General features: G+C 41.2%; 2 protein-coding genes across 3 annotated transcripts; one reads left to right on the top strand and one right to left on the bottom strand.

Moving 5' to 3' along the window:
* Positions 1-18,498: 18,498 nt before the first annotated feature.
* Positions 18,499-31,606, top strand: CLDN10 (claudin 10). Its single transcript, XM_053970742.1, has 5 exons — positions 18,499-18,742; positions 25,569-25,730; positions 25,895-25,976; positions 30,426-30,533; positions 31,237-31,606. The coding sequence occupies exons 1-5, from the start codon at positions 18,523-18,525 to the stop codon at positions 31,349-31,351; spliced, it is 687 nt and encodes a 228-aa protein (XP_053826717.1). The 5' UTR covers positions 18,499-18,522; the 3' UTR covers positions 31,352-31,606.
* On the bottom strand, positions 30,391-71,256 carry DZIP1 (DAZ interacting zinc finger protein 1). Of its 2 annotated transcripts, XR_008435778.1 has the most exons (21): positions 71,146-71,256; positions 69,217-69,288; positions 67,803-67,872; positions 67,232-67,726; positions 62,676-62,760; positions 61,023-61,147; positions 59,516-59,677; positions 58,001-58,138; positions 56,949-57,011; positions 55,587-55,727; positions 53,280-53,328; positions 51,908-51,967; positions 42,474-42,619; positions 41,991-42,186; positions 39,494-39,623; positions 39,266-39,316; positions 38,279-38,481; positions 37,794-37,924; positions 34,171-34,342; positions 33,296-33,436; positions 30,391-30,526 (listed from the first exon to the last, which is right to left on the bottom strand). XR_008435778.1 is itself a non-coding variant. In XM_053970741.1 (20 exons), the coding sequence occupies exons 3-20, from the start codon at positions 67,803-67,805 to the stop codon at positions 33,354-33,356; spliced, it is 2,433 nt and encodes an 810-aa protein (XP_053826716.1). In that variant the 5' UTR covers positions 67,806-67,872; positions 69,217-69,288; positions 71,146-71,256; the 3' UTR covers positions 33,176-33,353. The 2 variants fall into 2 exon arrangements, 1 of the variants encoding a protein (XP_053826716.1); XM_053970741.1 differs by lacking the exon at positions 30,391-30,526 and having other exon boundaries at positions 33,176-33,436.
* Between the last annotated feature and the right edge of the window lie 833 nt (positions 71,257-72,089).

Raw genomic sequence — 72,089 nt, 5'->3', positions numbered from 1 at the left:
TCAATTTTTTACTGCAGCCTGTGAAAGTGAAAAAAAAAATATAATGCAAGAAAACAAAAGCAATGGCAGAAGATTAAAATGTGGCAAACTATTTCATGTAGGAAGTTAAGCAGGTGAAAATCCTCTCCCTCCATGGCCACAGAGATGCCATGAAGTACAAAGGAATACATGTAAAAGCCCATCAGATAACTCAGCTGAGGAGCATCATCATTGTTTGACCAACATATGCTGAGGTCTACTCACATGACAAATTTGCAGTAGACCTTGCCTGGGAAAAGCATTATTTTTAGGACAAAACCGTTCACACTGGAACTTCCCTAGTACCCCTGCAAATGCCAAAGAACAGAACAGAAAAGACATTTCCATACAGATCACTTTAGACAGAATACATTTGCCTCAAAAATTTCCCACCAACTCCTCCCATTCCACACTCTAAAATGCTGCAGTATTGTAATAAGAACAGATCCAGAGCTACTCCCAGTGGGCACCTTAGAAGGACATGTTAATTAGCTGCCAATTCTGCAAGTGCGGAGCAGTAAAATTCTCACTCACACACCTCCCCCACCACCTGCCGAGTATCAGAACAGCCCAGTACCACAGACCAGAGCAGCAGCATCCCAACAGCTCTCCCTCCCAGGGGTAGTAAATGATTCAGTGAACAAGATCTGCCTGAATAGATACCTGAAGAGATGCCTGTAATTCAGTTGAGGGCAGTAAGAGGGCATGCTACGGCAAACACATTCCAGGTGACTTGCAACACCGTGTGAAATTTCACCCTATCATAAATAACACAGTAAATGTGAATGTTGCATTTCCCAAGGTACTGGTAAGACACAACCTTTTCCCCAAAGAGCAGACACGGAGGAAACATATCACTGCTGCTCCTTAGCCCTGAAAGGCAGATCAGATGGATTCCTGCAGCAAGGATAACAACGTTATCCACTCACCCCACCTGCTGCCTCTGGGGTAAAGAAGGATGCTTCAAAGGCCTTGCACTCTGGCTGTCAGGGTACATATAGTACATAAACACCTGGGAAGACAATGAACAAAGTCGTATGCCTTTCTCTTTCCTGATGTGACCTTTTCACTGTGTTCTAGCTGTCCACAGTACAATAACTTGATTTCACCACAATTTGAGGCCATATCCTACCACAGGCATGAAAGCCAACCCACTCAGTATGATGAAAGCAGATTTTTTTTTTGTGTGTCTATACCTTATTTGTCAACAATCAGGTTAAACCATCCGTGGACAAAACAGGCTTTATCTAATAAGAGAGAAATCCTTCCCAAGTGTGACCACTGTGGCTGTTTCCAGACAGGAGATGACTCAGACAGTTGCCAAATTGTGGGTGCTATGTGCAGTTCATCACTGGTCTAGAAAGTTGCTTTTCCAGGCGTGCACAGCCAGTCACTCATTTCAACGGCACTACCTCTTGCGTTGCGCAACATTTAGAGGGTGGGGCTCACACCACTAATTTTAGCAGTCTAAAAAGGATGTCTAAGGTATAATCATCTCAAAGCTCTTCTGCAATAAGTGAAAAAGAGATTCCCAGAGAATTCCCAGAGAAACATATATGATGTCAATGAACTGGATCAGCCACTGGAAGCATCCATCTGCCAGACATGGAGTTTAGAGTCAGTGGCTTAGGGCTTAGATTAAATCCTAAATTTGAGACAACTATGTTAAAACAGACAGATTCCATTCAAAATTAATAAATGGCTCAGGCTTGTGGTTCAAAGGTGAGACCCATGTTTGTAACAGAAATTACTTATGGATTCCTCCCTATCCATATACATGTTATTGAAGAGTAAGTCTTTCTTATAAAATGACCATATTTCTTATTTTGCTGTGCCTTCCTACCTTCATGCCAGAACACTCTTAAGAGCTGAGAGGCTCTTCCTCAGGGCTTGCTACTATTTCTCATGCCTGTTTTCCCCACCCACAGGCAGCATATTCTGAAGTGCCAGACATTTCCATGTCTCCTGGGTCCACAGGAGACAGATTTGTTCCCACCAGGTTTGTTTGAGACAGGTTTGTTTCTCTCTTGTCCTTTCTCACTTTTTTCACAGTCCATTCCTGCTGCAGCCTGTACATCCTCATGCTTTCATGTTGCTTCCACGGCCAGATCTGCAAGATCTCCATTTCAGGGGAACAAATTATACTTCTGGGGATAGTGGAGGCTACTGGAGCTCTGTACTGGACTCAGTCTATCACACATGGAATGCTGGTGGTTGCTGTGCTACCCAGTACTGAGCAGGAGCTGCACATAGAACCCCAGATTTTTACTGATGCAAAAACTTTGTGCATATCTATAGTCATTTTTGTGTAGTTGTGGGCAAGAGCAGCTGAGACCCTGCCTACTCTTTGTGGAATGGCAAAAGGGTTGGATGCTAAATGTTTATATATGTTCCAGTGTTAGTCCTTTTCCCCAGGAGAAGTGGGTCTACATCTTTTCATATCTATGTGCTGCCCCATTGCTCCTCCCTTTTCAAGGACAGTTAGCAAAGGTAATACCTGACAGCTGAGCAAAGCAAGGCTAGCTGTCAGTACCATGTCTGACTTGATCCTGTCTTATCCAAGCTGGGGAGAAGAACTGACCTGAAGAACAGTTCATTTCACAGAACAGATCTCATTTCTTATTCCTGGCAAAGCGCCTTTTCTTTCTCAGAATGCCTGGAGGGAACTGATTATTTTGCCGATCCTTTTCACACCCTTGGCTAAGACTGCCAAAGATGTTATGACCAGGGTCTGTCAGCAGTGCAAAGAGTAGTTTGTGATCTTTGCAAATTTAACACAATAAATCCATCTGATTATGTGTTTTATTTGCTATTCACTTACTGATACCCAGCCAGGATCCAGTGAGATTCTGAGTGATCACACACCTCCAGCATGTGACCATGTCGTATCAGTGGAAAGCAGATTCCCTGCAAACACTTCTGCTGAAAGTGTACAGACTCATTATATCAGACTCTGGTAATTACCTGCTCCATTTTACTGTATCCTGCTTAAATCAGAAGATTGGAAGAAGTGTCATTCAGCTGAATTGGACGAGACAACTCAGAGACAGGAATGTCCACATCCCACCTGGAAAGCTGTCCACACTCCTTTCATGGCCCTTTTCACATATGTCAAGTTTCAGACAATGAACCTCTCCTTTAGAGGGTAAACTATCAGCTCTCTCTTTTTTGATAGCTGAAATGACTATTCTTCCAAGGTCAGACTCTATAGGCCCAACCATTTCTTTCATTTGCATTATCCACCTGCCACATTTGCTTGTTCAGGGAGACAAGGCGTGTGATGTAACCCTGAAAAGAGCTTTTTCTTCTCACAAGTGAAATAATAATTGCTGTTTGCTTTCCTGTGACTGTGTAGAAGATCTGATTGTGAACTCAGAGCTACATAGATCTTAACACTAATCAAGCTATGTCACTACAAAACTGCCATAGTTGAGCTTATATTCAGGCTTTCCACGTTGTTTTGTGCTCTGGATTTTCCAGGTGAATACATAGCAATTGAAATTTTAAAAATAATAAAAATCTTTATTTTCTTTGAGCTTCAGTGTATTCACTTGGAAATCACATTTCACAAGAGGCTACAGTCTGATTATTAACTTTGGCAGCAGGTAAATTCACAAATCAAGAGTCATGTGTGCCAGTACTCATAAGTGATGAGAAATTAAGGATTAGTCAGCATATAACAACTTTGCTCTAGGACAATGAGGAGAGGACTTCACTGCATCTATGTCCCTTTTCCATGTTTTATATGCACCAAACATATTTTCCAGTAGAGGGTGCAAAATTCATCCATCTCCAGCAATACAAAAGCACTACATTCCTGCCAGCCTGTATTTGTGAATGACAAAACCTTTTCAGGTTGTAAATATCTCAGTTTGTAAATATGGGATTTGACATTAAAATATTTTACAATAAAAATCTCATCCCATGACATTTGTAATATACATGACTCCATAAGAATCTGCCCATTTTGCTTCCTTTTACAGTCAATAAAATGAATTAGGCACTCAGGGACACAGTTCTCCCATTTCACCCTATATTTATCAGCTGGGTAGCTCTGCAGATTCCTTTGTCTATGGTGCATGGAGCTCTGATGACTGGCCCAGATGTGGACATCTGTGCTTTGGCCATCCAAGCTAAACAGAATCCCACCTCTTTCATTTGCCAGGAAATGCTCTACAGTGGCAGCGTGGAGCAGGGTTACCTATAATGTGCTTATTGCCAAACACCACTTGTCATATTGCATCATATTCACTTCAAATGTAAATGAACTTGTGGGAAGCTCTGATTACTTTGTTTGTGGGGCTACCATCAGTGTTGCAATACAGAGCAGAATGAAGGCTCATTTGCAGAGAGATTGAAATAGTCTTGGCTGGCAAGGGAAGGGAGAGGAAGAGAGGTGTCACTGTGGTTAGACCACATTGTTAACGATGGCAGCTGTCACACAGATCGATAACTCTCTTTATTCAAGTGTCATCAATCCCTGTTACCATTTCACATGGCCTTAGTCAGTGATCTTTAAACTTCACAGACCAGTGGATCCTGAGGAAGAGTTTGAAAGCTTGAAGTAAATCCTTCATGCTAAGCTTTCCTCAACTGTTCACATGAAAATGAACAAGCATGGATCATTATTTAAAATAATGACTCATTTCAAAGATACAAATGCTATGGAGATTGTATCACCTCCACTGGATATGATACAATCTTCAAACACAGTTCTGTAATTTATGCACTCACAGGGAGTTTCTTTCAGCTCAAAGACATAACCCTGCCCCTTAAGCATATATGAAACAGTCATCACACAAAAACTCTTCAGTTGAGGTGTCTCTGCATGCTCAGGTGCAAAGCCAGTGTCACATTTCTAGCCATATTTCAGCCAAATGGTGAGGTTACACAGTGTGCCCTCTCTGGTCTCAGCATACAAAGGTGGGCAAAATTTTGCATTTCTCTGGAGTCTCTGGTCTGAAAATTGCTTCCCAGGCACAAAGGCATCTCAGCCTCATCCTTGCTCCCAGCAGGCAGGGATAGCTAATATGGTAGCATTATCTTAATTTAAGAAGCAACAAGAGCCTAAAAAAAAATACATGAGCATACTAATACATAAGGCAAGGTCAACCCTTACTGTCACCATTCAGAGATCCTTTCTGACACGGGCATCAGGAAGTGGTTTAGGAGCTGGAGAAACAGTCTTCACAGCTGCTTCATGCCTTCAATAAAATACTCCAGTATTAAGAAAATAAATCCTTCACTGACTTACCTCTTCTGGTGTTGATCTTTCACTGCTTCCATATTACTTATTATTATTATTATTATTATTATTATTATTTAATTTTTAAAAAGCCACCAGGATGAGCTCATAATCATAGAATCATAGAATCACAGACTATTCTGAGTTGGAAGGGACCCATCAATATCATCAAGTCCAACTCCTGGCCCTGCACAGCACCATCCCCAATAAGCACACCATGTGCCTGAGAGCAAACACTTCTTGAACTCTATCAGGCTGGTGCTGAGCCCACTTCCCTGGGGAGCCTGTTCCAGTGCTCAACCACCCTCTGGGTGAAGAACATTTCCTGATATCCAACCTAAACCTCCCCTGACTCTGCTTCATGCCATTCCCTTGGGTCCTGTCTTTGGTCATGAGAAAGAAGAGATCTGAATCTTCTTTCTGATCAGATCAGGGTACCTGCCCCTCCACTTTCACCTGTGAAGAAAGTACTACTAGCAGTTAGTTTTTTATGTGAACCATTTAGGGAGCTGGTCATAAGCAGGCATAATTTAAATAAGACTGCAAGTCTCTGGATGCACAGTGTAGAAGTAATTGTGTGAACCAGTGCCTGGCTGTTCTGAAGGGAGACCCAAGTCAGAACAGGATTAGAGCTCATTGACATCACCTGGCAATTTCATCCTATTAATAGAAAATCTAGCAAGCTCTACTGATGAGTACAAATTACCCCAAAATTAATTGCATGAGAGGGTGATTATACAGGGCCACTACCATAACTTCGGGTATTCCCAAGCTTGCAAATATTTTGGGACAATAGAGCCAAGTCACTGAACGTGATGGAACACTAAAGTGAAAAGTATTGTGTTGCAACAGTACAGAGTATGTCCACAGAAATGCTAAACAGTATGCTCAGTGCTCATCTGAGGATCAGGAATGGCTTAAGATGGCTTATCTCACCAGGCTGACTGCTGCTAGACAAGAAAAAAAGTGAAATCAGCATCAGATGCTAGAAGCCATCAAGGAAAAAACCTCAGAAACACCTCTCAGTTCAATACTACTGCAGCCCTATTGAAAACAAATGGACATGACTCAAGTACTTTACTTCCCTATCGCAAAAAAGCTCAGCTGTTGCACAAACAAACCAACACAAAATGTCATACTTTTTGTAAACTGATGTTTGAGTGGAGCTGAAGAACGATAGTGACCTGAGATTCACAGCCAGCTCATTTGGGGACTCTTCTGTCATGGATTACACACTAAAGCAAATTCTAAACCCAGACAGTGTATAAGGGAAAAAAGGGATGAAAAAGCAAAATCCTAATGAAATTACTGTTGTGGTGGGCATTTTTAGGCTTGAAAAGCAAAGCTACAAAGGAATTACAAAGGAAGTACCTCTCTGTTTGTAAGTAAATCTAGATAATTCCTGAAAAGGCTAATGAACAGCTGTAATTATTACATGCCTATCCCATTTCTAATAATGAATTATCCTAGGAATATATGGGTAGTGTGCAGTAGTATGCAAGAATATCGATTGCAGAAGACATTCTGTGGATAGAGGCCTTGTCGCAGATACCATTTGTAGTGTCCTATGATAGATTTCTGCAAGGAAAGGGAAAAGAACATTTTCATCTGCTATGGGAAGGGATAGTATGTGTGCTGGGTTGTTTCAGTCTTCTCTACTTATCCTAAACCATTATTCCTCTCTTGCTATTTTATGAATTGGTTTCATCCGTTTGTAATGGTAATGCTTACTTATGGAGATGTGTATGTGATTAACATCATTAAGAAAACATGAAACTGTGGTTGTGGGGTTGTTGCCAAACAAGTTTTCTCCAATATCTAGGAAATAATAGTTTCCATAAGAGCCTGATCTCTTTTGCAACATAGTATAAGGCAGGGATATATAAAATTATTTGTATCACATGCTTTCAATATAAATTAATAAATATGTATATTAATGTTCTTGTTTGCTGTGTTCTAACACGTGAGAGATTGTCTTTGTGAAAGATCAGTGGTTGGTGTTTCAAGCTGCTTGAAAACCAGCAGAGAAAATTCTGCTCTCAGGGATGTGCATCCTAGACTAATGGCTTTATTTTATTTACTTGTGCATATTAATATATTCAATGATGCCTATGCCACATAAAGGACTTGCTATAATTTCTTGGCATGATGAGTTTGTGGCATAAACCATTCCCCTAAGCACAAGTGACAAACTTTGATGTACTCAAGGGAAGGCTTCTTTCGCTGAGTTCGAAGTTCAGAAGTTCAAAGGCACTTCTGATTAGAAATTAACCACAACACTTTACAAATGAGAAGGGAACGACCTATTCCATGCCTGAAGAACTTGGCAGGGGCCATTCCCACAAGCCAACAGACCACCAGCATGCCGAGAAATGCCTCAGAAGAGAGGTTGAGTTCAGGGGCAGCACAAACAGGAGAGTGACCTCTTACAGTCCTGCCTTGGAAAACAGAGCTCCTTGACTTCTCCAAGCCTTGTTTGGAGAGCAAGCCTGCAATACAAGCTGTTGCATGCCTTATTTACAGTGCTCTGCATCGCTCCAACCATATGGTAGATATTGATCTGAATATCCAGAAGGATGCCTACCCTTGGGACATCATACCAGTCCCAGGGAGTTCAAGCAAATCTAACCTTCCTGTCTTTTCTTGTGTGGCATGGAAACCCCTAAGCTGACAGACAGAGGCAGCAGGTTAATCACTGAAATGCATCTGGGCAAGGAGCCTGTCAGCTGACAGGCATGCATCCAAGGATGGCTCTGCTCCCTGCCAAAAGCCAAGAAACACATTGGTGCTTGTGAGGTTCTTGGGGCAACTGGGCAGCTTCTGCTTGCACAAGACACTCACTGTGGGAGCCACTGCTGAAGATGTGAGAGGGGCACAGGGATGAGGGTTTCAAACCCAAGATGCCCACCTGCTGAGCCACTCATGCTGTGATTCACTGGGATGAGAACAGGCAGCCAATGTGTACAAGTTAGGTGGAAGGCCTTGGAGAACCCAGGACAATATTGGGCTGCTGGAGTGGGTGAGCAGAGGCTGCACAGTCAGCTCTCCAGGCATGAGATTTGCTGGAAAAACACAAGAATTAACTTCTGTTGAACACAGGGGAGGATTGCACTTTCCCTTTGCTTTAACTGTGGTTTTTCATTTCTGTGCTTTAAACTCAGTCCTAAAAACCCATCATGTCTTCCATTTCTCTGGTCACCCTGTACAGAGCTGGGGAGTGACCCGTGCCTGAGGCTGGCAACCTGCAGCCATCATTCCCACTAAAGTGGTGGATTAACATAGAGGGAGCCTGCAGGCAGGAGAGAGGCACTTGTGCTTTTGGTCATGCTTAAGCCATCCTCAGCCTGCAGAAATGTGCAGCACTGGAGCTTGTGCTGCCAGAGTTGGAGAACAGTTGTGGCAGAGGTGGATAAAACCTCCTGCAAAGAATAGGCAGGCAAAGGGCTTGCAGCAACCTCCAGGGCATACACCTGCTGAACGAGGATCCCAGCCTGAGCTTAGATCCTGGTTGGGATGGGAGGAAAATTGAGACTTGTTCAGGCATGTGATCCCAAAATCAATATTTTCACAGCTCAGGGCATGTGACGTGTCACTGGAAGGTGCCTGGTGAGGACAATGGCTGGCACAGAACTGCAGCTCCACACGGCTCCAGTCACTGACCAGCTTGCACACAGGCATCTATGAGCTGGTGCCTACAGCCCACGGCTCTAGATTTCCTTTACAAGCAGGAAAATCCTTCCCATAAAACTGCACACTTTCCAGAGATGTCCTGTATTTAATGGGACTGGAGGGGATGGGGTGGGATTTCTGGCTGGCAATAGAAGTTCATGCATTTTTATGTTTGCATTTCATACTAAAGCACAGAACTTCACACTAACAGAATATTCAGCGATTGCACAAACACTTCCTCTAGCTAAATTTTAATGTTTGTGTCCAGATCTCTAATGGATGCAGCAAGCCTGTAGCTTTTGCATGCCATATCCTAACTCTCTCTCTTACAAAATCAGGTTTTTCTTGTATGCATTTAGAAAAGTTAACAGTTCCCAGAATACCACATGAACAAAATGCTCTAGGCCATCTTTCCAAATAAATCCTTAATCCTCAGACAGCACTGAAAGTAATTTTTGTCAATAGTGCACCATCCAGTAGAAAAACAAAGAGCAGTCATTAAAGAAAACCAAACACACTAGTGTCGCCAGTCTCAATGTTTGGCATCCGCTGGCGTTTTTATTTTGCTGGCATTTGTCAAGCAATTTACAATCAAAATCCACTGTTTTGTGACCCGGAGACTTCCGAAACATGAATTTGCTGTTGAAAGATTTTCTGACTCCTGTCCACATAAAATAACTAAAACAAACACTGGAAAAGAAAAGGAAACTGAACTTTCCCAGAGCTAGCACCAAGTAAAGAGATTTCTGCATCATCCCATTGTTTCCCACTATACAACTTTTTTGAAAATAAAAAGTGCAGTTCAATATTTTAATCCATATAATACCACCAAAATCAGAAACTTGCTCAGTTTCCCACCTTACAAACTGCAACTTAAGTCAAAACTGTTTAAGAATTTCTCCTTTTCTAAAAGACAAAATGCATTTCTGGTATGAAAAAAGACAGTTTACATAGTTTTAATAATGAATTTTCAAAAGTGATTCTGCCCTTCTTCACCCGGCTTGCAGCTAAAGTGAATCAAAAAGCTGCAATGAGCACATAAATGAGCCACTGAAATAAACAATCAGCACATAAATGAGCCACTGAAATAAACAATCAGCTGAGAAAAGACATTTGAACAAAGAGGAAAACAAAGAGGAAAACACAAGAAAACCCCACAGTGCATACCTGGATCTCTATTATCAGTGGAAAAGGCTTTATTTCTTTGCAAGGGCAATGGCAAGGTAGAACTACTGCAATGGAATGGAAGAAAAATGCTTTCCGTATGGGACCATGAAAGCATTAACATAACAGGCAAAGCACATTATGTCCTGCCCTTGGCAAATGTCTTGCTGGCTACTCTGGACTGTGACCCAGCAAAAATAAGCAGTCCAAATTAATTTTCTCCCAGGTAATATACTGCTTCATTTACTACATGTAGTAGTGGACTGTTTCCTCAAGTGTCAGCATGGAGGCTGGCAGAACATTGCACTGAAAAAATAGAAAAAACATGGTGCTGCACACAGATTGCACACAAAAATGAGCTGAAGTGTTGTTTGGTACACTAAAAAACTTCGAAGTTCATTTGATCCAGTAATTTTTGAGTAGGCAGTGCTCTCAGTAGATGGGAAGACAAGGGGAACTTGATCATGTGCCCCAGTACAAACACACTGACATTGACACCTATGTTTTAAGATGTTTTTTTTTCTCCTCATATCTCATTACTGCCACTTTTATTTGTGATTTCTTAAGCTCAGAAAATTTAAATTGAATTTTAAATCTGTCCTCTTCATCCAAGAGCCTCTACACCTGGAGGCAACCCCTCCCTTTCACTGGAGGGTTTTACCCACTTCTCTTTCAAATACACACATCACGTCAGAAACCAAATCAAACCAGAAGGATCAAAAGGAGCAGTATTGATGATAGATCAAATGCACACTAACCACAACCGGTTTATTGATTTTTGAATCTCTCGCATATTATTTCCTTATTCCCTTTGTTTCTGAATTGCTTGAGCATGTTGATCTAAGACAGCTTTTAACTCCGTTTTGTCACCGTGACCTTTTTTGATCCCAGTCCGTTTGCTCTAAAATTAATTACACTGCAGAAGCTGCTTTGCTCCAGGTTGTGGTTTTCAGGTTCTCGGTTAAATTACATCTTTCTATGCCACCAGCTGGGATAACTGATGCTTGACAAACAGTGGGGCCAGGGACAGCAAACCATGACACCCTCTTCATGGCACAACCATTCCCTGAGTAAATAAGGAGCCCCTGTGGGAACTAGGGAGATGAACCAGAGGAAGGCATGTGGAAGAGCTTCCTTGCAGAGAGAAATGCTGGTGGGAAGGTATAAGGCAGAAACTCGCCCTCACCTGTCTCCCCTTCAAATTGGAAACTGGGACAAATGCATGGTGAGGGCCAGGCTACACCTAAGCAGGGCTAGGTAAAGAGCACGGTGTAAATGATCACCCCACTCATGCTCTGCTACAGCTTATTTCTGCCTCCTCCAGGGCCCTTGCCAGTCACCTCATATGTCCCCAGCCACTCTCTCCAGTTGCTGCCACCACCTATTAGCTGAAGCACACACTGAACATCTTTGCTCCTGCATCCACCCAGGAAATGAGTCCCTCTTTTCCATGAGCTTGTCTCTTCTTCTCATCCCTGCTCTGCTGTCTCAGGAAGGGTATTACACTGGCAGAGCTAAAGGTCTCTGTGTCACATGCCCTCTTGGGGTTTTCTTTAGCATGTCCAGAGGCATCCTACAAAATAAATTAAAAAAAGAGAATGACCATGGAAAAATTTCCCTATGTGTAAACAGCTGAAAAAGTAGTTAAATGCACTGCTGTTATGAACTGAAATACACCTATCTGTGAAAAGATTTCAGCTTGTGTGCTAAATAACAGGGTATCAGGGACCACATAGAATCATGTTCTGGGCATAACATATAATCTGTGATCATTAGTGCACCTGGGTGCCACTTAGAGCGATAATAAGCCAAATGCAGCCCAGTGCTCCTCCATCTGCTCCAGCGAGGTAACAAAATCACAGGGTAATAAAGTCAGGTTAGGAGGGACCTCCAGGGGTCATCTAGTCCAAAACACATCTAATCAGATGGGCTTGTTCAGGGCCATGACCGGTTAAGTCTTGAGCACCTCCAAGGAGGGAGATGCGCCCCTGGGCAGCGCACTCTCAGTGCTTGACCATCCTCCTGGTAAACAATTTATTCCTAATACCTAAAGGGAATTTCCTGCCTTCCAACTCATGCCCCTTGTCCTGTTGCTGTGCTCCCTGCAGAGGGTCAGCTCCTGCTTCTATGTGTCCTCTGGCTGGGAGCTATTCTGGTGCCTATAAAAAATGACAGATGCCCAGATCTACCAGGTGCTCAGGAAACAGCAGAAGCCAGCTGTGGCACACGAGGGCAGAGGACATGCTTGGTGGGAAAGTGTTTCCACAGCAGGGACACCAATATCCAAACACTGTCCTGCTGCTCAGACACTGGTCAGGATTCAACTTCTTTGTCTTTATGGCTCACTGGCAAGGATCGCTTCTGAACCCCAACTGCTCTGGGAAATCATTTGCCTCTCATTTGCCAAGTCAGTTAAATAGTTTTAAATTCCTTTACTTACAATATTCTTTTATTTTTAAAACTTTCTAAAATGTTGCAAAATTCTAAATTGCATTACATAGGGCCGCATGTTCTTGAAATCTATCCGGAGGTTTCCTCTCTTTCCACAGCAACCTGCCTGTGCTTAGCAAAACTTAATTTGATGTGGCGGCCACTTCTGACAGACAAGAGCTGCACCTGTGCTGCTGGCCAGGAGGAATGCACCTCCAGGAAAGTAGGAGATGCACTTCTTCACATTTCCTGCTGAGTTTGTTAAACAGGTTATATCTATTTTTAAAAGATTGTATTACAAACTTTCAGGGAACAACACAGGCTTTTCTCAACAAAATTAAGGCAAGCTAAAAAAAAAAAAAAAACCAAAAGAAAGAAACAAAGCATTAATCACAGTGTCAAGAAACAAAGTCAGTAATGTCCGAATGCACTGAACAGAGAGAGGGAGAGGGGAAAGTTTATGGCTTGCGGAATGCAATTTTTCACTCCTTTAAAATGCTCTGGATTGTCAGTTCCTATTAATTTTTTACTTTTTGTTATGTAATATATGAACTGCATAGCTAAAAATCATTCTTATCCTGGCAGTTTACAAAAGACATGCAGTAATTTAATTTAATTCCTTTTTCCACCACTTAAGAAAAACAACGATAGAACCCCCAGCAAGGTCCGGTGATTATTAACTGATGTTCCAAATCTGATGGATTTTTTTTTTAGGTGAGACAGAAACATTCCTTTGTTTGCTCTCTTTTGAGGAAGAGGATCTGGTTGCTCATTTTTTAGGTGGCACTTTGTTCTGCACAATGCAGAGCAACGTGCAAGCTCCTCACCGTTGTGTTAATCCCCTCTAACGTACATGCCAGTTTGGGGTGCCCTCCCCAGATCTAGCACTGCCAACAGACCCAGGTGATGACATTCTCATAAGCCTGTCTATGTTCCCTATGTCTGCCTTACTTTTTCAATATTCAGACTCTCAGGAAAACCCTAGCAAACAAGGAAGCTGTCCTTCAGCTGAAGAAAAATGAAGTCGGGACTTTTTCCTTTTGCACAAGTGCTCTAGGCACCCTGGAAATCATAACATGGCAAAGCCAGGAAAGAGTCTCAAGTTGCCCAATCTATGCATGGTAAAATTACAAGAAAAATTACTCCAGGACAAAGGCATGACGACCCTAGCCTGCTTATCCTGGCTGCAGAACAAATGTTGTTGTCATCCAGTGTTTAACTTATGAGGCAATAATGATTACTTGTAATTTTGAGCCTGCAAGAGCTAAAATAATATAATGTATTTCAGACTTGAGAGCAAAACCATCTCTGAAGGGTTCTTCTTTACATGGCAATATAATAAAAGTTTGTACATTATAAAAATTCAACTATTTATTAATATTCCAGCCTGATTTGTAAAATGTATGTAGTTCAAAAACCTCAGTAGCCCTGGGTTGGTCTCTGCTGACTGGAAGCTAGCCAGTGTTATTCCAATCTACAAGAAGGATGTGAGGGAAGGCCCAGGGAACTACAGACCTGTTAGTCTAACTTCAGTTCCTGGAAAAGTTGCAGAGAAGATCACACTGGGTACTGTCAAAAGGCATTTAAAGAACAATGCAATGCCCAGGCACAGTCAACATGGGTTCACAAAGGGAAAATCCTGTTTAACTAATTTCATATCCTTCTATTATAAGGTCACCCACCTGGTGGATGAAGGGAAGGTGGGGGATGGAGTTTTTTTGGATTTAAGTCAGGGATTTCATACTGTCCCTTACAGCATCCTTCCGCACAAGTTGTCCAGCTGTGGGATGAATGGATTTATGGTGTGCTGGCTGAAGGACAAAGTCCAAAGGGTTGTAGTGGGGCTACATCTGGATGTCAATGTTCACCAGTGGTGTTCCTCACACCTCATTCCTGGGGGCCAGATCTGTTCAATATCAGCAATCTGGATGCAGGATTTGAACACACCATTAGCTGACGACACCAACCCAGGAGGTGCTGTTGACACTCTTGGGGGACAAAAGGTTTTGCACTGCCCAATTGCAGCACTGGGCAATGATTATTGGGATGAAATTTAACGAGTCCATATGCTGGATTCTGTATCTAGAACAGAGTAAAGCCAGGCACGAGTAAAAATTGGCAGAACAGAGGCTTGATAGCAGCCGTGAAGAAAGGGATCTGGGGGTGCTGGTCAGCAGCAGCATCAGTGTGAGTCAGCCAAGTGTCCTGGCAGCCAGGAGGGCAAATCCCTTCCTGGGGTGCATAAAACAGAGCATCACCAGCCTGTCAGGAGAGGGGATTACCCCTTTCTTTTTAACACGGCTGTGGCCTCACCCAGAGTGCTGTGTGCAGTGCTAGGTCCACAATTTAAGATGGATGTTGAGGTTTTTGAATGCATTGATAGGAGGGCAACAGCTGGGCTGAGAAGGCTGAAAATGGTGTCCTGTGAGGAGTGCCTGAGTGCTCTGGGCTTGTCTCATTTGGAGAAAAGGAGGCTGAGGGGTGATCTCATTGCTCTTTGCAGCTTCCTGAGGAGGGGAAGTTGATCTCTTCTCTCTGGAATCCAGCAATGTGATGCGTGGGAATGGTTCAAAGCTCTGCCAGGACATTAGGAAAAGCATTTCTTTACTGAGAGCATGGTCAAACCCTGGAAGAGGCTTCTTAGAGAGGTGGTTGATGCCCCAAACCCATCAGTGTTTAAGAGGTATTTGTACACACCTTTAGTAACACGCTTTAACTTCGGGTCAGTTCTGAAGTATCAGGCAGCTGGACTAGATGATCAACACAGGTCCCTTCCAAATGAAATAGCCTATTCTAAACACATACTAATATTTCTCTCCTAAGTGCCACTTTTATGCCCAGGAGTCAATAAAACTTGCCACAAAAAATGAACCAAAAGGGCTGTTTTTTTCAAAAAAGACACGAGCACCTTTCTTAAGTCCAAGGGAATAAACCCAGTCCCCAGTCCAAGGGAATAAAACCCATACTCAGTCAAATGACCCAGCACAAAACTGTGCTATTATATTGACATGATCTACTGATGAACAGAAGAAAAAGGAAATCAGTCCCACAGCGACCTGAGGAACTTTCAAAAAATTCCCAAGTCATAACTTGTCTGGAAGTACAGGAACAAAAAAAAAAACCCAAAAAATCAATTAAAAAAAAAAAAAAAAAAAAAAAAAAAAAAACCAAAGGACAAGACTTTTGCTCTACTACATAAACTATAAATAGCTAAGAAAGCCAAATAAGCAAATCCAGTGCCAGAGCTATGGTAGCAGGAAGACAGAGGTTGAAGAGAGATATAGAAATGTCTTCATATAGATGTTGAAGTTCCTACTATATCAACAGGGAGAAAAGAGGCCACAGTATCCTGGAAAACTGGAAGATGCATAAGTTAAGCTCACGGTAAAGGGACTTGCAGTTGCACAAGAGAAAGAAGCTGAAAAAAATATACAGGGGAGAAACAGCCTCCCAGATGAATGTTTACCAATCCCTGCAGATTCCAGTCAGCATGAAGAAAATGTCATGGGGGAAGAGTATCCTCTTGCAACTTGCCTTACTCTTCAGCCTGGCGCGAACACTCAGCTGTACACTATGCCATTTTGTGTTTACATCACCAAAGTTGAGATCAGAAGTGCAACATCTTACTCTGATTTTAGATGACAAAAATGATAACAACTGGATTAGTAACACAAAACATTCTCAGAAGCAACAGTATCAGGAGATGAAAGGAGGAGCCTTTCCCTGAAGCCAAAGCAAGTCTGGTTCTCATGTACACTCAGGCCACTTTACAACATTCTGGATAAAACCAGGCTTACAAGGGAACATACATATAAGTTAGCCCTGCTTGAAAGGTCCTTATGGGCAGGCAGAGAGTGGGATTGAGGTTGAAATAATTTAATTTGTCCTAAGCCACCTCCATGGGCTCACCCTGACATCCCTGGCAGCAGACAGGTGGCCCACAGAAAGACGTGGATCCACACTGTACATGGCATCTGTTGAAAGCAGCATGGTCTGGGACAGAACAGATGGTTGTTGGACATCACAGCCAGAGGCCACAGCAGCTTCAGCAGGACTGCCCACCCTCAGCAGGGTCACTCACCAGCCTGCCACTTCTGCTGGCCCTCTGGAGAGCAGTCCCTATGCTCTTCAGGAAGACCCTCTTCCTCTCCTTCCCAGACTCAGGGGCTCAGACTCAGGCCTAGAGATGTCCTGGCTGCGTTCCTGTCCTTCAACACTCACTCTAGCCTTCTGGTTATTGCATGACAGTGCACCAAAAAGTTCTGATGGGCCCTGGCCAAGATTTGCCCAAATGCTACTCCCTGGATTCACCAAGCAAAGCAGTGTTATCAACAAAACAATAGGTCCCATGTCAAGAAACACAATGACTCAATTTTGGACTCAAGTCTCCTACCTCAGACTTGATTAGATCCTAGTTGATAGCTTGGATTGATCTACTCTACCACTACCAACATAATTCCAGTCTGTAAGGTCTCAAAGCACTATGATGGGGGAAATATTGAAAAAAATCTTTCTTTCCTTTTTCCCTTCTGCTGCCATGCCCTATGATAACTAGATCATAGTATCATGGAGATGGGACTTGGATCTATAGTCATCCCAGTGTTCCAAAGTGAGCTCTGGCTACAGCCTGACACCACACAGGAGGCTGGCTCACCTTCTTCATGACCCTATTTCTTTTCCCTCCTGAGGAGAGAGGAAGGCATCTTGGCACAGAGGTTGAATGGAGCTGTAGCATGCCCCATGCCCAATGCTGCTGTGCAAACAAACCTCCTGCCTGCTTTTCCTTCTCCCTCTTCCCTGTCAATGCTGCTTTGCATCACCTGAAAGTCGGAGGGTACCAGGGAGGCAGAGAGAAGGCAGAGAGCCACTGCATCAAGAAATGCATCTGTGGACCCCCTTTTATCCTGCAGGAGCATTAACAGATCAACAAACACCCTGTTCCCACTGAGCTCTGACACACATCCAAAGGTACACCCACCTCTGAGGTTTTTCTCCTTTTTCTTTTCCTTTTTTTTTTTTAAATATATGTCTGTAAGGTGATTACATCCGGGTTTGTGTCCACACGGCAAAACCAAAGAGCATTCAACAGAAGAATAATGATGCAAATATGGCTTCTTATCCTCCAGTAATTGCCCATCTGGCAAAAAGGTTTAGAAAATGTAACAATAGTTTTGACATAAATAGGAGGAAAGTAAAGACCGGCAGTGTACTTTCCACATCAATGGCAAATATACTACTGATGTGGAAAGTAAACAGCTTCAAACGAGGAGAAATCACTGTGGATAACTCTCCACCTGTGAGCTGCAGGCTTGAATGCCACTGCATGAAAAGTGAGGTAGAAAATCCCAAGTTCATCCCTCACATTGCAAAAACAGGTATCAAATGCTGTATCACCTGTGGCTGGATAATATCAGAGGCCAGCTGAAATTCAGAGGATTAAAAAACCCTGTTATGCGTTTCAAAAGCTTATGGCCCTGTAGGAATATGGAGCACTCACGGTCGGCACACCTGTATTCTATAATTATTGCTCAAAGCCACCTTCCTGGCAAGGCTGTTTGTGGGGAGGATGGCACAGGGTCATTCGGAAAGAGACGCAAACCTGCAGCTGGGAAGGAGACGCTAAGGACGCACCCATCCCTCTGATGCCATCCCCTCCCGACCCCTGCACCTGCGGAGGAAGGAGACTCTAACCCCAAATTACAGGTCGCCGCTGTTTGCTTTCAGGTCTGGTTCATTTCGCCACCCCGGGGTGCACCCCGCCGGGCGGTGCTGAGGTCCGTTCTGGGGACGCCGGGGCGATGCCGGGGCCGGGCGGGGCGGGGCCGGTCCCGGGGCGATGCCGAGAGCTGCCGGTGCTGATTGGGCTGCGCGGCCGCGGTCGCCGCCCCCGCCCAGCCGCGCTCGTCCGCTCCGCCCGCTGCCGCCGGGATCCACCGCCCCGGGCTCCGCCGGGATCCGCCGCGGCTCCGCGCCGCCCGCCGCCTGCTGCCGGGCCCATGGCGAGCACGTCGGCGGAGATCATCGCGTTCCTGCTGACCATCTCGGGATGGGTGCTGGTCTCCTCCACGCTGCCCACCGACTACTGGAAGGTGTCCACCATCGATGGCACGGTCATCACCACCGCCACCTTTTGGGCCAACCTCTGGAAGACCTGCGTGACCGACTCCACCGGCGTCTCCAACTGCAAGGACTTCCCATCCATGCTGGCGCTGGACGGTCAGGCTCCCGCTGACCCCCACCCCGACACCTCCCCGGTGTCCCCTGTGCCGCTCTGCGGGAGCTCCCGGGGCCGCTCCCGGGCCGGGCTCGGCGGGGCGGGAGGGCAGCGGGGGGTCGGGGTGCGCCGAGCGGGGCCGGGGGGCGGCGGGGACCCGGTTGAAAGCAGCTCCCCGCGGCCTCATGGGCAGGTGCCCCCGTGTCCCCAGGCAGGTGGCAGCGTGCTGCTTGTGCATACCTGTGGAAGTGAGTTTTTTTCCTCCAAAAACCCACTAGTTGAGGTTATATTTGGTGCCTAAGTGTCCGGTTTGGGCTCTCGTGCTGTCACTACCTGTCTTTTTTTCCCCATCAGAAGAGCGTATGTGTGGATTTGACACAAGAAGAATGCAGGCAAAATTTTCTTGCCGATTTAGTTTCTGACTGTCGTGACATTCCTCTTTTTTATGGTTTTGCCAGCCATGCAACGGTCGGTGGAGAAGAACAAGCTTTGGCGTAGTTTTGTTTTAATTAATGTTCCTTTGCTGGTTTTGCTAAGTGGTTATTAACTCAGATGTAATTGCTTCATTGATAAATGACAGTGTGAAAGCTCGGGGCAGTCAGGGATGCAAAGGTATGCAGAAGGGATGCATAGCTTTGCTCAGCTTTAGGGCAATGTTATTTTGAAGCAAAGCTAAGAGTTTTGCTATAGGGCTTGAAACCAAAGGTTGAGTTGGTGCTGCGTTTCTTCCCTCATTAAGGAGAAACATTTTTGCCCTTTAAGGAAGCTGTACAGGGAAACTGGTTCACTGCAGGAAATCTTTACAACTAAACTTTTAGTTGATAAATCCACACCGATCGTGGCTGGTAGAAACAGGAGAAGTGTGTATGACATCGGTTTATAGCTTCAGAAGTGGCTGTAAAGAAAGGGAGGAAAGGCTTCTAAAATTATGGCAGCTTTTCTAAGTTTTATAGTTATAAATGAATGCAATATGCAGTGTTCCAGTGGCTTTGATACTCACAAAAGATCATGCCTACTGCTCACAGTCTGGCAAGATATTCCCTTTGCACTGGAGTCTGAGAAGATATTTTGGTGTAAAAGCTCTGTTTAAGAGGAAAGGAAGGTCTGTTAATCTAATCACTAACAGAGATTAATACTAATTGTAACAGGGATTAATATGAACATGATGTTAATATCAATATCGGAAAACTTTTAACCTCTGTATGTAGAAAGGGCTGAAAGAGGTCAAGATACCAAAATGAGGCAACACAGGCAACCCTTAAGCACCACTACTACAGGATGCTTCCCTCTGGGGGAGAAGTGCTGTTCCCAGACTTTGTTTTGACCCAGCCCTGTGGTGGCAGAGGAATTTGCCAGTTCCTCCAAAGGGATAGGAGAGCTGGCTGGCCTCCATTGACATCAGTCACTCTGTGGCCAAGTGTAGCAGCTGAGAATGTAGTTTCCAGGACTGGGCAAGGAGCAGGGGTCTCTGTGCAGGCAGGCATGGAGTGATCGTTGGAGCGAAACCTTTTGGATCCCTTGAATCTATTGTTTAGCTGTTCTTTTAGGTCTGGGTGAATCTGATTTTAAAGTAAGAAAAGCATAGTTACAATGTATGAAGAATTGGGAGCATTTAAATCTTCAAAAAGAAGACAACACTTGACAGCAAGATCCTTTCCCTTCTTCCACCCAAATGCTTGTGCATTGAAACCTTGTGTGTTGGGTAGCATGTTCCATTTGGCCAAAGAATGAGTTTCCGAGGTGCCTTGTGCACAGTGAAAGAGCCATCAGCTCATTTCAGACAGCAGTGGATCTGAAATGCATGTCTGGAAGAGCCCTCTCCCAACCCTTCTGGCCAGGTTGTTTATCAGTAGTAGAATGTTCTTGGCTTCAGTGCTTCTCAACAGCATCTTTAAATGCTGTGGGGACAGATTGTGGTACCCAGGCACAACATGAATGAAAGGCAGGCTGGAGGGGGAGTGATGTACCCCCGCCCCCCTCCCCCAGCACAGACCAGGCAAGCTGGGTGGGGTCAGAGGGGCAGCCACTGCAGTCAGAGGTGCTTTCAGTACATTGCCTAGCTCAACTCCTTTCCTTGTGGTTACAGGCTCTGCAGGGAACCTGCCAGCAGCTGACTGTGGGTGTGTGTGTCCCCTCTTCACCCTAACCACCACAGGAAGCCCTGGGGGGGAGTGCAGGGCTGTGGTGTGTCAGTCGTGGCTTAAAGAATTTTTGTCTCAACAAGTAGACAAGTCTGCCTCAGCCCTTGTCTAGCCTCTTCCTTCCCTCCTCTTCCTCTTTGCCCAGACTTACATGTCTAAGGTGGATCCCATTCCCTGTGACTGGGAATGTGGGAACTTCCTGACTCCATCCTCAGGTAGGGGGAGTCAGAAGACGCAAACAGGGCAGATCTGGTTTCTGTTCTCAGGGAAGTGTTTGTGAGCTGAAACAATAAAGATAAATGATACAATAAAGATACATGTAGTGACAATATGCTGCTCTCCTCAAAATTCCTAAAAAAATTCCTAAAAAATTTTCTGTGCTAGGGAAATGTGGCTTGCCTCTACTCCTTCATCACACAGATGGAGCAGATTTGCCTCTCAGAGCAGTTCCTCTTCTACAGAATTTTTTTTTTTATTGGTCAAATTGGAAACCTCTAAGTAAGCTGGACTTCTTACCTGCTCAGAGACCACTCAGGTCTTCCAAGGGGTCAGAGGCAAAATGAGGGGGAAAGAAATTGGTGTGACCATGCTTTGAGGAACCTGGTCTATGTGAGGTGTCCCTGCCCATGGCAGGAGCTGGGAACCAGATGACCTCTGAGATCCCTCCCTACCCAAACCTCCATGACTCTATGATTCTACTGTAGTTGCTGGAATTTTTCTGTGGAATGCAGGAGAAGTCCTTCCTTCTTCAGAAGCAGTGTCATAGTTCAGATCAGGGGTGCTCAGGAGATGGTTCCTCTTTACCCTTGTTTTGGTTTCTGTCATGGAGTGGGCTTGGACTGTCCTCCCCAGCTTGCTGTGGGATGGCACAGCAGCCCATCATGGCTTTAAGGCCATCACTCCACATGAATGGCTTCCAGAGAAAATTGCTTGTGGTCCCCTTCCACCTTTATGCATTCCTATAGAAGAAACCAATTTGACTAGCCCTCATTAAGTGCTGAGCCCCACATTCTTTATGCAAGCAAAAATGCTCTTCCTGTCTGTGGGGCTTAAAGTCATTTCAGGTTTACTTTTTGTGCCACTGGTCATAGGTGGAAATTTACTGATGAAACCACCTCCCCAAAAGAGGACGTATCAGTTTCCATGTTTCCTACAGTGGATCTGATGACCTTTTGCAAGAACAGAGCTGAACAAAAATTCAATTATGAGCTAAAAGAGGGTATTAGAGCTTAGAAAGACATACAAAAGCAATGGGTGTGTACTTTTGGAAGGAATCTGTGCTGTATCTGTAAGGCAACCTCTTACACTTCACGTGATGTAGACTGCAAAATGCCACCAGAGGTATTTATTGTGAAAGTGGCAGTCCCCAGAACTTTGCATATATATTTTTTTTCCATAGTGTCATATGATATGAGTACATGAATACCTTCTAAGTCTTTGTAAGCATGAGGCAAATGTGAGAGCAGTGAGGCAAGAAAGATGAAACTTTAACAAGATTAATTTCAATGCAAGACAAAACACATTTGTTTGAAACAAAAAAAAAAAAACAAAAAACCAAAAAACAAACAAACAAACAAAAAAAAAACCAAAAAAACCAACTCACCTTGAAATAGGTTTCTCTTGGAATGCTGCTAAACATGACTTTATGAGCAGTGCATGTTTTTCTGCTTGTCTGCTTAAAACACATGGCTTTTTGCTGCTTGGGAGCTTCATTTGGCTGGTTGGTATGTACATGACAAGTTTCCTGCAGGAGCTGGTGCAAATACAGACCATAAACATTTGGAAAAGGACAGGTTTTAGTCTTGAGTGGAGGACTAGGAAAAAATAGACAGCTCCCTTTTCCACTCCTCTTCATTATCATAGAATCACAGAATGTTTTGGGTTAGAAGGGACATTAAAGACCATCTAGTTCCAACCTGCCTACCATAGGTAGGGACACCTCCTACTAGTAAAGGTTTCTCAAAGCTGCATCCAAACTTCAGCACTTCCAGGGAGGGGGCATCCATTCTCTGGGTAACTTGTTCCAGTGTCTCACCACCCTCACAGTAAAGAATTTCTTCCTAATATCTAATATCTTCCTAATATCTAACCTAAATCTGCCCTTTTTCAGTTTAAAGGCATTTTCCCTTGTCCTGTCATTACACACTCTTGTAAAAAGTCCTTCTCCAGCTTTCCTGTAGGCCCACTTTAGGTTCTGGAAGGTTGCTGTAAGGTCTGCCCAGATCCTTTTCTTCTTCAAGCTGAACAAGCCCTATAAGTCTGGTGCCCAATATAATCTTGTTTTCTTGAAAGCAAAAAAGAGGTTTAGTTCCTCTTACAGCCAAATCTTATACAGAGTTTGAATCCAGGATATAAGCAATAAGAGGTTTGATTTGGTGAAAAGGTTGATTTCAACCTTTCATGCTTCCTAATACTCCAGTCAGCCTAGTGGGATTACTAGAGCCTTCTGCTTTTCCATAGTACTGGTGTAAATTGTGATTTTTTTTTCCTATATTTTGTTTTAAAAATGTGTGCCAGTTGGCTGATTGCTCTGGTGAACTGAAATAAGCCCTACTATAGCTGGCCTGCCCACTTCAGTGAATTATTTAGCAAGAAAGGTTATTCATTCAGCAGAATTGAGCAGTCCTCCAGTTCATGCTGTTTATAATTGAAAATGATTTCTGAGTGAGTGAGTTAATTATTTCTTGCTGTCTCGCTACCCTCTACCTATTTTAAAACTGTGTATTGACCTTCAGCAAAAACTGAATTTCAGCCCTGTGGTTACTAGCAAATGTTGGATATCTTAGTTGGGGTGAATATTTACTGGTTTTCCTAGGAGGTTCAGACATAAATAAAAGTTTAGAGGACCTCCGGGTAAACATGTTCATGGTTCAGCACTTTAATGTGTCAATTAGCTAACTAACACTGTCAATAAATTGGACCTGTCAAAAATAATAGCTTCCTTTCCAGTCTTCATCTTGTGCTTTACCTGTCTGCTACAAGAAATACATTACACACCACTTAAAGCAGCATAAGGCAAGTTTTCCATGCCTATAGCAAAAATTAACAAAGCAAGGCTGCTGTCTTCAAACCTGAGTCTTGCACAAATCACACTCTATCTTGCATTCCAACATGTGAGCTGTGTGACAGTCACACTTATGTCATTGATTGTGTCTTTCTTGAGCAGGTGGGCTACAGAAGCCTGTTGCAAATGACAGAAGTCTGTCTGTGTGCCAGCAGTGGTAGATAAATGCTAGTAGGTTGTGTTCACAGATGGGCAGCACAGCTCCCAGGTTCAGCAGGCCTGCTAAAATGGGGTGTTATGTGCTACACGTTGCTTTGTTGCTCAAAGCTGTGAGTCAGTGGGGGATTTAAAATATTGTTCAAGCACAGGCCGGTCATCCTAGAGCTGATATACCTTCAGCAGTGGCTAAAGGAGGTGGCAGTAAAGATAGCAGAAAGTGGCCAAGTGTGTGTGGTAGCCATGTACATCTCAAAGTCCTGCCAGCCAGACACAGACTTCTCCATCAGAAACACATCCAGTCTCTTTCTGAGTCTCAGTAAAGCCTTAGTGTCCATACATCCTGTAGAAAGGAATTCCACAGCTTCATTTTACAAACAAGCACACCTTTTGTTTTGAATCTGCTGCCTTCTGTTTTCATCAGATGTCCTCTAGTTCCTGCTTTAATATATTATTTTCTTACATATTAAAACTTTCATGCAGGGTTTGGTGGGTTTTTTTTGTTTATTTATTATTACATAAAATTTGGTGTAATAGGCAATGACAATGTGGTTTAGCTCTCAACATTTCCACCCACTGGAGATCAAAGCAAAAAGAATGAATGCCCTAATAGTGGGAGTTCATTTTCATTTTAAATGAGATGTAACAACAGGTTATGAAGAAAAACATCTTGTGATGGTTATTCAGCTGTGTAAGATTGCAGCGTTCCACCCCGTAAGCAGCGATATGAGATTATCACAGTCTTTCAATTACAAGATATTCTCAGAAGGGAGAAGAGGCCAAGCAGCCCATTGTCCTGTTGAAGGGTCCTGCCCTGGGAGGTCCCTCTGGGAGCAGTCTCGGGCAGCACAGCCAAATTGCTTGTGGCTGAAGCCAGCTGCAAGCTGTTTGTCCAGGTTTAAATATGGCAGCAATTTGCTTTATCCCAAAGGACTACTGCTGTCCATGGAGCTGAGTACATGGCTGACTTCTTGCAGAATGAGGACCTTCTGGGCAGATCCAAATCAAATCAGTGGTATATCCAGGCTGGCCCAGGAAGATCCAGGTCCCCAGCCAGGGTCACTGCTGCCAGCCTCACTGCCAGCCATATTGCACCTGCGACACACACGCCCAGCTGGACTGATGTAAGACTTGCTTTGAGTGCACAGGGTGGCTCTGCAACTTGTGACCTGATCAGACCACTTGGAGTTGCTCTTCTATTCCTCATGGGTATAACCTCTTGCAGATGCTATACCCAGTGCTATGGGATAATGTTTTGGAGCCCTGAGTGCCATAGTATGATTCTTATGAACTGGGCACAGGTGATGATGCCCTGTGAACACACTCAGTGGTAAAGTGATACTGTTCCAGCCAAAGTCCAATTCCATTTGTAATAGTGAGTGTCTGATGCTGCACAGAGGGAGGGAAACTACAGCAAAACTTGTCATGGTCCCGGTTCTCATATTAAGCTTGCTCTTTCTCTCACAGGTTACATCCAAGCTTGCAGAGGATTGATGATCTCCGCTGTCTGCCTGGGCTTCTTTGGTGCCGTTTTTGGACTGGTTGGAATGAAATGTACAAAAGTTGGAGGCTCTGATCAGACTAAAGCAAAAATAGCTTGCTTAGCTGGACTGATTTTCATACTCTCTGGTAAATATACTTTATTTCTATCAGTTTGCATATATGAAGTCATACCAGAGCCGCTTCTTTTCCACAGAAACCCATGCACAAACCTCCATGGCTTCGTTGACTTCAGGGTCAGGCCCAAAGCTGTGCTGCCAGCTCCACTGAATGGTTTGTCTTATGCTTTTCAGGGTTGTGCTCTATGACTAGTTGTTCCCTGTATGCAAACAGGATTACGTCTGAATTCTTTGACCCTTCTTTTGTTGCACAAAAGTAAGTACTTTCCTATAACCATAAATCTTTCGAACAAGTAGACCTTAGGTTTCCTACTGCACACCAGAGCCTGTTTAGACAGACAGCAGCTGCTTCTCTCCTTGTGCAGAGGAGGAGAGTGGGCTGCAGTTTTACTTAACCACAATTTCTAACTGGAGCAACCAGGTGCTGAAATTCAATGAACAAACACTTTGCTGCACAGTGATGGCTCTGCAATCCATGTGATCAGCTCTACTGTGGGCTGGCAGGGCAGCTGGGCTTAACTGGGAATGGAACCTGCCTGGATGCCAGAGGTGCAGCAAAAGGATTGCACAAGACGCAGGGGCTCATTAGGTGCATCATTCGATAGGGAAGGGAGAAAAGTATTTCCTTGAGCCTTTGATAGCAGATGGCTTCAATAAAAGTGTTGAGCACTGAGCAATCTTGATTCCTCTTGAGGAGAACCCAGGTGACTGAAATTTGGATCATAAACCTTATCAAAACCCACAATCTTTTAAGCACTGACATAAATACTTTGCCTATACCTGTAATTAAATTTAAGAGAGTGAGTATTTATAGAATTTTGGGATCCACACCAGAGATAATGAGCATACCTGAAGACTCCCTTGAAAGCTGTGCAAATTCTCAGGACCTGCAAAAGCAGCAATCCACAAAGCAACGCTTGGATTTTGGGTTGACGTTCTTAACTACCAAGTCTGAAAATGTTGGCTGTATATTACAGCATCATAGACTTTCCTGTTTTGCCTTCATACATGATGTAAACTCTTTTTTAAAGGCAAGGATTTTAAAGTTTTCTTGGCAGTGATTCCAGAATCACTGGAATGCCAAACATTGGGTGTACACTTCCCTGAGACCCAAGTAAGGGATCAGTAAGGAACCCTGAGCCTTTATGTTTCACTTTGACAGAAAGAAAATAGTCTGAATAAATAGCACTAAAGGGATCTACATTTGCAGTAGGGTTGACACTGCTTTTCCTATCTTGAAACAGTATTAGTTTTCTCCATACAGTCTTGTATTAGTTTTCTCCATAATTCCCCTCTAGTTTCTGCTTATTTGATGTAGTGAAAACAGGCTCGAAAGGCCACCAAAAGAAAGAAGGATGTGAGGTTCTTTGAAGAAAATGGAGCCTGGATATATAGACAGAAGTTAATTATTCATCAGGCTTACTGTTCTTAGTGAAAAATACCATGATTGCTGCCAGAAGTCCTTTTCCTACACTCTGTTCTTACCCTTGTCTGCTGTGAAAGAGCAGGCAGACCTCATGGTGGAATTTTACTGTGAAGGAATGAGAAATCCAGTTTAAATATTGAAATAACAGTAGTAAAACATCCTCTCCAGAAATTACCTTTTTTTGTGGACAACCAGCATAGCTCAGCTGTGGGCAGACATAATCATGATTGCAAAGATAAAGGCAGAGGGGAAATCCTGACATTTTAATTTGAGTTGTGCACAATGCACGTAGCTCATGCAGTGACCTTGCATCAGACTGAGTTAATGGTGGCATTCAGCTCCTTCCTCTCTCAACTGATGTAAAATTTCCATTTTGTTGCCATCTCTGAACCCTTACTTGTTATGCATTGCTGGCACATTTAATATGTTTGCTGGTATATTGTGGAAATTTGGAATTGTCTCTTCACTGAGAGAGGGTTTCAGCCTTTTTCCTTTTACTGCACATTTCTCTCCTGAAGTTATTCTGGCAGTGTCAAAGACAGGCTTGAGATGCTGCCAGTGGGAAACAAATGATACAAAATGTTCAGCACCTTGTGTCAGCCATAAGGATTTCCCTCCAGCCTTCTTTACTATTTTTAATTTAAATTATCTGACTAACTTCCCATATAGGCATTGATATGCCATTGAAAATCTTGAGCTTTCCTCTTAAGTACCAGTATAAATCAGAAAGGTTGTTTTATCTGTTCGAAGATGTGGAAGAAAGACCTATCAGGACAGCTCTGCAAGTCATTAACCTGGTGGTGTGGCAGTCCCCTGAGAAGGGCCATACAAGCAATCTGTTTAATCATGGTATAGTAACAAATATTGCTTCACAAGGTCAAACAATCCCAGCTACAAAGGCCAAACCCCATGTCTTCTGTCCCAGCTAGTAGGTAACACTCAGGTACCCCTTTTCTACCCAATTCTATCAAATATAGTCATGATTTCTTTCTGTACAGTTGAAGAGTTTCAGGAAGAGAAGATAGCGCTTGGTCTCCTTAAATCCCTCAGCCTCTGGTCAACAGTTTTGTGTTGTTAGATAAAAATATGGAAACTTGTGTTTCCCACTTTCTAGGCAAATGGTCTTGACAAATAAGTTGTTACTGCAACAGCCATCCTGGATCTTGGTCCAGCTCTGTTCTCCAGCAGTGTGGTGATCTGCATCTACTTCTGTGGGGAGCCTAAGGTGTGCTCTGGCAGTCCTGTAGGGATGGAGGGATCCCTGTGAGGGGGATTACCTCACATCTGAGCAAGTCTCTCTGATCTGCTTTTATAGGTCAATGAAAGAAGTGCCTTGAAAAGTGCACTTTGTGTTTATTTCTTGCATGTTGAATATAATGGGATCTTAGGTGATGAGCTCTGATGTAGATTCAGAGAACCCCCTGTCCTTGGAGAGACACAAATCTCCTTGAGTCATGTGAAAACCGTAGCAAGGTGGTTGGAAATGTGAGCATAAGTAGAATTAAAATTTTGCAGGTTTGGCAGATTTTGAAGTGAAACTGGACTGGGTGGAGAGTTTCCCGGGGTAGAAGGAGCTATGGTTCCCAGCAGTTTAAGTTGGGGGTTGGGTCCATAAACTCCATGCTGGTGCTGAAGAAGTGTTCTGAGGCAGAGTCAGTTTATTTCAACTTGAGCTTGGTGTCTCCAGAGAGGGAGCCTGAACAAAGAAATCCCTGGGTCTTTATCCCCTCACAGTCTGTGCACCTGATCCTCATGTGCTCTTCATGGATCTTGCATGTGCCTCTTGGTCCAGTGATGATTTATGGTCTGAGGTCTTCTAACACCTCACTGGATTCTTTTTGAGTGTTTCTGCAGTGCCATTTTGTAAAGATACAATTTTTTCAGAAGAGGTGACAGGTATTTTCAGTTAGATATTTTGGTAATGTGAGACTAGGGCCTGTGCACACGGAAATGTTCAGAACTAGCTGAGAAGTGCAACTACAGTGTTGCAGTTGCACAGGCAGGCTGTCAAGCAGGGGGTTTTATTTGGCTGCCTCACCACAGTTTACAACAAATCAATATAGTAGCATCTGCTTGAACAGCACAGACTCCTGGTTGACAATTGTGGCTGGATGGGGGACAGGGGCCTGTGTTTCTGTGCAGTATCCCAGAAGTCTGGAGAAGATAAAGGTCTCCTTAAGGGGAAACTGCAGCAGAGAGAGAGCAAGAGATATATACAAGTGTTTTCCAAAGGTGAGAATAGAAGACCCTGGAGACTGTTGGGCTGCAGGCTAATGCAGGTCATCCTTAAAGTGCTTTAAGAGTGGTACTCAGACAGAGAGGTGGGGAATGGAGCAGACAAGGAGCATCCATGGTTTGCTGCTTGTCTTGAAGAATCAGCACTGAGAGGAAAGAAAAGAATCTCTTCCCTATGCCCTTCTTTCCCTTCATTTACTTCTGTTGATTTAGAAACATGGATTTAGTGGGATAATGCTGCTAAAGCACCACTGTCTCCTCTCAGAGACAAATGGAGCAGTTCCTGGCAGCAAACAGTTTGTGACTGGCCAAGGCAGTAGAGGGGACCATTGCTGGTGACTGGGAGCTCTGCCCATGGAGGTGCTGGGGAGCAGTTTCTTCCAGATAGAATCCAGCCACAGGGACTAGAGAAGGAGAAAGATGCTGGAACATGCACCTGTGTGTGCAAATGGTTATACCAGACACACCTGTGTATGTATATGCATACATTGCATATGTATACATTGCATGCATATTATGCATATGTACAAACCCTTATGTTTTAAGCAGGCTGGTGTGTGGAAGATGAGAAATGGAGTCAGACAGATTCTGAGAGCTAGAGGGGAAACTTAAGGAGGGTTGTAGGCAGAATTTGTAGTCTCTGGCCCAGGAAAAGCCCCAGTCCAGTTTGGTTTGGGAGCCAACAGGAACAAAACTGAATGGAGGAGTTGGTGCTGTAAACAGGTCATAGAATGACATAACCCCACAGTGAAGCTATACAGGAGGAGATGCACAAAGGCCAGGCCTTCCCCTAACCCCTAACCCTGGCTGAGCAGGGAGAGAAGCATTGCCCAAGTGTACTGCAGGGACAGAGTTTGCTTCCTGAGTGAGAGGGAAATAATGAAAAGAATGGGGTGAATGGCAGAACTGCTGATTTTGTGGTAAATAATTTATGTGTCAATGGAAAGTTATTAAAGAAAAATAAAATATTTAGTTATTTTATTCTGGAAATAACCCTGTTAAATCCATGCTCTTTTGTTAAATACATTTATTAACTTCTTGTAGGTATGAATTAGGAGCAGCTTTGTTCATTGGATGGGCTGGAGCTTCACTCTGCATAATTGGTGGCATTATATTCTGCTTCTCAATAGCTGAAAACAGTAATTCTGCAAGGTAAAACACAAGTTGTACTTACTGAAAGAAATCAATACCTCTGCATTTTTACCTGTTATATGTATTAATTTGATTACTGTTCCAAAACACTTTGTAATGAGATTCTGAAAAAGATTGTGTGGATAAAAGAAAGGAAGGGTATGTAAGGATAACGCTCTGTCCACCATTAATGTAATTAAGAAAAGCTGTTGGCTCAGAACAAATACTTATGATATATATATTTCATAAATTTACTACAGCTGCAAAACAGTGCATTCAATGATGTAGGAAAAGTGGTCAGGTGGCTTTACAGGCATGAATAGACAAGTTTCTTTGATCTCAAATCATCAGATCAAAAGTGAGTGGTGGTGGCAGTGGGACCTCCAGCAGCTGAAGAGGGGTGATAACAAAGAACAGCTGTAGAGAGTAACTGTTCATCTAGGATCTGCCACAATTTAAATTATTTCATGATTAGGCCCTAATTTACTTAGCTGTGAACGAGAGATATACATTACAGGAAAGTGTAAAGACAGATGCAAAGAGATAGCTGGAGTGGCCACATTTAACTAGAATGGGACCACACAGAGTAGGAACGTGCCACCTCTCCTGAAATTTGTAGGTACATTCCCATACATTTCTTCTAGTTTTATTACTAGAATGCCTGGATGCAGAGATGGCACCAGTCTGTGGGACGAGCTGTAAATGGTTGTTTTTTTCTCTTCAGGAGGGGGTATGCCTATAATGGAGCCACATCTGTGATGTCTTCTCGTACAAAGGTCCACAACAGCGTCCCTGACAAAACCCCACCCAAGCACTTTGACAAGAACGCTTATGTTTAGTTGCACTGTTGGAAGACTCAAAGTGTTTTTAAACGTGATTTTGTACGTTTCATTCAGAGTGATTCCCCCCACCCCAAGCCCAATGTACTTACCACTAAGACAATGACTTTTAAAAATATTAACTTGCAGCTTTTTACATATTGATGTAAATTTTATTATATATTTTAAGATTGATGTTGGTATTGTAAAGTTTATACCTGGAAATCATGAGCTGATGTTGCATTCTTGAAAAGAAATAAACAAGGTATTTACTAATTCAGTTTGTCATGTCAGCTGCTTATGGGAATGGTATCACACACATTGTATTGGCATAATGCAGTTCAAAAATTCAGCTAGTGTTTTTTCTTTGTCTGTCCATGGAAATGTGATGACTTTTGAGGGAGTATGTGTACAAGTCACTAAATGAGAACAGAGATTACAAATAACCACAAAATGCTTCCTAGACTGAGTCCCTAAAATCAGACACAAACTCAGTTTTGTTGTGAAGTTTGACCTGATGGACCTGTGGAGTTTCAATAAAAGTTGGTTATTTTGGGACAACAGTATAAATATAAAAAACCGAACAGTCCTATTTAATAATGGCACAGTATAAAAAAAGTTTTGTATCTGATATTATCTAAATTACATTAGAATTACAAAGTCAAGGTTCTTTTTGTTTTATGTTATTTCTGTACTTCATTTAAGTAGAAACACTACTTTGTTTTTTAAAGAAGGCAGCCAATACGGACAAAGCAGAAATGTCAAGTACTTGTGCAATGCCAGGTTAGTGCTTTCCTTACTGTGGCTTGACATTGTAATTTTCTTCCAGTTGTTGTCCTTTTATGCTAACAAAGACTCAACTCCAATACAAAAAAACCCACAACAAACCAACTTCCCCATATAGGAGGCATTTAATGATGATTAGCTTTAGAGCTGAGGCTTTTTTTCTTTTCATTTGGTGTTTATTGTAAACCACGGTAGAAACGTAATAGTTTAATACATGGACATATTTTCTTTAAAATGTTGACAATTTTATATAAAGTTCATGATAAAATATAAAAAATATGCATTAAAGATTGTATAAAGTAATACTCTGCAGTATATTCTGTTCACTGGTTAACAGGCTTTCTTGCAAGCCCAGTTTCAATCTTTAATGTAAACATAAGAAGCTAAATCTTCACCTCAGAGAAATGAAAGAGACTTTCACCACTGAACTCATGAGTGTGCTGGTTTTGGCTGGGATAAAGGTAATTTTCTTCACCGTGGCTGGTATGAGGCTGTGTCTTGGATTTGTGCTGGACACAGAGTTGATAATAGAGATGTTTTTGGTATTGCTGAGTAGGGCTTGCACAGAGCCTTTTCTGTTTTTCATACCACCACATCGGCGAGGATTGGGGGTGCACGGGAGGTTTGGAGGGGACACAGGTGGGACAGGTGACTCAAACTGACCAAAGGGATATTCCAGATCATGTGACATCATGCACAGTATATACAGTGGGCGAAGAAGGAGGAACAGGAAGATATTTGGGGTGATGGCATTTGTCTTCCCAAGCCACCATTACACATGATGGGGCCCTGCTCCCCTGGGACGGCTGAACATATGCCTGCCTATGGGGAGCAGTGAATTAATTCCTTGTTTTGCTTTGCTTTAGTGTGTGGCTTTTGCTTTTCCTATTGAACTGCCTTGATCTCAACCCACGAGTTTTCTCACTTTTACTCTTTTAAGTCTCTCCCCAGTTCCACAGGTGAGGGAGTGAGTGAGTGGCTGTGTGGGGCTTGGCTGGGGTTAAACTACCACAAAATGAAAGAAGAATTACTTTGTTTCCAAACAGACACGGCCAGTAATGCATATTTCAATATTCTTTTTCAGAGTCAGACGGAAAGACACAAGAGCTCTGTAAACAGTATTCCTTGTTATTACAGGACCAATAAGAGAAGTTACTGGGAAACATTTGATGTTTTCACCTGCATTTTGAACCCCAGCAGAACCCAAAAGCAGGACCTCCAATCAGGAATGGAACAATTATATGTCTGAAGAATCACTCCAGTCTGTTACAGTGACTAAGCTGCTTTTTAACGTGCTTGTATTATCAGCTTCATGAAGGCCTTTTAAAACAAACAGACAGAACAATTAATAGTTATTAATACTCTTTTGGTGATATTTTTACTTTGTATTTGTCTATAAAATAAAATTACATGCTATGTGAGCAAACACTTGTGGACTTCAGGAAGCCCCAAATTGCAACCAGTAAGCAAATGACAAGTGCTGTTAATACGTAGATTGTTTCTCTCACAGAAGATAAAGCACAATACAAGCAGTCAGTATCAACCTTACCTTCCCTTCAAAAATAACCAGAAGTATCTTTATGTAACTGACACAGCTTTAACCTTTACAAACATTGCAATGTTAGGGTTAGAAACTACTATATAAAATATGTAAGATTGAGGCTTTTGCTTTAGCACTAGTTCAAATATTTATCTCAGCCTGGTAAGTCAGTTAGATACCTGAAATGTTATTACTCTCAAGAAAAAGGGAGTTCCCTTCTCCCTTAAATTTGGAAAGGAAAAAACCTCAAATGATTAATTTTTAAGATGATGTTGAAGTCTGATAATATTATGGTTTAAAATCTCAAATTTAAGTTGGTATCTCTGTGTATTTATGTCTGTGTGTGGTTTATGTATCACTAAGTATCATAAAAACATGATATTTATATAGCAAGAAACCAAACACAAAGGTTTTCTTGTTCTTTTCTTATGAAACACCATTTATTGAATTACAATGTGTAATACACTGTACTTAATCCTCTTCTAGGTGGGTCAGTCACTTATGAATACGTTACCTTCCTCCTTTGGTGCACTTTTCTTGGAAAGGCCCCATGCATGTACCACAGATGCAGCATTGGGCTCGTTTTTCTCAACTGTCATTGCCTTCTGACCTCTGTCATCTTTCATCAATAAAACGTCTTCTTCTACTGATGAAATATCCCAATCATCTTCATCAGCTTCTGTGAGCTAACAGGCACAAGAAAAAACAGGCATTTTTCCTTTGTCTGTTGAAGCTGTGCTGAGTTCTTTCCTAAACTCAACAATGTGAAACTGCTAAAGAAGAATGCACTGGCACATGGCCTTTATGAAATCTATCGTCACAGTTTTAAAATCCACATTAATTCAATTACCTAAATGATATTAATTCACTGTAATCGTTCTGAAACTAAAATATGTTTGGTTGATTTTTTTTTTAAGTCAGGAACTGCAAACATTTAAAGTTCTGCCAGTTCTGTAGCTGACATAAACCCCTGCTTTCAGGTATTATATGCCAGTCTTAAAAAAGGATTATCTTTCCTGGGATATTCCAGTGAGATGAAAGTCCTTTAAGCATTAGAATGTAGATTACTTACACAAAAATAAAGATATGACACGCAAGGTGGCAGTTTACAAGCATTCTGTAGTCAAACTAGGAAAAAATATTGCAGTAAAAGCCTTTTCAATTTAAACCTAATTTACTGAAAGAGAAATTAAATAATGAACATTTAAAAAATTGTATGGTGCTCAAACTTTAAGTATACATTCCCCTCAAGACTCAGTGTCAATATGTACAAACATATTTTAAATAAGTGGTGGATTTGTATATTTGTATTGTATATTCACAAAATGAGAGTCAATTCAGACAGATGAACCTAGGCAATGAGCCTATGGTCCCTCTTACCTCATCTGCCTGAGAACTATCTTCTGACAGATTTAGCAAGAAGAGCTACAGCATTTCCCTATTTTTCAGTCAGATGTGGTTTGATGGATTTGAGCTATTTTTAGAGAGCTTAACTGTGGAAAGCAAACAATGTTTTCTCACAAAGCTAAAACCTTATTTCACTGGAGCCTCCAGTATTACAGTAAGGATCTAGACGGTGCTTCCATTGCACAGAAGGAAGGTTCAGATGCTATTAGAAAGCAATGTCAGGTATGTATATGCTAGAGAAAAATCAACAAATATGAACATGTTGTGTGTCTCGAAAGTGAGTAAGAGACTGCAGTAATGCTTATCTTGCAACATAACTCCGTTTTAACATTGCAAACTATTTTTCAAAAACTGACAGATCTGCTCAGTGTGCTGTATTCTTAACATACCAGAATTCATTATTGTGCTGTTTCAAATTATCTGCATTTGGAGGGTGTGGTAGTGGGAAAGTCAGTCACATATACTGAGAAATGCTGGAGGAAGAGTTTCCTCAAACATTCAAGAAGTCCCAAATGATTGTTGAAGTAAAAAATAGAGATAAACATGTCAACTTCAAGCAGAATTCAGTTTTGATCAAGGGTAAATACATGGCACCAATTAAAACTGCTGAACAGTTTTATTAACTCAAAGACTTATATAAAGATGTCTACATTAAACATATAAATATGGGTATAAATATATGCATATAATTACCAAAGCATACAAAATGGTGTGTTCTTCTGTAAAGATTGCAGAAAAAAAGTAGCTGTGCCTGCCCTGGTTTCATAAACTTATTCTGAACTCACGGTGTCCATACAGGATACATCAGGGACACAATGTATTCTAAATGAATCATAGCTACAACATTTTTTATAAAATGATAGAAAAGTGTGGGTTGGAAGAGATCTCAAAGATCATGCAGTTGAACTCCCCCATGATAGCCAGGTACACCTTCCACTAGACCCGGTTGCTCAAAGCCCCCTCCAACATGACCTTGAAGACTTCCAGGGATGGGGCAGCCACAGTTTCTTTGGGTAACCTGTTCCAGTGCCTCACCACCCTCACAGTAAAGAATTTCTTCCTAATATCTAATCAAAACCCACTGTCTTCTCACTATAGTCTAATTTTCTGTCCAGAAGGATCTGTTCCATGATCCTTCTGGGCACAGAAGTGAGATTAACAGGCCAGTAGTTCTCAGGGTTCTCCTTCTTACTTTTTTAAAACACTCAGCTGCGATGACTTTTCAATTATCATGGAAGAATGGCTTGGCAACTATATCAGCCAATTTCCTTAGGACCCTGGGAAGCATCTCACTGAGTCCCATGGACTTATCTAAATTCAGGCTTCTCTGAGGGTCTCAAACTCAACCTTCTGCCACAATAGCAGGTATTTCATTCCCCTAATACTTTCCTTAAGGTTCAGGGATTTGAGAGATGGGGGAAAGGAGATTATCAGTGAAAACTACAGCATTTTTAAAACATAGGTTTTGAGGTTTATTTTGCTACAGGTCTTTGCTCTTGAAACCCAAATTCCTGAACACAATGGCCCACCATTGAAAGATCTTTACAAAATCATCCACCAATTTATCTGTGAACATTTTATAGTCTTGTAAAATCTGACATTACAAAGAATTTGGAAGTAACACTAGAAAGAGAATTGCACTGTAATAGTCATGTCTGCATTGATAATTTTGAGTCTGGTGCAATTTGCTGCTCTCAAACAGTCAATGGACAACTTAGGTGTCATCAATAGCAATTACAAGGACACAGGCTAAATGTGATTATGCTACCCTCATGGCCAAAGTTGATTAGGACAATCACTCCTTTCTGGAAAATGAAGTAGAAGTGTCACTGTTTCTGGGGGAAGTGGTGAGTTTCAGATTTGACTCACAGTCAGGAAGCCCTAGGGTATCCGTTTTATTATGGGTAACAGGATTCTCAGTAAATACTATTTGCTAATATAGTGAAAAAATATTGTATTGAATGCTAGAATTAGTACCTGCCTGTCTACTTCAATCTAGTAACAACTACTCAAACTGAAATAAAATCACTATCTGCTGCTGATTTCTCATTTGGAGTAACTTTTGCTCCTTTTAAAAAGTGTTCAGGCAAAGACCCCAAATTGCAGCAAAATGGTTTACCAATTATAGAACTCTAAACTGAGAAGACCAGGACCTTAGGAGCCTGAGGGGTAAAGAATCCATTGTGTTAGTATTCTGCTGGTGAACACAGCCCATACTCAATGGACAGCAACAGATCTGATGTGACTGTGGATTGATGCAGAACAAAGACCAATGCCATTTGTCCTCTAATGAAAATGTGTTTAAGAGACCCATATTAGATAAAGCTCTAGAAATAATGTTTTTAAATATTAGATAAGCAAATTCCTTTTTTCCTCCATCAAATCAAGACACTAGAAAAATGAATAAAGGAGGACTCTCCATGCTGCTGGAATAGAAGATAAGAATGATACCATGCCCAAACTTTGATTGGTTAGTGATCCAAACCAATCAAGGTATAAGCTAAATAAGCAGTGTGGATGAAATAACTTGCTACTGGTCCCTTGCTAGCACTTTTCTATTATCCAGAGCAAGTGTAGCCAAAAAGACTACTTAGCTGTAATTCCAAAGCTGTCTTGGAGAATGAAGTTCTTTGCTGCATCAAGATGATTTCAGCATGAAAAAAAAAAAAAACAAAACATACATATAGTTCAATTACTGAATGTAATAATGCTGCATATTAAAAGTGATACCTTTGGTTCTTTCACTCCTTCTTTCTTAATAAATGCCTGTGCAACATTAATTCCTCCAGCTGGTTTGTTCTTATTTCCATGGTTAGAAAGACTCTCTCCAACTTGTTTGGTCAGTTTTTGAATAACTGTTCCTAAAATTCAGAAAAAAAATAAATTGACCGTTTCCATTCACAAAGAGGGACTTTACTGTAAACCCTCTAGAAATCTTCCCCAACGTAAAAATAAGTAAAAGAAGTCTCTCTGTGACAAATATTGTGTATTTTCCTGCATTTATATAGAAGAGCATGATGCACATCTCCTCTAAGTAATACATTAACAGAAACACATTAGCAAAAACATAAAGTCTTTACCTATATATATATATATATATACACTCAAGACTAGGTAGTCTGCCTTCACTATGTTTCCTAACACAGAAATATTACCATGAAATGCAAAATCATGCACAGCTATTACAACATCTATATACAAATGCAGTGAAAAACCTTTAGAAGTTTTGGCAGGTGTTCCAGTTTCTTGAGGTCCATTTTCCTCCATCCCATCCCCATTGCTTTTGCCAAAAGGCTTCTGAAAAGCATGGACTATGCTGCTTGATGGTTTTGACTGCTTTTGCAATGCCTCTGGTGTTACATAAGACTGTTTCATATCATCTTCATCAGCTTCTTCCTCTGAACTGAATGGTGGTGTTCTAAGGAAAACCACATACAACATGAGTATACTTACTGGGTTTCAGTGCGTGCGTCAACGCATACATATTTAAGCTTCCTTGTACTTTCCTTTCCAATTATGTGCATTTTTCCTAGTGCAAAAAGGCAGAATCTCCCCTAAATTTTAAGTACTAAAAAAAAATTAAAAGAAATCACACTGGTAATTAAACTCAGAAAGTTATCCCAAAATGCTCTCTTATACACACATGACTCTTTCCATTTACATAACCATCTTTACAAAACAAGAGACCAGTATAAAACAAGTCTTGCCGGGCAAACACAGATGGGCTTTCATGGATCAGCAGCAAATTTCAGGGTCAAGGAATCTGTGCTACAGAAAGTCTCTTGTGACAATAATCAGATGTGGGAATCTTTCAGTGCAGGAAGTGGCAAAGTAATGCATCTGATGTGAACAGAACATGGAATATTGTATTTCATTTTTCATAAACTGAAAAAATTAGATCCCCAAAGTCTCTAAATACTATTAACACAGTCAGAAAAAGCATCTAAGAGAGAAACTAAAGGAAGTTATTGATCTTATTGAATAGCTCTTTCTCAACCACAACATAGAATACATATGCTGAAAGAAAAACATGCTATCTTTCAGGGATTATAATAACACACTCAAATGGAGTAACACTTGAAACCAAAAAATGAAGTACGCAGCACAAAGAGTGTTTATGATTTTAGCTTTATAATGGTTTTTGTATGGCAAACATGTCAACAAAAATGTCGTCTTCAAAAAGGCAAGGGAACAAAACATACGTGATGCTAGATGTCTTTCTGGAAGCTCCACTTCCAAGAATTTTCCTGGATCTAAAAATAACAAGACAAGTTATTTCAAGACTGATAGCAAGCATAAAGTTTATATGGAAGTTTTGTGAATTCTTCCCTCAATTCTTACAACTGAGGAAATGTTCACATCAGCCTCAAAAACCCAAACCCATAGGACTATTATCTGAGGTATGAGTGTTTTAAAATGGCATCTCTTACTTTGGTGTAGAATTATACTCAGGGATGATTTTTCTTTGTCCAGGTGGGCGGACAGCTGATGGAGACCACTTTGATGGTTTTTGAGGTGTGGTAAATGAAGAAATTCCCAATGGGTTGAACCTGTGTTTTTCTATAAGAAAAGTTATCTATGTCATTCATATAATCAATATTCGGTATCTTTCACATGTAATTTCTACAATTAAAGATGTGTCTGCTGCAGACTATAATTTCACAAAAAAGAGAAGAAAAAAATGCAATTCTTTTCTTCCAAGCAATTCAGAGTTACCGTGTGTTGGGTTAAAAAGTGTAGCAATTTGGCACAAAATAAACCCCCTTGCTTTACAGCTGGTCCTCAGAGATCAGACACCCTTTAGAACTGAATCCTTGGCTACGCCAAGTGTTTTGACCCAGGAAAATAAGCTTGTGATTGAAACAGCTACCCTGAAGTTAATGCTTATATATATATATATATAAATGTGTATATATATATATTTCTGGTAATCCAAAAGAACCACACATGTTCTATTTTGATAGACCGGCTCTTTAGAATGTGACCAGACCTGTGGTTAACAGACTGCTCATGTACCCAGCCTGTAGTTACACTTTTGCAACACAGTGATACAATACCAAGTGGAGAAGACCCCATGGAGTTTGTGTGTGCAACAGAAAAGGAGAAGAATGGGTTAACAGCCTTAGGCTTGGACATTCCTACATCCAAGTGTCAAGGGCCCAAAGAAGGTAAAGTTCCTCAGAGCCTGACGGATTAAAGGAGCCGCTTCTGACACCTTGGAAAAATAGAGCATGGGTAGAATCTGTCTAGATTAAAAGAATTACAACAGTTAATGGGAACTTTAGGATATTGGGGCAAATATCCCTGCTTTCTCTATTATTGCTCATCCCTTGCACAGGTTGCTCAGAAAGGGAAAGTCATGGGATTGGACTGAGCAACACATGAAGCAGTTCCAGAGCTTGGTCCCACAGCCCTCCCAGTGACCCTATTGCAGCACAATGGGATTCTGTTGAGAACATGGTACTGCAGCCTGTTTCACGCTGGCCCTGATGGACCAGAGAGATTCAGCCCAGCTGCATTGAAAGAGACAGAACAGAGATATTCTGAGCTGGAAAAGGGACTTTAATCATTATTAGTCCAAGCAGTTAAACAAGTTAAGCCACTAATGGATAACCTGTCTGGACAAACCCCAATGAAAGCTGTATTGCTTTCCTTTTCCAGGAATGATACTGGGAATGATGCAAGCACATCTTCACTGAAGATCAAGTTAATCATCAAATTTGGTTCACACATCAACGTGCTCAACCTGCAGGGTGGAGACCCTCACTTCTTCTATCTATGGAAGCTAATCAATATGGTTACTAGAGTACATTCTGCACCACACACACTTCTCACTTGTGAAATTTACTGTGGCAGCAGATATAAGGGAAGGAGATGAGGGCATTTTGCCCACTGAATTTAGAAAGGTAACCTCAATGACACTGAATTTGACAGGGAATTTCAGTCCTGGTAACATCTAACCAATTTTACTTAGGACCTTGTTAAGAATACAGTAACAAGTAAGATGGACAGCAACAGTGGTCAGACTCCCTCTTCAGATGGTCACTCACAGCTAGAGGAATTTTCAATAAACTACTTCATCCTGTTGTTGCTATGTTAATCCTGACTCTAATATGTTTTGCTTTTATCGTAGACATGTACATAAAAATCTGTATAATGATTTGTCAGAAACATAAATAGTCTGGGTGTGGTATAATGAAAGGTGTGGGGGAGAGGTATGAGCAATTGCTCTGCAGAGACACCCCAAAAATCCATTAAGCAGGTGTGATAGGGGCATCAAACTGAAGGTGTGATTGTAGTCACGCAGTGGATAATGTAGGAATGAGGCCTATGACAATGAGATATATGATGAAGGGACTTCCATGAGATATGCCACAACATGGGTAGCTAAGGGATTATGTTGCCATGAAGGCATGTTGAGGGGTTGGTAGGTTATCAGGCAGAGAGGCTGGATGACCCTCATCATTGCAGTCAGCCAGGGAAGAGGGATTGAGGCTAAGGTGTCAGTGTTAGAGAATCTGGTATCACAAAACGAGACCAGACTCAGACTGTGACCCACATTACCAATGCACCTGGGAACATGATCACACTTCAAATGCTGAATTGGTTAAAATCAGAAATTAAGCACAGTCATACTCAGCCCTTCAGATCTGTGAGGACCAGCTGGAAAGCAAGGGGGCTTATTTGCTGCCAAAGTGCTTGCTACACTCCCAACACAACACTATGTATCTTTCCAGAGCTAAGATACTTGCTGTTAAACACCATGTCAAGAACCCTTCAAAGAAAACAGTTTAGTTGTCCATAACTATATAGAATGTTAATATGGAAAAGCAGGAAAGCAGCTGTACAGAAATGTTGTTAAATAAAACTTTAAATAGCAGTTATAAAATGTAAGACAATGAAATAAGCCCCAAAATCCACTGTAACCTTCGCCAAGAAGCTGAGCACAGCAACCAGCTCTGCTACAAGATAATGATTTCTCTTCAACCCGAAGGCCAACTTGACGTTGAAGATGCTCTCGAATTCCATGAATGGTGGGCTCTTGCTTCTCTTTGCGCTCTCTGGCATATTCAATAGCTCGCAAAATTTTATTTAAGCGATCACTTGATATTCCACGAACACCCTAAGGAAACAAATTGTATTGCAAACACTCTTTTAGACTTCAGATATCACAAAGCTTGTAGAAAAATCACAGAAGTTGGTAACACTGCTCACAAGTGTAGCCATATCCTCCACACCTGTAATTTGATGGCCATCCTCTCAGGTTACTGGTTAAGGACTTACAGTTATTTAAAACACAGAAATTTAGCTTTGGATTTTATAGGATGAGAACTGTAGTACAGGAGTGAAAGACAACAGAAGGAAAGCGGTACAAAGTTTACCCTTCTTTTAAATAATTCAATATCTTACTGCTTTAATTCCCAAGGATTCCAGCTTCTCCTCCAGAGCTTCCTCCAAAACAACTCGCAATTCTTTAGTTAAAGAAGGATCAGACTTCAGAGCATTTATTAAATAGCTATTACTTCTGTCTGGTTTTAGATCACTTTTCTCAGTTTCTAAAATAAGAAAGAAAACTGCTGTTAAGAGATGCTTTTAAAATCCACATTACATGAGACAATCAAAAACTGCACTGAAGCACGCATTCTTTAGAAACAGCATAGACATATATGTGCACTTTTTATCTACATGGAATTGTGTCATTTTCAAAACCTGGGCTAGCTTACAAAAGTGAGCTCACTTGGAATCTGTACCTCAGCACTTTGTACTCACCATCACAAGTATCTTTTATTGCTCTTGTTACTGTAAAGATACAGCACTGAATATTTGGCAACAAAGATCTTTACTTTTAGCATTGTACTTGAAAACTTCTGATAATGAAAAACTATCTTCCAATACTTAAGTTCTCTAAACGTGGTATTTCAAAGAAAAGCTGAATTCTAGCAGAAATCAGAACAAGAACACTACAAACTTTTTCTTAAGAAGAGCTTCAAGCAACATGATGTTCTCTGATAAAATCATCTACTGAAATTAAATCTTTGCAAAGCTGTAACACTTTCAAAGTCTTGGTAAAGAAAAAACCTTAGTCTGGGGCTTAGTTTCACAGAAAATACATGATGGATAATAGCCATCCTCAAAAATCTTTCAAGGACAAAGTTAAGTGTTGTGTTTTCTTCTATGCAAGTCTGTGACATCATACATACTTAAAGCAGACAAAGAAGTTCCTATCTCTTTCCCTTGCTTTAAGTGTCAACAATGACACTTATGTCAATAAAAAACTCTTAGGCAAGCAATAAAGAATAATCTAGACAGATTCTTCCATTTAAAATGAAGACTGACATTCAAGTTAGGCCAAAGTATTATAGGGTCATACAGGAAAGTAAAGAAGCAAAACACACACATTTAGAGCCTGTCTGTAAATTGTCACTGGCAAGACAAAATTTTGCTGAATGCCACTTAAAGTAAATGAAGCGATGACCTGTGGAACCATGATGGCTGCTTCTGTCTGGCAGTGGGTCAGCAAAACTGGCAAAGAGTATAAAACATCCCAGGAAAGAATGCTATAAACCACACTCCCAACTCCCCTGAAGTAACAGGAAGATCTTGGGCAGGAGTTTGTCTCTTTCCAGTATACTTTACAAGGCAGCAAAGTCATCTACCACCCAATAGAGAAGGACAGGAATGAAGGGCATAATTCCATATTGTGACTTTCTAATATTATATTTTTAAACAAAGGTGCCACTTTTTCTATTTGTAAACAATGGCAGCTTATTAGAAAGCAGTTCCATTTACTTTTCATTTTTCTTTAAGGGAAAGACAAGCACTCTAAAGAGGAGACGAAGAAGCCTCAAGATGCACAAATGACATATTAGGCAGTTTTGAGAAACTGGCTTCCCATGGGGTCCTCAAAAGAACTATAGGTAATGAAAACTGAAAGAGAATCCAGCTGCCATACTATTAGATATGTGTTGAAGAGGACATAATCAGGCTGAAATCTCATCTGGTTTTGGGAACTGTGTGGACAACTCAGTCCCTGACAGAGATAACATTAAAACTGATTTATCTGGAGAACTGAGTCCTAGAAGAGGCAAACAATTGGTCTTGAGGAAAGACAGGGCTATCTGACCATCCCCACTCAGGACAAGATGGCATTATGCCATCATTATGCCATTCGGTCAGTACCAAATCCTGCCAGAAAGCCATACATGAGACATTTTAAAGTGTAAGGCTCCCAGAAGCCTCCTGAAAATCCTATCTCTTTCCAATGTTAATCCCTACAATAAAAAAGATACATTTAAACTCATCTTTAAATTCCTAATTACTACATACTAATAAGGGTAACAAGACTATCCAGCATTATCCTAATTAATGACAATATTATCTTGCTAATTGACTCAAGCCAAATCCTCTTTGCCAGAGCAATTATTTAAGGAATTGTTTTTTCATTCATCCCTAAATATTAGATTTAACTTCTGAGACAAGGGACCTTATATCTGGTCCACTGTCTCAGCTCCTACATAATCCTAGAAAATGACATTCTGAGTCAAGAATTTTCACACTCTCCCTTAAAAATGACCGTCATCAAAACCAAAAAATCTTGACCTATCTTTTCAGACTGCATTCTTTCTTTTTCTCTTCTGCACTTCAGGCCATGCCTTCAGGCACAGCAGAAGAAACAAAGACAATCCATCAAGAGAGAAGATGGCAAGCAAGAGAAACAGCAGAAGGAACGACAAAAATGCAAGCAGTCTTTATTTCAGATTGTTCAGAGTCACTGGATTTTCCCTGGGGAAACCTCCCAAGATGTATTCAAACAATGATTTTGTTTTCAAAACTGCATAATTCCTTTGAAATTTAAACTCACTGGCTGTAGGGTTCAAGACTGATTTTGATTTTCACACACAGAAGTGATTTTTATGTTACTCAGCTATTTGGTGTTTCACCTAAGGTACTATTAGCTGCCTTCAGGAGAAGAACACCATGCAAGATGAACCAGTGCTTTCTGTTCTGTCATTGTAAATGTGACCTTCTCCAAGGTCTCCTCAGAAGAGGCACAACAGCTGCCAGTGCTGGGCTATGTAACTTTATTCTGAATTACACAACCCTTGCTGGAGCTGTGGCTGCTTATGGGTAGGTGCAGGTCAGATTACTTGTAAAAGCACCTGTGATGCATTCATGAAGCTGGCAGCTCCAACCTCCACCATCAACTTCCTTCCACCTGAACTCTTTATCCTCTTATGCAGAGTTTAAAAAGGTAGTGAGCACATATTGCAATAGTGTCAGCACCAAAAATTTCCTAGTGAGGGGCTTTTCCCCATAATTTTTGCTCTGCTTAGTTAAAATCCCTTTAGACATATGGAATGTGCCTGCTTTAAAGAAGTTAGCCAGATTTTCATAAAAACATTGAACTTGGTTGAGGAAATCATAATATTTACAAGCAATAGCAAACAGGAGACTGACACAAACAATGTTCCCACCCAAATCACAAAAATATAATTCTTCAATTGAAATACAATGAAAAATACTGTAGGTATCAAATAATATTTTTTGTTTTCAAGAAACACATGCCAGCATATTTTGAGCTAAATCAATCATTACCTTTCTCCTCTTCTGAAAGCTCCTCTATGGGCTCCAGCATATGCACCAAGGGTGCCTGCTCTAATAATAAGGAAGAACAGGAACACCAGACAAAAAGGACAGAAAAAGGTCAAGGTCCAGAGAGGGAAAGTCAGAAAAAAACCTGCCACATTGATGTCAACTTTCTTGATTGCTGACAACCTGCTTAACCATCACAAACCCACTGCAACATGACTCTTCACTGCCTCAGGGGTACATTTTTGTAGAGAAGACCCTAATATAATAGTCACTTCAGGAGTGATTCTGTTGTCCAAACACAGGTGTATGGTGTCATCCAGATACATCAGAGTTTTAAGCCATCAGTACAAGTTTGACTGATACATCACACAACTTCTGGAATGGCACCAGGTAGGGTAGTTTTAGACATCTACAATGACAGGGCCACCCAGGATTATGTAAATAAATATTGATGTTCATTTCTCATAAGAAGCAATTCTTTAAGACGTATTTAAAAATATTCTTTATGTGCAATTACACTAAAAGTTTAAAGAAGACAAGTGAAATGGACAAAGTAAACCTCAAAAATATATGGAAAAATATATTAACTCACTATTCCAGAGAATTATTAAGTACTGAGTCCATATGTGCAAGACAGAGATTTAACATATGTATATATATATGAAATAATTCCCAATAAATTGATTTAAAAAATCTTCAATCACTCCAATTGATTCAGTAGATTCAGTATTATCACGTGTTTTAAATAATTCTTGAAATGTCTGTGCTGCAAACAGCTTCCTAAACACACTGAATTTATGATTCTATAGGCTGTCAGGTACAATTTGCTTCACAAACAATGAAGTCAGACTACGGTTTATTTACAACTTTATAAACTTCAGCAATAAGACACGCTTGAAAATTATTATATGTAGACCAAATCAGGTTTTTAAAATGTTAATATTCACCTGCTACAAATTAATTGCTTTCAATGAAAACTAGAGCTTGAGTGTCTTGTAAGGTTTACAATAAAAACAAGTATGCAAACTCTACTTTTAGCATTCAACTGCAGGCATTATAAGAGTAAACAATTTATTAGTCATAGTTTGGGCCTATATCCCCATCCTTCACAAAAAAACGTCTTGCACTATAAAGGGTTGTTATGCTCTTTGGATAGAAGGGGAGGAAGTGACGTTGCATGAAGATGTTTTTTGGCATTTCTTGTACACCGGGTACAGACATGGATGCACTGTGATAAGTAATCACAGGGAAAAAAGCATTTGGGGCTAAGTGACACTGCCACATCTCCAATATTCCCCATGTAAAGGAGATTAAATCTGGTGGCATAAATGCTTGTGTATGGGAGCTGGTCTCTTCATACTTTCCATGCCTGTGGTGATATTCAGCCTCTCACCTGCTTTTCCAAGACAATTACCAGACTTAAGATCTGCTCCCACAGAACTTGCACTAAATAAGAAGTTTTTTAAAAAATGCTTCTTAAACTATCACAAGTCGTTAACAAGATGCAAATATCAAGATATCTTAGGAAAACATGTAAAAGAAAAACGCTGAGAGACAAATGGGCTTCTGGTCTTTCAGTCTCTAAGGCTGTAAATCTTACCAGTGGCCAGAGCATTCCTGGGCACTGAAACATGATCCTCCACACTACTGCTCCTGGCACACTGCTGCCCTTCACCAACTAAGATCCTCCAAAACAGTGTTCAGACACAGTTTGGAATCATTCCCAAAAGCCTGAAATGTGTCTGTTTAGAAGGACAGAGCCTGAAGCACAGATTAAATATTCTGGGAAGATTTAATTAAGCTGCATGGGCAGTGAGGCCTCTGAATTTCTTGGCTGGACTTACCAATTGGTAAGGCAGTTACTGTGTAGTTGGATTTAAACTGTGCTTGTTTTACCTGTACTTTACTCAAATGCTCTCTGCTTAAAGGGGCTGACTCATCTCTGCACAAGTCCTTGCCAAGTGCCTTAATGTAACAGGAAAATCCCAGTCCCCAGAACTCAGACCTGAAAATGGTCTGCTGATCAGGCATAAAGGTACATGCTTCTGGTTCCTCACTGTACCAGAAACAGAGGAAATGAAAAACCAGTAATTACTAAGAACAGTTGCAAGAGGATGATGCTGTTGAGCCGGGACAGGTGAAATGACTCGCACAATTTCAGAAGGCAAAATGAGCATTTATTCAAAAGCACTTCTCTCTTTTATAGAGAACATCGTGAACATTAATTCCATTGGTCTTAAAGTAAAAACATTTCACCTGATTGGTACACTGGACTTAGGTCAGTGTAGTAGAACATATCTATAAACAACATGAACTGAAAGCAAGATAATAGATTGTTTACATTCCTCTCGGACTTTCTCAGGCTTAGCCTGGCAGAAATCTTTCTCTTTTTCTCTCTGACTGAACTGAGAATATCCACAAGAGCAAACCCAAAATGCATTACTGTTATGTGTAATACTGTTGTTCACTGCATGGTAACAGAAGAGATCAAATGCTAAGGCAGGAGGGAGTGCAACACCTGAAAGCACCAACTTCCCTTACGTAAACAAGCCTTTTCTTTCTCTTCACTGTACACATATTCTAAGAGATATCTATTAAACATCACATTGGAATCACACTTAAGAAAAAACATTACTCTGGTGTATAGACAGGTATGGAGATGACCCCCCTTAGGGAGTCCTCTCCTTATGTTTACCAGAGATGTGCTTCTTCTGGCCATCTGATCATCACATATTAATTCTAGCCATCATTAAGGCCAGCAGAGGTGTGTCTATCATCCCATATCTTCCAGACTATCTCTTCTGCCAGCTAGTATGTATGGAGACACAGATGAGATGTATCAAAAGTACAGATTACCTTAATTTCTTAGTGGATAATTATACTACTGAAAAATTATGTGCCCAGCACACTTTAAGAAACAATTAAGTACCTGTTTTAAAGAGTATTTTAAGACAATTTCTACACGGGTGGAATAGGAAGATGTAAGAAACAATAATGAAGGATTCAGGCTGTGTATGTTTCATGTATATCATATATTTTTTGTCTGTTCTAATCTACTAGTTAAAAAAAAAATCCCAATATTCTGACAGTGCTATTGGAAAAGCAGTCTTCTGGCCAACATTTAAAGAAGAAATCCCATCTATTTATGCTGAAATATGAAATGCTAAAAAACTTTTAGCCTGAACAGAAGCAATAAAATTATCTATGGTGTAGTGTCATCTAAGGTAAGCACTTTGCACTTGCAATGTAACAACCTAAGAAAAAATGTAAAATTTGTTTTTTTAAGCTACTGCATTTCTTGGACGTGTAAGGAATGTAAGTCATGGATACACTTATTATATACTCGTTTAATTTATACTCAAATTACACATACAAAGAGCTGCCAGACCTACTCTGTGATACCTGTACTTTGGACCATTGTTTTTCAATTAATGCACTTAATATATATTTTTTCCCCTAACTGATCAATAGAAAGCCACATACTGCACATAAGCAGCAGAAGTATTAATTTTAAACCAATATTCCTAAGTCTGATTTTTTTTGACGCTTACCTGAGGCCTCTAAGTTAGGAGCCTAGTCACCTCAGACTCCTTCTACAGTCATCAAAGAGACACAGGCAACTTCAAAGAGCGTTTAGATCTTAGTTCAGCTGAACCAAACTCTGAAGGCACCCCTTTTCTCTGTTTACTGTCTAGGAAGAGTAAGTACTTTAACCAAATTTTCCTCAGATGCTTCACCTAGTGATAGGTGAGCCTTGGTGTCCACACCATGTTTGTAGACTGAGACATAGGTTTTAATGAACAATCTAATTGGTAGCTTTGCTTTTTAACTACTGTCTTCAATTCCACCTATCATTATTGACCTAAAAAACACTAAATATTGAACAAGTATCAACATTTCAAGAGTAATATAGAAGCCAAAGCCTAATTTTAAAATATTATTCAGAAAAATAAATTGTAATTAATCTGTTGCCTTTTTGTGAGACTGAAGTAATCTTTCAAAGTAAGACCTAAGTTATATCTGCACAAAAAACCTACAGGCAGCTCAGAAATGGACAGAAGAATGTTCTGCCAGGACAGCATTCAAGGAGCTCTACTAGCTCTCACAAGAAGTCAGGAATATTAACACAAAAATACCAGACCTAACATAGTCATTCTCCTACTTTACATCTAGGATAACTCACACTTGCAACTTGGGTTTCTTTTCATAACACAGATTTAAGATGTGCAGAATGAATACTAGGATGCAAAAGCTTCTGAGTGGCTTTGAAAGTGTACTTAAGTTCACATTAGAGAGCCTTTTCTAGAATTAGTTTTTTAAAAATGAAGATACATTATATGCAGGCAATTATAAGATGATCTGTGCTAAATAAATTTGTCTACAGAAGTTACCAGGAAGTGCTTTTCTTTTCATAAAGGCATGAGATGCAGCCATGATGTCTTAATTCAGTAAGTCAATCCCTTGAGGAGTCCTGAAAACTTCGGGAAAGACACCATAACTTCTGCTAACCTCCAGAAAATTAGGTAAGGCAAGTTTAAAAAACAATCCAGAAGGGAAGAAAGGGGACAGACAGAGAGACCTGCAGAGATAAATAAAATAGTAATCAGCAAAGGAATCTGAAGGGGAACACCTTCTTTGAGGTTTCTTAATAAACTAATGGTGAATCTTTTGTGTATCAATGGCAGGAATAGCCTTTTCTATCTTGAGAAATTTCACAAGATGTCACAAACTTCCTATTTGAAGCAGGAAGAAATTATAAAAGATCTGAATGAGCTGATTTAAATGGTCAGAGTACAAAAAATACTAATGTTCACAGGACTGTTTCTATCCTCGGTACAAATGAAAGCAAATGTACCAATGCTTGACAAGCTTGGTGAGTAATTCCTTAGCAGCAATTATCTTTGTAAATGCTTGACAAGCTTGGTGGGTAAGTCCTTAGCAGCAATAATCTTCATAAAACTTATGTATTAAATTCAGGGCAATTGCCAAACTACATGCTGTGAGACTTCTTAGCCAGAACCAGAACTACTGTTTTGGTGTAATGAGGCTGGCTTAAATGAAAAAGAATTAATTGTTCCAAATGCTATTCCTAATTCTCTATACTTTGTATACTATTACTTTTGTCTACACCACATTCATCTATATAGTTTAACTTAGAAAGCTACAAACAATGAACTACTAAACCTTGCATAGTTTAGAAAGAAATCTCTGTATTATTCAAATAATGTTGCCATAGAATAATTAGCAATAATACAATCACTTTTCCTTTTTTAAATGATTCTTGTCATAACAAATAGTTTAAAATGAGCACTACATGAGTTTTTCATTCCTCATCAAGTTATCAAAAGCTTGATATATAATGCCCTTTCTCCACAGAGGCATTTTCAGAACTTTTTGCATTTGGTGAAAAAATTATCTACATTTTTCACAGACAAATTCCATTTAGTCTCCCTGTGACAGGTTTAAAAATTAAGAGAATTAGAAAAACCCCTTATTTAACTATAATTCATAATTCAAATCAAACTGTTTTGAAACTTTTTGCTTGCTTGTTTTTCATTACTTCACTACTTAAAAGGAGAATAAAGAATTAGTTGATCACAGAATATTGGTATGGTAACAAAGCATTAATTTGCATACTGATTAAAAAAACAAAACTATTTTCACAAAGTACAAAACAATGTAAATATACGTCCCTTGCCCCGCTCCCCTTCTAAAGGATACCACAATGCCACAAGTTAAAATATCTAAATAATGATCTATATGTAACCATAGGTATACTCTGAAGAACTAGGACAGGATAACTGTCTATTTCGATTACTTCTTCTGTATTTTTGCTCCTTGCCATTTGAAGTCACATGGAAAATACAGTATTTCAAGACTTCTAAACAAACATCTCCACATGTTTCCCTATACAAATTCCAGTAGATGCATGTACCTATCCAGTATATGCATATAATGTACCTATTCACTATAAGCATATTGTTCATTAGAAAACAAATTTGTTCCTCAAAAAATTTCATCTAAGTGATTCAATAACATAACTATTCTAGGAAATATTCCCAAATTATTTTAATTTGTTTTTCATTTATTCTTCTCAGTAGTGCATCCTTATAATTATTTCATAGAAATTCTCAACTCTGACATAGAAATCATGTTCTTTCAATATAACTGCTCTTAGACAAGCAACATACCTGAGAAGAGCAAGGGTTAGATTTGAAAGTACTGGATCTGGACCTATCAAAAATACTTACCATGTGGAGGAACTGATGGACTTGGTTTAGGTTCTTGAAGACGCTCTACAGGAGTGTTCACTAAAATAACATAACAGTAAAAAAGTAATAAAATTGTAGTATTGTAAACAGTAGTAGAAAAATACAGATTCTTAAATATAGCAATATTTAATAATATTTATAAATTAGTTATTTTTTTACATTGATGGGCAAAAAATAAACAAAACATTTATGAAGTAAAAACCATTCCTTCACAACATAAAAGTACATCTCTATGTATGCTTAGCATTTTTAACACTTCTAGAATCAGGAAAAGACACTGCTAACTAAATCATCACTGGACTAGAATGTGATAATTTTTTTGGTCACGAGTGCAATGCTGCGTTTGTGTCACAGGGAAGAAGTCTTGGCCCAAAGCTACTTAGTGAAGACCAACCTGCCCAGGGCTTGCACTCCCCAGAGACGATTTGCAGCATCCACATGTGACATCAATGAGTGCAAACCCTCATACACCTATAGATCATGTATAGGGTATAACCTTGGAGTGAATTTGCACTTCAGTCCTACATTCCTCAGATCAGCTTGGGGCTAGGAGCAAATTTGCCTGTGTGCCATGGACTTTTACTTGTCTGTGCTTCAGTGTGAATGAATATGACCAGCAACAGATGAAAAGCTACATGGCCATGTTCTTACTAGGTCTTCCTCAAAGTAAACCTACTCCAGGCTCTTTGACTCAGTTCAAGTCAGTGTCTTGTTAATACAGCAAAATGGTTTCCAAACTGGGATCAGAGTAAATTCATCTGTTATCACCTATTGCAATAAACTTGCTTCAAGTCACTGCAACTGCAGCATTAACTATATGGGTGTTTGTAGTGCAGAACAATATCCTGAAACACAATTATCAGGTTTAGCTATTTGTAATAGACTTCAGATGTTAAAGTATTGCACAGACAAAAATATAAGACTTCTTCACATTCTTTGAACAACTGTGTCTTAACTGACAAGTTAATTAGTTTTGTCTACTCTTTCAGTATTTTCCCTTTTGTGAGTTCTGCAGCCTGAGGACAGTCAAGCATGAAAAAAAACTTATTAAAATTATACTTCATAAAGCAAATCTGGAAGTTTTTTACGTAATACAAGATAAAGTTGTTCTATTTCACACCTCTTCACTACTCAAGCAATCAACTTTGTACATTAGAAGTCTTTACAGGTACAAAACATGATCTTTGTAAATCGTGGCATGGAAACAGGTAGGTACCCTGTGAAAAACAAATACATTTCCAGTACTGATTTTATTTCAGCATTTTGTTAGTCAGGTTGATGTCTATATTTGTTTCCGCCAGGCCACAGAAATCAGAAACTAAGTATGTTTTTTCTTACAGTTTGTACTCACCATCATATGTTTTAACACTTGGAGCTGGTTTTGTGGACAGTTCTCTTATCTAAAGGAGAAAACACAGATACATGGATACAAATGTAAAGGATCAATACCTAAAATGAACATTTAGCATGAAATACCTAGTTTCAGTACTATTCCATAAGATAAATTATTTGTTGTGATTTGGGGAGAAAAATACAACTTCTGTGCCCAATATATATTTTGTTCATGCTTAATGAATGTTTTTGTGTTCTCTTATTATACACTCATGCTTTGTACATCCTGTTATTGCAAGTTATAAAGTCAAATGAGAGCAGACTTATGGGCCACTTCAGCACTTAAGAGTTTCAACACTGTCTTCCTCAGCAATTCATGTTCCATTTTGCAAGCCTAGCTTCCACTAAAGGGAAACATTGGAGTGTTTAATTACACATTGATCTTAAATGCATGAACAGCTCTCCTCTCTGCTTTACAGGTTTGTCTATTTGACACCCCAGGACAAGCACTGAACTGATGGAGTAAAGGAAACACACTGTCTGTAATGTGATCTAAAGAAAATAGGAAACTTTTGAATCCTGTATCACTAAAACAATGTTCTGCACTCCAATCCCCCAAAGAGAAGAACACGATTCATTCAAACACATAGCCACTGTCAGATGGAGCTGGCACAAGATATTGGACCCTGATCCTCTTTTATTTATCAGTTTGGTTATAGCCAGTAGTGCCTCTATTCATTGTCCATTAAGTTTGGATTCTGCAAAAGTTTGGATTCTGTTAGCTATTTCTCAAGGCCTTCTATTTTCCAAGGATTGAGAATGTAGATCTGCACAACTGTATTTTAAGAACACTGAACTTGGACTCCTCTGAACATACTATACATCTGTGGTCATATTGTTATCTTTCCAAAGGCCTTGAAGGAAATTCATCTATGATTCAGTCCTCCATTTCTCCAGCCATAAAATTTGTGAAGGCGGAGTTGTAAAAGCTATTATTTGTCTTTCCATTCTTTAAGCATTCAAGTATAGGTTTAACATTAATCTCAAGCAAAATGTGTAAAATCAGATTTACAGAGAATGCACCATCTAATAGAGGAATAGGCCACATAATCATGCCATAGTCTAAACTCCAGACTACCCAGATATTCCCCCACAATCACTTTTAAAAATCTATAGTTATGTTTCAACAAAACCTTATTTTAGGCAAAAACAATTCATTTCCAAACATAAAATCATAAAATCATGCTGGATGGGACCTACAAGGATCAAGTCCAATTCCCTCATTGGATTACCTAAAACTTAAACCTAAGAGCATTGTCCAGACATGCCAAGAGCTCTGACAGGCTTAGTGCCACGATCACTTCCCTGGGGACCCTGTTCCAGTGCCCAACCATCCTCAGGGTGAAGAACCCTTTCCTAATGCCCAATCTGAACTTCCCCTGCTTCATTCCATTTCCTTGTGTCCTACCACTGATCACCAGAGAGATCAGCACCTCCTCCTCCACTGCCCCCCTTGAGGCTGTGATCACCTCTCAGCCTTCTCTCCAAGCTGAACAAGCTAAGTAACAACAGCTGCTCCTCCTAAAATGCCCTCAAAAGCTTTGATCATCTTGCTTGCCCTCCTCTGGATGCACTGAAATAGTCTGGTGCCCTTCTTATACTGAGGCACCCAAAAGGTGCACACAGTACTTGAGGTTAGTCAGCACAGAGCAGAGCAAGACAATCCCCTCCCTCAAACAGCTGGAGATGCTGTGCCTGATGCACCCTAGGACATAGCTAGCCCTTGTGGCTGCCACAGCACTGCTGACTCACATTCAATTTGACATCACCTCAAACCCCCAGATCTCTTTCTGCAGGACATCTCTCCAGCCTCTTGTTCCCCAATATGTGGGTATAAACCAGGGTTACCCCATCTCAGGTGGTCAATCTGATACTTGGTCTTGTTACATTTCACATGGTGATATTTAAATAATTATTCTCGCAGTAATTAATATGATTGTTTATTTTTAGTGTGAGAAGTAATGTATTTTCAGATTTCAAACAGTAGATCCTGTTATGATTAAATCCTTTTCACTATCAAAAATTTTTGGTTTATTAAGCCTTTCTTTATCAAATGTGTTTTAATTCCTCTTTTACATTCCTCTGTCTCTTTTCCAGATCTATTCTTATTTACCAACATAATTTCCAAAGCGTAACCAAAACACTTCAGCAATACTATTACAGACTGTGAATATTAAATATTCAGTCAGAGAAATATCAAAACCCAAATGCTAGTATAGTGTCTGTGTCCTGTGCTCTCTGAAACAGAGCCTTTCACAAAACAGACCTGCTTCTTCTGATTATTAATCAGATCATTCTGGTCCTGAATCTTCCGCTCTAATTCTTCTATCCTCTTCCTGTAAAAGATGTTATTTCTGTTCAGGTCTTCTCTTGCTGATGTTTTGGTGTTCTCAACCTCTGACCGCAGCTAGAAAGCAATCAGAAGAAATGTAACATCATATTACCACTATACAAAATATTTTAATACTATAAAGTCTAAACAAGCGTCATGCTTAGATACTTTTAACTTTTTTTTTCCTCAGCGAAAACCTGATTGTCTTCTGTGACTTCACTAGGACTTGTATATAACATAGAACAGTTGTCTGGATCACTTTTGAATTACACAAGGAAGACTACCTAAATCTCAATATAAAGGAAAGGACATACAGACACATTGCTGAGATTGCCTAAAAATAAGATTGCAGGGAAAAGTGTATAGATATATAAAAATGTTTTAATTATAAATAGTGTCCAGCAATGACACTTTAAAGAGGTGATATGTGAATTTGTATAATAAACCTAGTATATTACCTCCAAATGTGGAAGAAAGGGAACATTATATAGGTGCACCATCCCAAAAGTAATACTTACATTACTTCTCCCTTATTCTATTCTTGCACTGTATATGGGTGTATCTTTAACTACATCCTTTTTGGGGACTGTTCCATGGTTCATCCCCAATGTTTTCTTGCCAGAGGAGGAGAAGCATTGGTCAGACCACTATGATCTGCTCAGCTCTTAAATGGTCACGCAGATGAAAGGAAAACGTAAAGAAAAGAAGCAAGAGAAACAAAGCAGGAAAGAGATTAAAAAGAAATGCAGATGTAAAAAGAAATCTGAGGAATAAAGCTTTGTATAGTAAAATATATAAACTGATGCAAAATAAAATGCCATGGTGTTTTCTCCTGGAAAAGCTGAACAGATTCTGCATTAGAAAGCTACAACAGAAAAAGCAATAGAGAAGTGATAGGAAGGAGAAAAAAAAGACTGAGACATATGCCATAGGTCCATGGTAGCAGCAGGTACAGGGTGGATGAAAGCTACATGTTGGCAAGTCATATCTCAACTATTCAGCCACATAACAGAAAATACTGTATAATACAGTGCTCACAGAACCATCTGTAAGCTGTTCAAAAGACAGATACAGCTTCAGTTTGCCATCAGATTATGAAATGACAAATTCATTTTCAACCCTGGCCTTAACTGAAACACCAAGATCCTAACATAAAAAAACCCCAGAGATGATAAATACAGCTAAGAGGACACACTCTTATATCTGGCAGATGTACTAGAGTGTATCAAGAACTACTAAAAGAGTAAATTAAAAAAATGTCTCCTTCAGGTGTAAGTGGTTTGTTGTGCCACTTACCAGGGACGTTTCTGCCTCATGGTCATGACACTTGGCTTGCATACAAGACATCCACTTTTTTTCCTGCATAGAGGAAATCCATTAATTCTTGTTAACAACACATTTCGTTTGATATATGCAGCTTTGTTTCTTGTTAATAGTACATGAGCATGCAGCTTCATTTTTCTAAATAAAGCATAAATACCAAAAAGATGACAGATTTGATGAAATTTGAGTAACCCAGTCTTTAATGCCTAGAACAGTTGATTTATACATCTGAGTATGGTTTTCTTACCAATCACTCCAGAAACTGTATTTTCTCTTTGATTTGTATATGCAGTCACTGTGAGTGAGAAATATACAAGCATTTTTATACATCTCTGTGTATTAACAAAAAGAGTAGTAAGAGAAGGGGGTTTTCCCTCTAAAAAATGCAATTTTGAGCACTCATTAACAATGTATTTTGCATAATAATGACAAAACCCGGAATTAACATACGAGTTTTAGAGTGAAGCCAATTTTCTTTGATGCAATTAAAAAAAAAAAAAGCAAAACTAAGTTTAGCACATCTTTGTACAGAAGTGACCAAACTTCCGTAGAATACCTGTATAATAACAAAGGCTTTCACATCCCAAAAACCATGAAAGAAAACAAAAGGCACAGGTTGGAAAATCCTGTCAGAAAGTTTCCTAATTTTCTTTTTCATTTTGGGAAATGGAATATTGCAATTCTTCTGTAAGTGGCCTCATAGATGAGTAAACACAAATGCTTTATTAGAGCCTTCTGGAATTGAACTGCCACCAGATTTGGCAAAGACAGATATACTCAATCATAAAGAATAAGATAATATCAATAAATAAGCAACAATTCATTTATAAAAGATAAAGAAAACAAATCCTTGTTTGCCATTATATGGATAGTATTAAATAGTATTAAATCTTTAAAACCAGCTATTTTTTGCATTAAGAATAATGAAAATGTTACTTAGGGATTTCATATCATACTCAGAGATGAAGAAAAATAAAAAGAAAGCAATAATCTGTCAAAAGCAATACATTATGTTACAATGTTACCTGTTTTTCCAGAAGTCTAACCACATATGGATGATCGTGAAGATGATGAGGTTTCTCCTCTGTAAATTCATAGCTGTCTTTCAGTATTCCTAAATTGGATTTTTGTTGCATATTGGACTTTTGTAATTCTAACAGTTGCTAATAGGAGAGACAAGGAATACAAAATTTTCTTTAAACACAGTTATGCAGAGATTGCATCAGATACTTCTCCCGTTTCTCGTGAGGTCAGCATTTATCAAATTTCACATCATTAATAATATCTGTGGTAGTCTGTTATTTTACAGTTGGTTCTTCTGTAGTAGGTTTTAATATTCCTTGTTATAAGTTTGTAATGGCTCAGTCGCTCTACCCCATTTGCCTTCCCTAATGGTTCAGTCCCGAGTTGTTTGTCACAGTTTTCCCCGCCAAAACTATATGTCAATCCACATGTCAATCCACCTGTATACCTCCCTTGTTCCCTTGTCTCACCCCTGTCTGTCAAAGATAGCACACTCCTTTGGTTCTAGAGTGTTCCCTGTCTTTCATCCCTTCCTGAGGACAGAATTGGGTTGTGGGGCTTACTCCCTCCCCATGTTGGCTTGTACTGGGGAGCCCTTACCCTGCACCTCTCCCCTAATGCCCTCCTATTGGTCAAAGGTTGTGTCCTCCCTGTGTTCCCCCCATCCCTATAAAAGTAGCCCCTTCAGGTTCAGATTGGGTTCACTTGCTCAGCCCCGACGTCGACATTAAACATTTGGAGACTCAGACAAGTGTCCCTCCCTTATTCCTCTGCCTCGGTTTCCTCATGCTCTGTGCCTCTGCTGTGCTACCCATGCCGCAGCAATCACCGCCACCCGCAACAGTCTCGGCAGAGACTCGGGGACAGCCACTTGTGTGTCTGCCCTGCAGCCACAAGCGGGACCAGCTAGCCGGCCAACCTCTATCCTGTGGCCGCTGAGAGCCAGGCACAAATATCTACATCTAAAATAAATATGACTTGTAACAGTACACAGGACTTAGCAGCTACAAAATATAAGCCGCTCTGGTAATGCCATGCAGATTTGTTTTCTGACCCAGCCAAACTTTTATGATTCTCTAGCTAGTGAGCATTTCCAAAGTATGTATTGAAAACAAACGAATTCTGTCAGAACTGTAATGCAGAGGTTAGTGTCCTCCACACCACTTATGAAAATATTAATATAAGGATATCTAACATGCAGCAACCACAATATCTACTAACCTATAAACAGGCATTCAAAGGCTGAGGAGTACAGAAAAAAACTGACATAACTGCTGAAGGGATCATTCATTCATACAAAGCAATCCTTTAAATAAAAAAAAAAGGCAACCTGAAATTATGCTAATAAAATACCTGTATGCAAAGATACAATTATAGCTACCTTTCAATCATTATTTTTAAGAGTTCTGTAGCAAGAACTTTACAAAGACTATATCACATTTCAAATATGTGAAGTTCACTACGATCTATTGTAAGGGATTCATGCTTTAAAATGTTAGAAAATTTAAATTGCTTACATTTTCTAAGGTTGAATTTCTTGAATGCAAGTCCTTAAGCTCTTTCGTAAACATATCTTTCACTTTTTCTATTTGATCAGCAAATTTCTCTCTTTCTTCATCTTTCCATTTATGAAATGATTGTAGAAACTCTTCTTCTTTTGATTTTTGCTGGTCACACTCCTGAAATAAAAAAAAAAAAAATTTGTTATTTTTCCTCATATTCAATACAAATTCAAGCTCCCAAACTACATGTGGAATGCAGTCACTTTCAATATTTGTGAACTCCTATGGCATCAAAAAACATTTCCCCAGGGCTACGTATCACAAGCTTAAGATCTTGCCCTGCAATAACAGCACTCAACTCAGAACCCATTGTTTCATAGATGAAATTAGAACTATTTTATCCCTATATGCATTTACTCCACTTCATCCATTAGATTACTTCAACCATTCCACTGCACAGTGATGAAATTTTATATAGTTCTCAAATTGTTTAAAGTCCTGCATTTCACTGCCCAGGACATACATATCTTCTAGGAAACACCAACATTTTTCCATCACAGCATTTACTCTGAATTTGTTCTCTATAACATGCAATCATTGTGCAACTAGGAAGAATGGGATCATCTGTATCCTTCAATCAAGGATAAGATCTTCTGTTCTTTCAATCAGAAAGTACCATTGTGCCACCTGAATTGACATTCGATGTCAGTCATGGCAGACAAACTGTAAACAGTCACACCACACATTTCTATCTTCCCTGACATCCCAGAAAAACAGAGAAGTTTTGAAAGCTTCTTGTTGTGTAACACTGCAGACTTGTAGGTTCAGGACATTTCAGGTAGTCCCCTTGCAGTTAGGAGTCTCAGCTAAGACAAGTGACTTCAAAAGAGGCTCCTAAGGCACCAAAAAATCTACATTGCACGGTTATGAATACTCCAAGTTCTACCTCATAAACAAAACAATGCTGCGGGGGCAGGAGAAATATGTTATAGATGTATTTCTCAAAAGCTAGACACAGAATGAATGAGTAGAATACCTTCCACATGTCCACATAGGGCCAAGACCCATTATTCTGACAGTGCCTGTACTCCTAAGTGAAACTCTACCAGCTTTTGATTTGATCATTCAGGACTTTTGAAAATGGAAGCTGTACACTTCCAAGAAAGGGGAACAAAAGGACTGAAGAAAGAGAAGTCTGAAGCTGAGTTCATGGAAAACAACACTCCATGTTTTACAGAAGATCTTGTCTTACAGACAAGATCCTTTGTCTGAAAACAAAGGAAGAAAATAATCATCCATCATAGACTGTCAGGTTGGAAGGATCAGGTTGGATTATCCTTCAGGATAATCTGGTCCAGCCTTTCTTGACAACAGCACAAACTAGACAAGGTGGCACAGGACCTTGCCCAGCTGAATCTTGAAAGTGTTCAACTTTGGGAAATCAAATACTTCTGTGGGCTGAGTGAACACAGTTCAAAGTGCTAATTCTTTTGAGACATTCACATTACTTAGTAAGTACTACCTTAGACAACCTGGCCAAATTAGCCTGTTGTTCAAACTCTAACTGGGACTTGGTGAGCTGCAACTGTTCCTTCAGTTTTTCAATCTCATCCTGCAATTTTTCTATATTTCCTTTCTTCTTCTGTTCTGTTTAAAAGAAACACAGATTTTAAAAAGGTTTATTGCAATTTCTGGAACTGTAATACTTACTGCAAATACATTTCTAGTGTTTGAGTAACATTTTCACAAAGTGTGACTTTCTTAGACCATTTCCCTTCCCACTACTATGATTCTCTATAGATGCTTTTAAATATATATATTCTCTGGACTGCTAACTTACCCTCAAATACTTGTACCACTGACATGTGAAATAGTTTATGACATATTTACATGAAAAAGTATTCTATAACCTAATTTCAAAGGAATCTAAGCAACGCAGGCTGATAAAGAGGATGTATGAAGGACAAAGTGAACCTCAGTTATTCAATCTCTTAGGTTAAGTTTATTCAAAATGAATTTTGTAAGGAGTCCAGCTGGAATACAGCTAATTATCTGTGTGTAAAGAACTGGGGGAATATCAAACAAAAAATGTTAAAATATGCAAAGTCACAATAATCTTCAACTGTTAAAGGTTTTATCAATTTACCAGTTATTTACTTGCCTATTATCTGGGTATCTGAATATTATTTCAGAAATAACTGCATGGGATATTTTCTCCATAGAGCCATTTCAGGCTAATCCTTTTATACAACAATTACTTCAACTGTTTCTGCAGCATCTTACACTATCATAATTTTTATCAAGTGTAAGGTGCACAAGTGCTTCTTTCTCCTTCTAATACATTCACACTTCCTCAGCTGCTTATTCAGACCCTTCTCACTCTTGCTGCTGTTTCATTTGCCTGACAAGCTACACTTCAGACCTCATTAGATTCTTTCCACTTTTTCTCCTCCCAAACATTCCTTTTTTCCTAACTTGTTTCTAATCACTGTTACTTGTCAATACTTGTTAGTCCTTAGCAATAAATCATAAGCACGCAGCCTAGCAGGAAGGAGAGAAATTAGGTATGAATGAAAGAAACTTTGAGATCATTGTTTTTCAAGCTAAACAGTTTTTAGTGATGAGAGAAAAAAGTATGCAAGTTAGTGATAAAGCAACCTTGAATATCACAGATAGATGAAGTTAGACTGCTCTTAACAGTTTCTCTTTCTCACTACATTTTACAGTCAGTTCAGGAGAGCCTGATCCTATTCAAACTGATTTCAGGTGGGGTGGACTATTTCTGTATTAATAATTGTTATAGATTCGCAAGATTTTTTTCCTTAGTGCAGCTTCTTCATTTTACCCACGCCTCCATAACATACATACCTAAAGAGAAACTGTGCTCTGAACTGTGCTACTGACTGAAGTATTCAACAGAAATGCTAGTTTGAAAAGATGCTGTGAATATGGCACACAGGTGTTTGTTAACTATTTTCCAGAGACTGAAACATATGTTGCCCAATACATTGTATCTGTCAGTGGCACTTGCATTCACACAAACTGAGATCTGCCACCTAAAAAAATTAAAACTTTTCTTCCAAGTTACACAAAATCATGGACTGCACATCCTCACTGTATTTACACTTTTCTAAACCACATCTCTCAATTTTTTTGATAACATTAAAGTACATACCGATCTCAGACTCTTCTGGGTGACGCCTTTGAATGTGACTTTTTAAATATGATGAGGTCATAAAAGCCTTTTCACAAAATGGACACTACAAAAAAAAAAAAACAGTTAAAAACACATTAGTAACATCTTTTTGGTAAATACAGTGGTTAAGGTTTATAACAGGTTATTACATTTTGTTCATATATAAAAATAAGGTAACTTTAACAAATTCCCTCTCACAAGAATAAGAACAACAATTCTCATGGTACCCAATTTCTGTAAAGTCATTAGTATATTAATGCTATTTAACATTTCACAGTGATGGTCATGAGCAAGAATCTGATTGTGCTAGGCACTGTACAAACTGAACAGAACAGACTCTGGCCAAGCAAGTTCAAATTCAAATATAAACCATAGATAATGCTTCATATATGTAGGTAGAGAACTATAAAGAAAAGGCATGACAACCCTCTTCAGCACAATACACAGACTCCAGCCAACTAGTAGCTCAGGTGTTCTTCAGATTCATGCAACACCACAAAGCAGAGCACCACACAACTGGAAAAAAACCAATAAAGATGGGTTTGCCTATATGAGTTGTAAGATGCCATCTAGAATCCTTCTAAAGCACAAAGTTCTTTCAATTACTGTTTCTATAATTAACCTTCTAGTTTTGAATATAAATTTTAAGTCAAATTTGGATCCCACCCTTTTCAAAATATCCTTTTTGTTCACCTTCAAAATACATTCTACTAATGTTCAGAATATATTAAAAATAGATGGGTAGTATAAGAACAGAAGCTACATCTACAAACCCTGTAACATACTTTAAGACTATGCATGAGGGCTCCTCATCACTTTAGGGTCATTCATTACCTCTATCTCATACTTTTTTTTCAAATAAATACATTTTAACAAACCACAGACATTAAAAAAAGTAATTTTTACTTATCAATGTGATATGACAGTAAGAAACCAGGTTCAAGATCTTGTCACCATAATCAATGCCAGAAGGAGGATCTGGGGAGCTACAGGCCTGTCAGCCCAACCTCAGTGCCTGGCAATGCTCTGGAACAGGTCATCTTCAGTGTGATCACATACAGGACAACCAAGCAATCAGATGCAGTCAGCATGGGTTTAGGAAAGGTAGGTCCTGCCTGACTAACTTGATCCTTTTATTACCAGGTGACCTGCCTAGTGGGTGAGGGAAAGGCTGTGGATATTGCCTACTGGACTTCAGCAAAGTCTTCAGCAACATCTACCACAGCATTCTCCTGGAAAAGCTGGCAGTTCATGGCTTGGACAGGTGCATTCTTCTCTGGGTTAAGAACTGGCTGGATGGCCCAGCCCAGAGAGTGGTGGTTGGCATCTGGTCACTTCATGTCCCCAGGGATCAGTGTTGGTGACAGCCCAGTTTAATACATTTATTGATGATTTGGATGAGGGGATTGAGTGCACCCTAAGTAAATTTGCAGACAGCACCAATTGAACAGCAATGTTTATCTGACAGAGGTTAGGAAGGCTCTGCAGAAGGATCTGGATAGGATGGATTGATGGACAGAGGCAAACTTTATGAGGTACAGCAAGATGAAGCACCAGGTCCTTCACTTCAGCCACAAAACCCTCTGCAGCATTACAGGTTTGGGGCAGTGTCTATAAAGCTGCTCAGTGGAAAAGGACCACGGGGTGTTGGTCAACAGCTGCTGAACATGAGCCAATGTGTGCCCAGGTGGCCAAGAAGGCCAGTGTCATCCTGGCTTGTATCAGCAGTAGTGTGGCCAGCAGGACCAGATTGTCCCTCTGTACTCAGCCTTAGTGAGGCCATACCTCAAATCCTGTGTCCAGTTCTGGGTCCCTCACTACAAGAAGGACATTGAGCTGCTGGAGCATATCCAGAGAAAGGCAGTGGAACTGGTGAAAGTGGGGGCTGGAGGTGCCTGCAGAAGAGGAGGCTTAGATCTTATCACTCTTTACAACTGCCTGAAAGGAGGGTGTAATTACACGGGGTCAGCCTCTTCTCCCAGGCAACAAATGACAGGACAAGAGGACTTAGCCTCAAGCTGTGACAGGGAAGGTTCAGGCTGGACATCAGAAGGAATTTCTTCATTAAAAGGGTGGTTAAACATTGGCATGGACTGCCAAGGGATGTGGTTGAGTCACCACCCCTGGAGGTGTTCAAGAAATAAATGAACACTGCAGTTAGTGCCATGGTCTAGTTGATAAGATGTTGATCAGTCAAGGGTTGGACTTGATGATCTCAGAGGTCTTTTCCAAGCTAAATGATTCTGTGATTATGTGAGATTCCCAAATTTCATATTATATTTAAAATACTGCCACCGGTAGTCAGGTATCCTATAAAATACACTTTTCAGCAAACAGTAAAGCCATGAATAATTAAGACAAATTTTGTTGAGCAAAAGCAAGACCTAATATAAAACCAAAATAAAGTGATATAATATGGCAGCAAAGCATTACTGCCAACCAAGAGGGAGTGTACAGTGTAACAGATTGCACATGATTTACAGAACTAAATTGGCTGTGAAATAATGTTATCCATTCAAGCACAAACTTCAGGTCAGTTTGACTTGCTGATAGTGAAAGAAAGCTCTTACTGCAGGAGACAGGATTAACATAGGGAATATTTAGGTTTTGAATTATGCAACACTTTTCTTGCACTTACTTTTCAATGTTAACTACAACATGCACTTTATGCCCACATTGTAGATGAGAATGTTAGATTTCTGAACAAAGTATCAAAAAAGTGAAAACTATTTTTTAAAATTAAATTTGTATTACTCATATGAAGGTACTGACCAACGAGACTTAAATTTATAACTTGTAGGTATCAGTACCATTTTATAGTAGCATTTCATGGGTTAACTTATATTGATCTTGGATTAAAGGCATTACATCTGAATTCCAAAATGTTTACATTAGCTGTAAAGTGCACCTCCAGTAAAAAAATGCTTATTTGTAAACAAGTAACAGGCTTATTTGCAAAACATCCAAGACTTTGGGGGGATGGAATCTGATCTATCCTCTCAGGAACACCCAGAAAAGCCCCTATTATCTGGCAATGAAGATCATGGCACAGGTAAATATCACAGAGCTATTGTTTACTGATCACACTGCTACCCGGCATTTACAAACACTGGGAAGAGTTTAATTTATTCTGGCATTCAAACTCAGAATCCTGAAAACACTGTAGGAACTTCAGATATCGCTCAACATCATTCCCTGAACTAATTTTTCTCATGTGAACTTAAATAACTTCTAGAGAAAAGAAACAGAAGAATGAAAGGGGGGAGATCAGAAGTTTACTTTATAAGAAATCAAATTACAAATGGAAAATAGATTTCCATCTCTGTTTTACTGCAAATGCCATTGAACAGATTAGAAATGAGACAAGTTCACTACCATGTTTTTCAGCTTCCACAGAGACAGATGCACACTACAAATATTTCTGGAAAATCTGAAAATATTTGGCAATCACAGTATGAGAATTATTTAAGTTTACGCATAAAATGACATATGCAGTCAGTATTCTTTTGCAACACAGGACAAACTACTTTGTGAGTTGCATAAAGGTTTTTGTTTTTTTTTTTTTAAATAATAGCATATCAGCAGCTTGTCCTTGAGACTAACACTTGAATGCATGAACCTTGCCTCATGTATAGTTCTACTCTTGGGGCATAAGGTACCTTTTCCCTTACAGAAACACTTGAGCCAACTTAGCTGATGTCTTAAATATTGAACTTTGCCTGTAACTTTAAACATACAGAGCTAGCCTGAAATCATGTCAAGTCTGTGTCCAGTGTACCCTTTAGACTTCAGATTACATTTGAAGCCAAAATTTGCTTTCCTGAAACCTGAAAATGCTGATGCTGAAAAATACTTAGATCAAACTACCACACTGTTGTAGTGAGACAAAAAACCCTCCCAATATAAACAGAGTGCCATGACACTGTTGGAACAGTTGTATATTAAGATTGTTAAGGAAAATCCTTTAGGAACAGATTGTTGTGGAATCAGAGCTGAGCTAACTCACTGAAGCTCTTTACCATCTTGCCTGAGTCACCTCTGTGTCACGCACACAAGTAGAAAATTTGTGCCTGGAGAATATCAGTGCAGAACAGTGACTTCTCGCAGACAGTACATTACTGCTCAGCATCAGTTCCAATCTATTTGCCCTGTGTGTTTTCTGACCACACAGTTGGCAGACAAGGAAAGACAGCAAACACAACAACGTAGTAACATGTTTATCACAGGTTTTGCATGTATGTGTATCTGACATTTCAGATGCATCTAAAGCAAATCCAAGAGTAAAGAGCACCTGTTAGTAAAAAGAGGATTTGTTAAAGATGATGTAGCACTCTCCTAAGAATCTCTGAAACACAGATGGAAAACAAGCGCCAGCAATGCACTTCCTTTTGCAAGGTCACCGGTCCGTGCAGTTCCAGCCTTTCACCCAGCAAGCAACTACACCCCAGCAGAGCGGGGCTGCGCTGCCGCCCATTCCAGCAGGCCCAGAGCTGACAAGGTGTGGGTGACTGAGCTACCAGGCCCTCTCCTCTCACCTGGTGGTAGTTGGTTCGTGCTTCCAGCATCATCTGCTGGGTGCTGATCATCTTCTTCCTCCGCCGGCACTCCTCCTTAAGCTCCTGGATCTCCTGTGAGCGCTGGACCAATTCCTTGCCCAGCTGGTCACGCTGGGCCTGTGCCTCTCTCAGGGCCTCCTCCAGGCTGCCGAGCTGGGCGCTGAGGTACTCCTGGGAGTGCAGCAGGTACTCGGTAGAGAGCTGCGCCAGGCGCAGCAGCTTCAGCAGCAGCGGGTCTGCGGGGCCCTGGCAGTGCGGGCAGCACTCCCGCTCGGCGCTGCAGAAGGTGACATGTTCCAGGTGCGCCTGCAGGGCCGACACGTCCCCCTCCCGCGACAACCGCTCCACGTCCACGGTGCTCAGCCGCCGCCAGTCCGGGTTCTCGTGCCGCCCGCGGAACTGGAACGGGGGAAACACCACCGGCCCCGCGTCGGGCCCGGCCGCCGGAGGGTGGTAGGTGCGCTGGGAGAAGGGCTGCGGGAGAGAGACACGGCTCAGCCCGGGCCGACACTCCCCGCCCCGCCGCCCGCCCGCCCGTCCCGGCGCTCACCATGTCCGGGCTCCGTCCCTGCGGCTCCGCACGGCGCCGGCGTCCTCCGCGTCGCTATAGCAGCCCCGGCCTGCGCGAGAGGAGGCGGCAGTGACGCCGCGCTGTGCCGCCTCCCGCCCGCCCCGCCGCTCCCCGCCCCACGGCCCTTCGGCTCCGTGCTCCGCACAAATCCCGTCCTTCTCCCTCCCGGCATCCTCCTTCCGCGACGCCTCCACAGCCTCCTGACAGCGCCGCGCTAAGGATCTCTCTCCCGCGGGTCCCGGTGCTCCCGCTGCCCCGCGCACCGCACGCAGCGCATCCTTCACCATCTTCACACGCTACTCGCATCAACAAACGTATCCTCGGCTCCGCTCGTATGTTTATACATCCTTAACACAGCTACACAGCATACGCTTTCTCTCTCCACATTCCCTTCGCTTCTTTGAGGTCTGTACATACCACCCTGCTCGCACGTTCGCTGCATCAACGTGCATCCCCATCCTGTGCCTCCTCCGTGCTGCTCCTGACTCCAACCTTTCTCACTCTGCCATGACTTACACTCCTCTACCGCTGTCCTGTCCTTCTCCAGCCACGCCTACTCAACTTTCTCCCAGATGTGACAACACCTGTTACCTCCCTACCATCAGCATTCATACATACGTCGTTTCTCTGTACGTCTTCACACTGCTGCACCCTCATGTGCCTTAGCTGGTAGCTCTATGCAATCTCTCCACTGCAACTCCATACCCCTCCCAATGCCCACACACCAACCTCCTGCCGGGTGCTTTCAAATACCATCCTCACTTTAACACAGTCACACACTTTGCACGCCGCTTCCACACGCTCTCATTACTCATCAGATCAACACACCTCTGCCTGGTATCAGCACACACCAGACCCACTCCTGCAACCATACAACCCTACAACCTCACCACATCTGTTGTTCCTGTCTCATATTACTAATCCCAAACACTTCAGCCCCTTGTGCCTTGCATACATCACCTACTTTACCATCCATGCACAAATACTTTTCTTCAACGCAACCAACAACTTCTGCCTATATTTCCTGCGCCACCTCAATCCCCAGTGCTCCCCATATGGTGTTTCCCTTGCTCCTGCTCAGTTGCTTGAAACTGTTTCTAAGCAGCAGCATCTTTCTCCTCCACCATACAAAATCATCCTATTCCACTCTTCTCCAAAAACCTGCTCTTCCTGTTACCATTTCTTAATATTTCAGTCCCCTAGCTACGTCTGCCTTGTTGCCATCTTCCACATTTATCCCTCCCTACCTTTTCAGTCCCTTCCACACATATTTTAGTTTCTCATCCTCTTGGTCATTCCTAGATACATACCTCTCCAAGAACAGTCACACAATATATATCTGATCATACACTCCATTCCGTAGATTCCTCTACATCATGCATTACAGACTCACAGAGATGTTCTCAAGGGACCTCTGGTGATCATCGTCCAGTCCAAATTTCTGCCGCACACTAGTTCACATCACCTGTAGCATTTAAGATGAACAGACAATCCATGACCTCCCAGTACAACCTGCTGTATGTCTGCTCTCCTCCTGATGAAAACATTTTTATTAATGTGTCACCAAGTATCTGCTCACCAAGATTAAAAAATGGTTCGAATATTTTTGCCATATTTGTTCAAGTAACTGCAGGCCACTACTAGAGTACCCCTTTTCCTTCTCTTCACCACACTGAATAAGCCCAGCTCCCTCAGCTTCTCATAGATCATGTAGATCCTAACCATGTTAGGCCTCCTCTGTCCCCTTTCAGCTCTTCCACATAGTTCATACTCCCCCCTAGTATTTCCCTCCATTCGCCTCCTAGGAACTTGTAATGAACCTCATCTCTTATCTGCACTTTTAACATTGCCCTCTCCAGCATAAACAGTAACATGTTTACCAGTAATCACAATATAGAACTACTTCCACAAAAATACCAGCAACGTTGCTATGTGCACCAACACGAGCACCCTTACAAATTACAAGCTCTTAGTTTTATGTAGATTTCTATGTTGGTTGTTGTTTTTTGGATCTTGAACCTTAAGCCTACTGGTCACACTTACACTCAAGGTTCAGTTCCATTTAGATTCTTCTATCATTTACCATGCCACTTGTTTTTAATTTAGAAAAGATACTGTGTGATGTTTGCAACACTGCAGTCTTCTCCTGCAAGAATGACATTTTTGCCACCTCCTTTTCCATGAACAGAGTCTACAGCAAATCTTCAAAGAAATCTATTTAACTTTTTTTGATGTATATCAAATATAGATCTGCCATATTACACATAATGAAATCTAACTCCCAAAGATCTAAGCCCAATATGTGCTCCATCTATTTGACATAGGAGAAATTTCTTTACATAAAAACCATGTGAATTTTGAAAGCTACCACTTTGTGTGTCAAGCAGAAGCCTTAAATTAACAAAAAAAAAAAAAAAAAAACAACCAAACAACAACACAAAAAAAAAAAAAACACAAAACAAAAAAAAAAAACCAAAAACAAAAACCAAAAAAAACCAAAACCAACAAAAAAAAAACCCCAAACATTATTTAAAACTAGCAAAGTAAACCATGCCCGAGGACAGCTTATTCTTCGCAACCAATATATCTAGTCAGGAATATCCATACAGATTTGCATGCTGCTCCAATTAAACCTGCTTTAAATGAACGTGACCTTGCAGTGGTACATGATCTATGCATCATACAATGGTCCTTGTTGGAATGCACCTTAAAGACCATCTAGTTCCAACCAGCTGCCATGGGCAGGGTCACCTTCTAGTAGACCAGGTCCCTCAGAGCCCCATCCAACCCAGCCTTGAACACTGCCAGGGATGGGAGAGGCACCACGAAGTTGAGAAGACGAACAAACCACCCCGGCATCTCGATGGAGACAGAAAAAGTACGGACGGACGGAGGCGGCCCTTTTCGATCTTTTTTCCCTTTTCTTTCTGCCGGATTTACTCTATTCTAGGTGCTGTGCTCATGAGGAATTTAGGGTCATCACCCACCCGCGAGGCCTGGTCAAGGGTGGCACCGCCTGCTCCCCCGGCCGCCCCTCTTCTCCGGGACGGGCGGCACGGGGGAAAAGCGGCGCTTCCCCGCGGCGGTGTCCGCGGGCCAGGCCCGGACCCGGCGCTTCGGGAGGCGGCCGAGCACGGCCGGGCCTGCGAGAGGCCCTGAGCCGGGCTCCATCTGCCTGCCAAAACCTCCGGCTACGTTTCGGAGCGCGGCCGCCTCGCCACTCCCTCCCGCCTGCCCCAAGGGAGAGGCTCCTCCGGACTCTGCCTCCCGCCACCCTCCTGCGCCCGGGGTGGGGGGGAGAAAGGGAGACCCCTGCGCTCACCTCCGGCTGCAGCTCCGCGGGTCTCGGCGGGCGGAGGGCTGCGGAGGGGCGGCGGGGCTGCGGCCGCTCCCGCCCCGGCCGTTACCGGCGGTGCCGCGGCGGGCGGCGGCTGCGCCCCCCGGCCTCCGCCGGGCCCGTCCCGCGCCGGCCCCGCTGCCCCGAGGCCGCTCGCGGGTGGTGGCTGCGGAGGGGTCGGCCGCCGGGGCAGGCGGGGGCTCCCCCGCTGCTCGTCGACTCTCGCTGCTTGAAAACCGGCCCGGCAGATGCTGATGCCCAGGCGGGATGTCCTTTGTCTTAGTCCGGTCCCGAGCCTCTCCGACCGAGAAGAAGCCTTTTCTCTCCCTTTTTGTTAAATGCAAGGGAAGTTACAACAAGCTTTGGAAAGGCTGCCTTTGGAAATTCAAGGCACGTTTTGCCACGCAGTCACCGCACATGACATGTTTAAACCTGTGGAGCAGCGAACTTAGCGCGATGAGGAGTCCCCGACTACGGGAGGCGGGTGGCGCGGCAGGGCAGCGATGGGGTGGGGGTAGGAGCCCGCCTGCCCACCGAGATGGATGGGGGGTTTGGGGCTTGCAGGAGCCCTCCTGCCTACCGAACTGGATGGGCCGTCTTGAGGAGCTGCAGGATCCCATCTGCCCGCCGAGCAGAAGCGGGGTCTCGGGATCTGCAGCATCCTGCCTGCCCACCGAGCTGGAAAGGGGTTTGTGGGTCTGCAGAGACTCGCCTGCCTGCTGAGCTGGAGGGAAGCCCGAGGGACCGAGAACGTAGTGATAATCTCCATCGGGAGGAGGTGAGGAGCTTTAGTGAGAGTTTTCTGACGTTTGTAGGAAAACACCATGTTCCAGTACCAGGATAAGGTTGTGAGTATGCTTTCCTGCAGGTATCTTAAAAGAAGTAATGTCAGATGAAGTTGTTATTTTCAATGAAAATATGTATTGTAT

Source organism: Vidua macroura, chromosome 2 (assembly GCF_024509145.1).
Source record: "Vidua macroura isolate BioBank_ID:100142 chromosome 2, ASM2450914v1, whole genome shotgun sequence".
NCBI classification, from domain to species: domain Eukaryota; kingdom Metazoa; phylum Chordata; class Aves; order Passeriformes; family Viduidae; genus Vidua; species Vidua macroura.
Note: the sequence above shows the minus strand (reverse complement) of the source record. Positions and strands in the feature narration are given on the sequence as shown.

What these genes read in the sequence shown, in the direction of transcription:
- CLDN10 (XM_053970742.1), top strand. Translation starts at nt 18,523, where the DNA reads ATGGCGAGCACGTCGGCGGAGATCATCGCGTTCCTGCTGACCATCTCG. An exon ending in ACTGATTTTCATACTCTCTG is followed by an intron (nt 25,731 to 25,894) that starts GTAAATATACTT and finishes TATGCTTTTCAG; the next exon opens with GGTTGTGCTCTATGACTAGT. An exon ending in GAAAACAGTAATTCTGCAAG is followed by an intron (nt 30,534 to 31,236) that starts GTAAAACACAAG and finishes TTTTCTCTTCAG; the next exon opens with GAGGGGGTATGCCTATAATG.
- DZIP1 (XM_053970741.1), bottom strand. An exon ending in CACGAACCAACTACCACCAG is followed by an intron (nt 62,761 to 67,231) that starts GTGAGAGGAGAG and finishes TTTTTTTTGTAG; the next exon opens with TGTCCATTTTGTGAAAAGGC. An exon ending in GAGTATAATTCTACACCAAA is followed by an intron (nt 39,317 to 39,493) that starts GTAAGAGATGCC and finishes TGTTATTTTTAG; the next exon opens with ATCCAGGAAAATTCTTGGAA.